General features: G+C 39.1%; 1 protein-coding gene across 1 annotated transcript; it reads left to right on the top strand.

The window, feature by feature from the left end:
- The first annotated feature begins 23908 nt into the window (after window positions 1-23908).
- Window positions 23909-41874, top strand: LOC130073227 (gastrula zinc finger protein XlCGF8.2DB-like). The gene is made up of 2 exons (XM_056238696.1): window positions 23909-24145; window positions 41024-41874. Exons 1-2 carry the CDS (start codon window positions 23977-23979, stop codon window positions 41872-41874), a joined length of 1020 nt encoding a protein of 339 aa, XP_056094671.1. The 5' UTR covers window positions 23909-23976.
- Window positions 41875-72089: the final 30215 nt, after the last annotated feature.

Genomic DNA, 72089 nt, shown 5'->3' with positions numbered 1-72089 from the left:
ACAGAACTCGTGTCTGATAGAAAGACAAAACAATGTGGTTTTTCAGAGGACAAGCTATTCAAAAAACCAAACCTCCCTGAATAATGTGGGAAGAAATTGTTTGCAATTGTTGCATAGCAGTTTCACTGTTCTTCTGTACCATAATTCATATGTGTGAAAATCTGTACAGCATTTTATTAGTATTGCATTTTGGTAGAATTGTAATTGTACTTTAGTTGTATTTTGTATTTTAGTAATACTTCAGCTGTACTGTAGCTGTATTGCAGTATTATTTCACTACTATTTTAGATGTATTGGAGCAGTAATACTGCAGTTGTACTCCAGTAAAACTTCAGACATCTATTATTACAGTATACTGTGTTGGAGCTACATTAGTTTGCTTTCAGTAGTGGTCATTTTGTTAATTAATTTGTTTATTATTATGATTTTGTTCACATTAGTAATATATATTTTGGTAATGTTCTTTTGTTTGTTTGTTTGTTTAGTTAATTGTTTTTATTTATGTTTAGTCTTTATTTTTTAGTTTGTTGAATAACTACAATGTTTGATTTGGACACCTGAGGGCAGTAGTGGGCACAGGTAAAGGTACATATAGGTAGGAAGTAGGAGGTGGCCTGTAGCACCTGGGTGATGGGCATATATTGTTTGCTCAGTTGAAGAAATAAACCAGCTACAAACCCTGAATCCAGCCTGGAATGTGATTTTATTTTCTTGCCTGCGTACATCACCTGCCCAGGGTGTTAGAAGTTGTCGTTTTTTAAGGTTTGATTTAAGTTTCTTTTGTTTTGTTGTCAAACGGGCACTACATACTGCAATATTGCAGTTTTTCGTGTCCAAAAAACTGCATTTTTCTACATGTAACATCTTTTGTAAGGGTGTTCTCGAGTGAAATTGTGATGTGGAGGATAGGTGGACAAAGGTACTGAATTAGGAGGAGTTGTAGTAGCAGGAGATGTGGTGAGGCCAGAGGGTTCTAACCTGGCCCTTGCCAGATGAATTTCGCTCCGCCTAGCTTCACTCACATCCATCTGGAACCGATCCATTGAAATGGCGTTTCAGAAGGCTGGGCCTTATCAAAAATCCTTGCATATGATTGGATAAGCCACTTGTCTGTCATCTTTATCAACGTGCTATTTCAACCACTCACACCGAAGCCAACCCGTGACGCTGAAGAATCCGGTCGGGAGAAGGCACTGATCTATATAACATCGTTTCCACCAACAAAAGCCTTAAGAGCCGTTCTCTGATGTTCTTTTAATGAAACAATATTAGGTAGATTGGACAACACGGATGAAATCAATGTTAACAGCATCAATGTTAACGCTTGTTTCCTCGATGCGAGCCGCCATTGTTGTCTGAATCAAAACAGTCTCACGGTCGCTTCTCCACTACGTCACATCTATGAAACTCCAGCCCTGCGTCCTGATTGGCTAAACCATAAAGTTGGTTGGAGAAATCCCTCTCAATGGAAGAGGTTCCAGATGGATGTGAGTGAAGCTAGGCGGAGCGAAATTCATCTGGCTAGGGCCAGGTTAAGAGGGTTCAGGGTCGGAGCAGGTAGTGTAGGATGGCAATGTGTTAGAGTGAAAAGCTGGGAAACTGCAGGAATCTGTGGAAACAACAGAAACGTACAACATACATTTTTATTTTTTCCATTTATTAAAGCATTTGTTAAATAGTAATATTTTTTTTACAATATAAATGTTGTCTGTCACATTTGATCAATGTAATAAAAGTAATGGTATCATTGTAAGGATGCTGAAAATTCAGCTTTGCATCACAGGAATAAATTACACATTATACATATACATAGTAGAATACAGCTGTTTTAAACTAATATTTTATCACAATATTACAGATTGTACTTTATTTTCAGAAATGTGTTGTTGAGCATATGAGAGTTTCAAAAAAATGTATGTTTTCAGAGTGTATGTTTCTATGACCAATTTTAATAATTTTGACAAAATTGAATTTGTGAATGGATGTGTGTCACAGACTGAGAGAAACTGTGAACTGATGCAATTAAGAAATAGTCAATTACCTGTGGAGATTATATTTAGTCGCATTATTATTGCCTCAGAGGTAAATGAAAGGGGAACCCTGGGTCAATGGTATTGTCATACCACGATCCCAGTACAACTGGTTTTCATTAACAAATGCTATACAGAGAGAGAAAAAAATCTGTGCACATGGCTTTTGTTAAATGTCGCGAATCAAACCATTTCTCGCCTAAAAGTGCACAAATGTTAGCATTTTTTGTTTCAATTCATTAACTTGCTGTTTATAACAAGATTAATGATGATCATGATAAATGACAGTTTCTAGGACAAGTAAACATTGAAATTCAATTAAAATTTACCGTCAATTACAGACGTTGCATCCATTGATTCCGCCATGTTTCTCACTGACACGCTCCCAACTCGCACAGATCGGGGCTTAGAGAAAATCCCGAGCTCCCCACTGGTATTTACGACATTATGGTGGCGTTCAAGTGCGTTCAACTCGTAATTTCAATCTATACAAGATAAATGGTAAATGGACTGCATTTATATAGCGCTTTCACAGACCCAATGGCCACCAAAGCGCTTTACATTTGCCTCACATTCACCCATTCATACATACACCGACGGCGGTGTCAGCCATACAAGGCGCCATCCAGCTCGTCGGGAGCAGCTGGGGTTAGGTGTCTTGCTCATGGACGGTTTGTAGACAACCTACATGAACCACTGAGCCACTGCCGCCCCAGTGATGACTTTAACGCACCATATTTGCTGCGTTCACGCCAGTGCTGCTCACCTCGGCCAGTCAGGCACTCAGACAGATTGCGAATTTTGTCATGGGAAAGTCCAGATACGATGTAAGAGATTAATTTATAATCCTTTTGTTTTTCATGCTACTAAAATAACAATGTCTTGATTTTCTTATACATAAAAAGTAATTAACTAATTCATAAACGGTTCTTGACTGTGCGACACACCCAAATGACCCCACACAAAAATGTTTACTGTATTCGACGACAATAATGATGTTTTTCAGTTGTTTTCATAAGAACTTCAACCTTTTTGGGAATGCTTTCTGGTAGATGTGTTCATCATATTTAGTGTCAATTTCTTGCATTTAATCAATAAATTAAAACAAATATATTCTGACAAGATTTGGTCCCGGAAAAATGTATTTTCAACTTATTTCAAATTAAATTCATGATTTTTATGAGGTTACGAAAAAATGACATTAAATTTAATTAAGAGTAAAAAGACACAATAGTGCTGATGAAAAGGGAAACGGGAACAAAAGTTAACTAGCCTAAGAAAAATAGGTTTTTAATGGGATGACAGACAGCAGTGTGAGTAAATTAATAGATGCCCAGCCACATTTAAATCCAAACTCTGGGAAACCTGCACTTAAAGGTGCTCTATGGAACTTTTAGCGGCCTCTAGTGGTGATGTTTCAGATTGCAACAAGAGCGCTCGTGCTCGTGTGCGATCTCAGGAGCGAGCATTCACTAGTGGCCACACGGAGACTTTCAACGCAACGGCGAAAGCATCACACAACATGCTGGAAACTCATGTAAACTCCCACTGCAACGTTACAATAATAGGCTACTTTTATCAGCTTGACGTTGAACTAATGCTCCATGCTTGTACCATGATAACATTATTGACTGCATTTAGCCGACATGTGATGTTATCTAGCATAGCCTACGGCATTTCACTAACTATTCGTGTATCTTTCACAATCAACAATGTCAACATGGGTGAATGTATAATAATGATAACGAAAACGGTTAGTGAACTAGACTGAACAATGTCAGTGTAACAGTAAGACAGTAGGAAGTAACATTACTGTACTGAACGTGTCTGGAAATGTTTATTATAAACAATATGATAGTGGGATGAATTACGTTATAGCGTAACGATCCATAACGTAGATCTAGTACATAAAACAAGTATCCTAAAGCACCTTTTCTTATCCTGGAACAGTCTTTTGTATTCATGCCATGTCTCATGTAGTTTACCTTGCTATTTCATTTGAGATTATATGTTGATCCGTGTTTTCGTCCTGAGTCGATCAGAATCACGTTTGGCCTGACGAGCTTCAGCAGATAAAACTTTGTTTTGTTTTTTATATTTATGTGGAGTTAGTGTTGGAGTGTGTGTTGTGCTGGAGGCAGGTCGTGTTTAGTGTTATCAGACTCCATGTCGTCAGCTGCAGTGCCGTCGGTCGCATAGACTGTATATAAGGAGAGCGGCTCGGGAGTGCGCATGCACGTCACATCCGATGGATTTCGCGGTAAATCCGACCCGGAGACTTCACATATAAATATGAATATTGGCCTTCAGAGGTAATAGCAAAACCCGACAAGTGGATCATTGTAATGTGTGATTACAACCCCTTCACACACAGGCAATAAAAAAAGGATTCATTTTAGAAGAAAAGTTCCATATAGCACCTTTAACCCTTACTCAGGCATTTTGTTTTCATAGTTAGACAGATATCATGATGTATAATTATAGGATTGTCTAGCAATATTTTGATTAGCGCAAAATTGCTGTATTGTGATATTATCGGTATCGTGAGCCATGTATTGTGTATTGTATCATGAGGTAGCCTGTGATTCCCACCCCAAATCACAATAGGGAAGAAAAGGTTTTTAAGCTTTTTAAATCGCATGAGATAAAATGAAAAAAATTATCATATTTTCAAACCCAATGAAACAGAACAGAAAATGTATTTAATTTTTGGACTTTCAATCTCTGACTAATATTCTTTCCTACACTGTGCCATTTGTTTGCCAGTTGCTGTAGTGACTTCATGTTTGCGGATGTTAAGATGTGATAACAGAAGCTAAAGCGCCAGAGGCATTTTTCAGATTGTTTTATTACATGTGCAAACCACAGATTTTAGAAATTATGTTTTTGTGTGGGGTCATTCTGGTGTGTCGCACAGTCAAGAACCGTTTATGAATTTGTTAATTAGTTTTTAAAATCAAGTGAAGAGAAGGCCTCAACTTCATAAAACGCTATAGTGTTATCTTCACCTGATAAGATGCAGATAACCATACATTATTTAAGGTTATTTCTATTCGTTACGATATTGTTACGATATCATTACTGACTCGGATCTTTGAGTCTCGTTCAGCAAAATGAACGAATCTTTTTTCCGAGTCATTTCGTTCATTTCAGCATAATATAATTAAAATGACATGTTAAATATCCCAACACATCTAGTACTTACGAAAATGTTGATTACATTTGTAAAAAGAATAAAAATAAACTATAGGGTAATGCAGCCAAAGCCAAATTATAAGAAACTTATAAAAAAATTATAAGATTTTTTATTAATTGATTAGTCGTTGGGTCTTAAGTTTAGGCTATTGCAGTGTGATTCTGTTAGTTCACCTCACCTCCTGATCCGAGACGTTCTTTCCTTTGCAACTTCATATTTATCAGGTTTGTTCTCCTCCTCTCGTGTCTCGAGACGTTAGTTGTCGACTCGTCAGTGTCTGACTCTGATCTGTGGTGTCTGCTGGGCCGTGCCGTGTGTGATACAGCAGGGCCGGACATTTTTCGAGTCTCGAGTTCGGGTTCGGCCGGGTCCGAGTCTTTCGCTCTTCCTGTCAGTCCCATAGAGGCTATGCTGTCAGTACCGGAAAGAGTAATGATTAGTTCATTTTCTTCGAGTCTTCGGGTTTGAGTCCTTCGTTCTTTTGTCATTGTCCAATCACACATCATAGCAACCGTTGGGGTTTTTTTTGGTTGGTTTTTGATGGCAAGTCCAACTCCATGGTTTCTAGCCTCATCGGCTGGCTTTCCTTTCCAGAAGAAAGTGTAGCCACCTTTCTCCTCCTTTAGCTGCCCTTCACCTGCCAGTCGGGTTTCGGAGAGAGCAGCTATATCAATCCGGCATCTCTGCAGTTCTCTGGCTATGATAGCGGTCCGTCTCTCAGGTCTGTCACTGGAGGTGCTGTCTATCAGAGTGCGCACATTCCATGCTCCAAAATTACATTTCTTTTGTTTCTTTTAACAGAAAAAACAGCATGTTCGTCGTGCCAAGCACACATAATAAACCAGGCGTATACTTTTCTACCTCTTCTGCCGTTCATCACAGAATGCCTGAACTCTGTTAGACTCTGACTGCCAGAAATTCTAAGACATGAAAGCATATGACAGAACAGACTTCTGCTATTAAATATGCTTTGTTCAGGAGACTATAAACTGAGCAAAAAAGAAACATCCCTTTTTCAGGATACTGTATTTTAAAGAATTTTGTAAAAACCCGAATAAGCTTTACAGATCTTTATTGGAAAGGGTTTGAACAATGTTTTTCATGCTTGTTCAATGAAACAAACATTACCTGCATGCACCCGTGGAACAGTCCTCAAGACTAACTGTGTACAGGCAGTAGACAATTAGAAGTTGAAGAAGAAAGATGCCTAGGATCCCCGTTCACCTGCGTGAAAATGCCATAGTCCTGCTGCAGGGAGGCATGAGGATGGCAGATGTGGCCAGAGTAATAAACTGCAATGTCCGCAATGTAAGATGCCCACGTCAGTGCTAAAGGGAGACTGGAAGGACAGCTGATCATCCTTGCTGTGCCTAACCATGTAACCATATGACACCCCAGACATGTTCGAGAACTTGCAAGTCGAGGAGTGGTGGAACTGTTTAGTTTGTGTCTCGGTTGTTGAATCTTTATGTTCATACAAATATTTACAGGTCAAGAAATTTGCTGGAAAAAAAGGATGTTTCTTTTTACATTTCTATAAACATTTCAGTTTGCCTTTGAAGACAATCTACTTAATATGAAAATGTGCCCATTATATTGAGAAACTGAGACAGACCACAGTCTCCTTCTCGATGGTTTTAAGAGACAGCAGTCCTTCTCCAAACATGCTGCACCACAGAGTTCTGGAACTGTTCCAGATGCACCAACCTACAAGCAGAGCAGCATGGTTCATTTTCTGTACCTCAGAAAAAAAGTGAGCAGTGCTATTTTAGTCAGCTTAGTAGTAATTATGGGGCAGCTTATGTCAAATTTGATTGATGGATTTGACAGCTGTTTTATGACAGGATATGAGCATGGGGAGGGTTTTATGACAACAGGTGGTTTGTGTGACCTTTTGGCCGTGCTTGGTTCCGGTGTGTTTATGATGCGTGTTTACGACGCCCCAATCTGCTTTGTGTGACTGTTAGGAATGTTTTCAGGGAATGTTTTTATTATATCAGGATAATGTTCACAGAATGCTGAAATTCTGTGATTTTCTGTAATATGGATTAAATTAAATAAGATGTTAAATTATAAGCATTTTAAAGCAAAGTTTTAACACATCTTGAACTTAATGATGAGGTATTCATGCGTCTATCTGGTTAGTCACAGACTCTGGTTAGTCACAGACCCTTTCTGATCAGATGAAAATTGTTATAAATGAGGTTTTCAGAAATAAAAAGCATTGCATATAAATATGGATGAAATGAAATAAGATGCTAACTTATCCACAATATACTGTCTCACACAGTTAAATAAAACATAAATTAGTGAATAATAGTTCATATTACTTTAAATAAGATGTTAAATTACCAAGTATGCAAACTTTAATCTAATGCCCCACGAAATACTGTCTTACAGATAAATAAAACATAAAATAGTGAATAATAGTTGATATTATATTAAATAAGATATTACATTTCCAAGTATAAACATTTGAATCTAATACAGGTTCCTAGGTTCCAATAATCTATTGCATCTTTACTCCAACTGTCCACTATGTTGTCTGTAATTAATGTTGTTCCCCTGTTTTATGTTTGCATTGTAAATGTAATGTGTTTTGCAACTGCAATCGCTCATTACTTGGACTGGGCAAATGCCATTGTCCGTCTATGTGTAAACGGCTTGTTATCTACTGTCATTGTGAAGCGTCCTTGAGCTTGGGAAAGGCGCTATATATAAATTCAACTTATTATACATCACGGTTATAGGTTCACACTGCAATATACTGTCTCACACAGTTAAATAAAACATATAAATTAGTGAATAATAGTTCATATAATTTTAAATAAGATGTTAAATTATCAAGATACATCTAATACACCACGGAATACTGCCTTACACAGATAAATAAACATATAAAACAGCGTTTATACAAAATAAGATGACATTTTATTAAGTATTTAAAACTAGTTTTTAACGTATGTTGAAGTGTACCTACCATTGGTGAAATTAGGAGGTCTTTTTGGCTCTGGTTAAAATCACAGATCCTTGAATTTCTGAGGTGTTTGCTCTCCGTTTGCTAAATTGAAAATGAAGATCGCTTCCATCATGTCCGGGGCCCCTGGGTCCGCCCCTTCCTCTCTGTGTAGCTGCTATGTATTAGCGTTAGCAGTTTGTTTCAGAAAACATCAAGCAATTAAAAGATAGTGAGGCCACATGGTGTTTTACAATCAAAGACCACAACTGTCTCCAACCATAAAATCTCCTGATCTGAAGCATTCCTGTCTGGCGGGGAGGCCTGGGGTCTCCCCGCCAGACAGGAATGCTTCAGATCAGGAGAAACATTTTGACACTTCACACGGACCAGGCTGTAATTAGATGTTTATACCGGTGTCTTCAGGAAAAAGTCAAAACAAAATGGTCGCAAAGTTACATATTATATAGCCTACTCTTATCCATTGATTGTTATGATAAGATAAATTGTCCTTATTTCCTGGGGAGTTGTCCCCCATCCTGTTTCTCTTGACACCTCAGTGACTCCTTTTGAAGAGCAGATTTATTTTTCTAACATTTAAACTTACACATTAGAACACCCTCTGACTTTATGAATACACATAAATGATAGCTTAATGATTTTTTATATTTTGTGCATTTATTTAAAGTCTGCATGTGGGCCTACCATCCTGACACTAGTGATATCCTTGATAATATTAAAGGTTTTTATGAAATATTATTTCAAATTTTTTCAGCACATGTAGTCAGAGTAACAGAAAATACTAATAGTGCAACAAATAAGGAGATTGTTTTATTTATTTTAATCAGGTTTGTTAAAAGTATGCCTGAATGATGTTAGTTAATCTGCACTGACATTTATTTGGTATAACAATGAACATATATATACACTACCGTTCAAAAGTTTGGGGTCGGTACGATTTTAAATACTTTTAAAAGAATTCTCTTCTGCTAACCATGGCTGCGCTTATTTGATTAAAAATACAACAAAAATCAGTTATAGTATTAAATATTATTCCAGTGTAAATCAGCTGTTTTCTGTGTGAATATATAGTAAAGTGTAATTTATTCCTGTGATCAAAGCTGAATTTTCAGCATCACCAGTGTCAGTGTCTTTAGTGTCAAATGATCCTTCACAAATCAGTATAATATGAGGATTTGATGCTCAAGAAACATTTATTATTATTATCAATGTTGAAACAGTTGTTGGTCTGTCAGTTGTACAGTTTTTTTTTTTTTTAGGATTCTCTGATGAATAGGAAGTTCAAAAGACTTTTGTAACATTATAAATGTCTTTACTGTCACTTTCGATCAAATTAATTATTCCTTGATAAATAAAAGTATTGATTTCTTTCCTCCAAAAAATAAAAATAAAATTCTCACTGACCCCAAACTTTTGAACGGTAGTGTATATATATATATATATATATATATATATATATATATATATATTTAAACTTGTTAAAATCAAGTAATGATGCAATCCTTTAAATCTTAACTTTGAGTGCAACAGAATTAAATGGATTTAAAATTATTATCATGTCACATGCGACATTAACACGACAGAAAAGACAGTAACACCAATGACACAACGAATCACCAATGTCACGCATAAGACCATAATTAGATGAGACTAAATTGTTACATTTGGCATAAAATCTAAATGAATAGCTTTGAATAAAGTTTATCTTTAAATGGGGGTCACCGGGGTTATCCCATAAGAAAAGTGACATCAGTGACAATTTTCACGAAATTTCATTTTACAAAATGGATGATACAAGATGTCAAACCACATCTTGTCAATCGTAGTAGGCTATAATAACCAAATTAAGTAGTTTAATCCATAACTATTCTAGTTTATTATTTTTTTAATATCATTTACATAATATATTTGATAGTTATGTATACATTATTGTATTTTAAATTTGGGATAAACTTGTCATAGGCATTAAATTAAAGCCTTTTCCCTCTGACTGTGGGACCGAGCACATCAAAGTTTTAATTTTAAAATGTAAAGAAATTGTAACCCTAAAGTGTTTTTCAACTGTGATATGCCTGTAAAGATAGGGACAGAAAATGGACATTTCCATAGAATGACACAGAAATGATTTTGCATAAATTTTAACCTAAGGTAATATTTTACTTAACAGCATCTGCTCAAAAACTTTACAATTTTAATGCAAAACTGTGTTTAGTCGTCTTAGATCTAATTTATACAAAGATAGGCTATGTAAGCAGTATTTTGTCCATCGACACACAACAGCAAGCAGTATTCCTGTTACCGTAACTGTTTAGCCTTTTCCACTATCAAAACATTTCAAATGGCTGCATTCGACAATATACGGCTTATTACGGTAATTTCAGGCTTTCCGCCAGCAAATGACGCCAGCTTTCTGGCAGCGGGGTCGCGGAAGGATTTGAATGTTGAACAGAGAGATACAGAGCGCAACAGGATAGGGTGTTTTGGACAGCGTAAATAATAAAAGATAGAACGAACAAAAACATCGCGATTCAAGCGGTACACAACAGGTGAGGCGTTTGGGATGATTTTTGATGAAACTTGGGAGGTGGATGGCCGAATACTTTTTCAAGTATCTTAGCATGTGGTGTATGTAAAGTTATGTATGTAGGCCAGTGTTTCCTCTAGGATTTTTTCCAGCCGTGGTGGCAGGCCCATTTCGCCAGGGGGAGGGGGCGTGGCCCATTTCGTGATATTCCCATTGATAAGGGGGCCACGCCCCCTTATCCTAGGTGTTTAAACCTCCCCTAAGCATTATAACATGAAAGGCGTCAATAAGAGCGGCAAAGCGATTATGCGCATCCCGTGCGCAGAGTGATGCACTTGAAGCAACGCAAAGTCACAGCGCGCAGCGCTTCGCATTGAAAAGTTCAAAGCACAAAGCGAAGAGATTATATCTATCTATGTTTATTGTTTTATATCTATGCAACAGTTTATTGAGCCTTCTCTTTTAACAGTTTTAAATTTCAGTTAACTTACAGTGCGCATGAAGAACAATTCATAGTGCTCTCTACTCTAGTGCTGTAGCCTAGTAACAGACACCCGGGAGAAAGGAATATGATTTAGAAAGCGCTATAAACTCCAGCAAGATAAAGTAATTTTATGCAAACCATAGACCTTTATCTACAAATAAAGTAAAATAATGGGAACATTGATCTTGAAGAGAGTGTCGTCGTGTTACTGTCATAACCGAACGCGACGTGCTGTTTGAATGCTGAATGGAGAATGACTGAGGAGAGATGAGTTTCCATTAACTTTAACTTAACGACTTAAATATACATTTTTACCTCACATTATGCTATTGAATGACTTTAGAAGTCTTGGAATATAGTGCGAAAACGTTATGGTGCTTTACAATGTTTTGTATGCCTTTAGTGGGGCTTAAAGGCCATGGTGCAGGTTAAACACCACTGTCGATTACTGGGTACATAAAGCAGTTAAGATATGTATATAAAGTTAGAAATGTCTCCAAAATGGTGTTAAAGTCCAGTTTTTGACGTTTTTGGTTAGTAACGGTTATTTTTTTACGCGACTCGGCGATGACGTCACATGAGGTAGACGCAGGCAGCGGCGCGCTCGGTTTAGTTACAGTTCTGATGGTTCACAGCCGAGGAGATAGATGTTCTCGTCAGGGCCGTAAAATAAAGAGAAGTGACATTGGGCCGGGGATGGGACAAACCCACCCAAATTAGCTTCGGTTAAACATGCACATAATAATTTGGGTAAATGTGTACGCTTTATGCCTATTTTTCCTATCGTCATGAACACAACAATGATTTCACTCGTGTTTAAATAGTTTTCCTTATAATAATGTATCATTTGCAAAAAGTAAAATGCATCTGTGTAGATGAGAGAATCATCTACAGTGTATGCGCGTTGTTCATTCTGTATTATGGCCAAGCATGCGCGCTTAAAATAGCATCTGAATGTACGCGCTAGACCCAGACTTTAGACTAGGTTAGACCAACAGTCCTGTTTTCACGTCCTGTCCTGGCTGGGTTTTTTTTTTTTATTATGAAAATGTCCTGGTTTTCAAAACTTCTGGGAAAGATCAGCTCTAAAGCAAAACATAGATGGGCAAACAAGGAGAATGAGGAAGAAAAACAGGATAAAGAGGAAGACTAAAGATACATTTTGTTAGTTTGTTTTTGTAAGCTTGTGAGAGCTATTTTTGTTAAATTTGGAGGTATTTCTTTTAGTTATTTCTTATTTATATATTTATTTTTCTAATACAGAAGAGACATTATTTCATTCATTCAAACCTGTAATAATTATATATTTATTTTTCTAATACAGAAGAGACATTTCATTCATTCAAACCTTTAATAAAACAGGCTCTGAGAAGGCTATCTGAATTTGTGTCTTGTAATATAACCATTTTCTACAGAGGAGGCATAGGCTACTTTAAATATACTGAAATTAATAAGGCATCATTGAGTAAATTTCGAGTATAATTTGAGTATCTGTTTGCCAGGCCGAGTGTCCTGCTTTCACCTCTATCTCCAGTGAAAATGTTGTTTGCAAACGTAGCTGACGACGAGTAGGTTGGTCATGTCTTCAGTCAGTGTGATTATTGTTGATAGTGCTAACTAGTTTTCCTCGTGACTGTCATTGACACCGTCAGGCTTACCGGGAGAGGGAGTGAGTTGCGGGCGGTGTCGTCCCATGGAAACTGTGGTGGAGAGCTTGTGTTGTAGGGAGGTGAGCGCGTTTTGGTTGCTGGTCGAGGACCTCACCCCGCGGCCAGCAGATGTAACGTGCCTAACGCAGCATCCTGGAAATGAGGCATAATGCCTGAATCCGTTTGTGCTACACATAGCATACTCACACTTCATGCAGGATAATGCTCCCCTTCAAGCCAGCACGCACGAGTATGTTCATGGTTTATGTTTACTTTACCTTTTTATTTTTTACACCGAGTCCTTTGAACAACAGCTATAGGTGACAGGAGATGTGTTGCATACACAATAAACATGCATCAGAGACGTTTCCAACCTACTTACAGAGTTTAAAACTTAAGAATCTTTCCTACTTATCCCTAGGCAATACCGGTACACTGCGTACAGGCAGGCTATACGCTGGGCTTATGGAGTTTTAGGCAGGAGTATAAGAAGCCTCTCGTGTGGTTTCAACCGTCAGACAACAATTCCAAAGTCGTGACCAGACCTATCAGGGCTTTCAATCGCCTCGTTTGGATGAAAATGTATAAAAATAATAATTGCTTATTCTGTTGTGATCGCCCAATTTGCCCTCAAAATGTTATAAAGTACACAGAACACATGAATTTCTATAAGAAAAAAAAACTGTTTATTGGCATTGCTTGTAATGGTTACTAAACATTTACTGAACAAGGACAAAGATTACTGAACAAAGACACAGGTTGCAAGTAAACAAATCTATATAAAAAAAAAGCCCACTGATGAAGGGCTAGACCTGAAACGTTTGCACATTGTTTCTTTTGCCTGCAATAGTGTGGTCCAGAGCCATAGAGAGAGAGAGTTACGACACTCCCATAGACCGCCATAGGAACTTAAAAATGCGCAAGTAACGCGTGTCGTGGAGCGGCCAATAGTTCCAAACACTGATAGTTCCAGCATTGAACCCCATTCATTTTCAGTGCTTCCGAAGTACGCTCGCTGGTAAATTAATGAAATTACTGTATTTTTTTTTTTACTTTTACACACATTAGCCGACCTCTCGTGAATCTAGTCAGTATATTTTATGTAGCCAGTTTTAGTTAATGCTTATTTGGAAGATAATGGGTTACTTGCAGCTAGCTATAGCTCACATGACCAACTCTTCATTAAAGTTAGCTAACTTCTGGTAACCTGAAGTATATATTATATTATTTATAATATATATGCATGTATGTATGTTTGTACGCCTATGCATATATACACACATAACCCTAACCCATTTAAATAAATGAATTGTGTGTGTGTGTGTGTGTGTATATATATATATAGTTTATATTTACCGAACATTACTGCAAATTTGTACATGCACACTTATATTTTATGTTGGTTGTAATTCTGAACGGACCGCCTCTCCAGACCTCTTTGCGTGATCACGAAGGTAGGCTAATGGCTGAATCGGAATTTATAAGCAAGATCACGGGAATCAATAGCCTAAGAAAAAAAGTAATGATTTTGTGCAAAGTAAAACCAAAGCAACAGCACACAAAGAAAAAAAAAAACATGCAGAATGCAGGAAACCACCACTAAATGAATACTTACAACTAAATCATTGGACTTGTCTGTGGAAAGAAAATAATGTGAAATTAGGTTCTTGTAGCGTGACTGCCGGGCTAGGTAGAGGCTGACGGCCTCCTCAGGAACCTGTTTGAAGGATGTGGCGATGGGGGCGGGTGCATCAGGACAAACTGGCGCTAACCTCTCGAAGAGCTGCAGGTGAATTGGTGTAGCTTTCCCGAAGGGCCTTCATTAATGATGTTGCATCACCTGCAGACATAATAATAATACTGTATAAAGATCATTGCCACTAATGGAAACACATGAAATTGTCCTGCATATGAATTATAGCAAACATAAACAGTAAACAGAATGTTACGAGATTGCCAGGGAGATTACAGTACAGTGGACCCTGATATGCGCTACTAAATGTTTTAAAAAATACATAAAAGAAATTCAGAACATATTTGATGATTTGAATGTTACTATTAAATGTTTACACCAATACTAGTGGTAATACATGTGGTAAAGTTACATAAACTCTACGAGGTAATGAATTTACTGAGAGGTAGCTAAACTCTGAATTGAGAAGTGGATAAACTGTTTCTGACATAATTTCAGCGGTGGGTAAACTGCGTTTAGCCTCCACTACAGCCCTGACGACACGGTCACGGTCAAATGTGAAAGAGAACCGTAGCAGTCTAACACAAAACGCAAACACACGATTGCGAAAGCCGCTTGATGATCATCACCACTGATCCAAACACTAGCCACGAAGCTTTCATGACGATATGGACATTTACTTCAGGGCAATTTTGTTTAGGCTCAAATTCGTGAATCACGAAAAATGCTCTTCTAATGTCAGAGTGATCGTGCTTGTAGTGGAGGCTGTGTCAAAGGGAACACGGTAGCTATACAAAATACACACAGAGCTAGCTAACACGCAGCTTGTAAACATTAACGTTAGAATGAACTTACCGTGGCAATATCTCGCTTGCGGCAGACGGTGTCTCTCGACCTCGGGACAGGGCAAGCAGAGATGTTTGCATTCACAGACGGCACGGCGGTAGGAAGTAACTTAGCCATCCTCTCACTCTTTAAACTAAGTGAGACCATCTTGGCATCCCCTGCGTGGTAAATTAATCCTCCTCTTTGAAATGCGCGCTGCATATTCTCGAGTAGGCGGCGACAGAGCTAATTTAGCTGAAAAATCTGCTCGCCTAATCTTGACAAATTGCACCCAGTTTCGGAAGATCCCTTTGACCTTGGGGAAACAATGGACCCTATGTCCAGTTTTGATAAAGTTTTGCACCCGCCACAAACACAGTAATAAACCATTTTGTCTACTTATTATCTAGCTTACTCTTCTTTATCTCTAAGCTGTTATGCTATGCTATCTCTCACTATCTATCTATGTTATGCTTATGATATCTATCTATCTATCTCGACATATTTACTTATCTGACACTGTCACTCTTTCACTAGCTACCGTTAGCTACTAACGTTACTCGCGGGCTTTCGTCTGTTGTCCAACAGCGAGTACCTCATGTGACGTCATGCAATGCATTGTGGGAGAAATTAGAATCCTCGCTAGGCTATTGGTAAATGCTAACACATCACCGACTTTTCCGTATTATATTTCTTTTTTTGTAATCCCCTACAACATAAAATACAATGGATAACTGTTTAAATGTTTATTACCAACTAGAAAACTGGCAAAAAAAAACAAAAAAAAAAAACTGCACCATGGCCTTTAACAATAACACACACAATATCTGACCGAGAAGCTGCAGCCGTGGCGGGATGATTTTAGGTGTGGCGGCCCGCCACGGCAGAATGAATGTAGCGGAAACACTGATGTAGGCTATTTGTATATGAGTGCGCCGCGTATGAAAAAAGTATCCTAAATGAAAACTATGCAACTCCATGTCACACACAAAAATACTTGTATATGTGCATTATAGTTAATTTTTCAACTTAAAGGGATAGGTCACTTTGAAATTAATTTTTGCTTACCTCAAGGGCATCTAAGATGTAGGTGTCTTTGTTTCCGCAGTAGTTTCAATTTTGATATTTTTAGGTCAAACCATTCTTGTCTGTCAGTCATATAATGCAGGTCTATGGTCACTTCCTCAAAGAGCATGCACAGAGAAGTCCAAATTAAACATGATTTAATGACTCGTAAATGTAAGTACTCATTGATGGCCTAAGACACGAAACGAGCGGTTTGTGTGAGAAAACGAACAGTATTTATATCGTTTTTACCTCTTGTAAACATAGCCACGTCCAAGTGATCTGATGGCGCCGGCGCTTCGGTCTTTTCCGGCAAGCGCCGGAAGTGATCTCTCGCGCGTGTTTTACCACATAAATGTTTGCTACATTTACCACAGGCAGAGTGACCAGTGTGACTCTTGATGGCTTTGATAAAAGCCCTAGCAGGTGCATCACATACAACAGAACTAACTTTTAAAAAGAACCATTTGCCTTTAATGCCAAACCCACAGCTCAGTGTTTTCAATTCACTTACAAGATCTTTCAAATATTCGTTCAAAGATTTTGGTTTAAAGCTACCACAGAACAGTCTGATTACGAAGGGCCTCTTTACTTTACAGTCTTGAAGAATACCAAGTATTGGCCAAAACTGTACAGAGTTGCTATTAAACAGTGGAATGCCATCAAAGTTTAACTGCAGTCTAAAAATGTAATTATACATGGTTTCAAATGGTGTCTTTAGTGAATTTAGTATACCGAAGTAATGAAAATCTCCACCAGCAATCATTTGAGTCTTGTAAGAGGTTTTTGTTCTAAGCAGAGTTCTACCATCTTTAGGAAGAGAAGGGAGATGCACCCTAAGTATGGTCAAAAGGGCAGAGAAAGCAATCAGAGAGATCCCTAAATGAACAGCCCAGCCTGCCAGTGAAGCAACCAAATCATCAGTCACTAAATTCCCATCATCAGATTGGTCACCATCAGAAACCCCCTCTGATGATGACTCAGCACATGGCTCCTCAGAATCTGACACATGCGTGGTAGATAAATGAGCTGAGTGTAATTCCTCCTCACTAAGTCATTTACTCTTTTAACAGCCCTCCTTCTAAGGTTATTTGGTTTACATTTACTTCCAATGTCCATGATGATCATTTGAAGGGAAAAAGTCTCACCGAATAAATCTGTAAGAAAAACAAAAACAAAATCTGTTGTAAAAAAGGAAGCAGGGTTAAAAGTAGGCTACATAGTGATATCAGGCATAATTTCAGATATTAATATAAGTGCAGAATTTTAGTTAAAATAATAAAATCATAAGCACATCATGTACAGTGAAGGGACAGGTTTAGTTCACTTTTGTCATGGCTACAACACTAACTTGTGGGAACATGAAAGTATGAAAAATTTGAAGCACTGTTTATTTGATTTGTACCTTTCTTATTATAGTATTTGTCATATTGCTTATTATTTGCATCTTTGTATAATTATATAATAATAAAGATAAAATAAACTATAGTGTGCTCATACAATTGTATTTAAAAAAACTATTAAATTACTCAAATCATGAAATAAGATTTCGGTCATAACACCCTCAGGTTATGACAGGTTGGGGTTCGTATTTGTGAAAGGTTAGAGAATGTTAACATAACTGATAATGTGATTGTTGCAAACATTTCTGCACGATCACACTGTGGCATGTAATTATAGGAGAGAATGGTCAAAAAGCAAGGCATGAACAAGCAGTCAAGTGAAGTTTTAGTTTTTTTAAATTAATTTACAATTGATAACACTTTACAATAAGGTTTTATTTGTTAAAGGTGCAATGTGTAAAAATGTTGAGTATCTATTAACAGAAATGCAATATGACATCCATAACTATGTTTTTCAGTGGTGCATAAAGAACTTACTTAATAAACCGTAATGTTTTTATTACCTTAGAATGAGGCATTTATATCTACATAGGCGCGGGAATCCCCTTCTATGAAGGTCGCCATATTGTGATGTCATGTTTCTACCGTAGCCGACAGCGAACACACAGCGCTACAGGCCGCGTTTCGTCACTACCTTGAAAGAGAAGCCGCAGAAACCTAGAAGCTAGCCATAAACACCGCGAGTAGTGACTTTTCCCTTGTCAGTGGTGTATATGTAGTTGGATTGTTTCATGTAACTTAGTTCTTCTCCCTCGCTGTTATGGCTTTGCTATGTGGAGATATATGTGCTGGTTACGTTCGTGAGACAATCAGCTGTTTACTATTATTATATTATACATTAAGACCCTTGATCCTCACCTGACTATGGCTTTGTAAACTTTATCCATGATGTAGTTTATAATGGTACAGAAACAGTGACAATGCGAAATGCTCTTTTGCAATGCTCCAATAATTTTAATATATCATGCAGCCTTAGACTTAATATTGTCTCAATAAAAATCAACTTACCTTTAAAGGTGTCTATTAAGATTTCCAAGCTGCCATTCAGACAATTTTCCTCTCGCAAACGTGTCCATGAGTGGCAGCAGTCACTAAAATAAAATTTGAAAGTAAATTAGAATTTCACATAACTGTGCTGAATTTTTACAAGGACATGTTTTTATACAATATTTTGACACCAGCTATCAAATTCTGTAAGTAACTTGCACAACACCGTTTTCAACTGAAAATGGAAAACTTTTTATGAGTTTTGCCCATTCATTTACACGACAACGGTGATTTTGGGTCCTGACATTTTGAGTTTAAGCTCAAGCTTTTGAAAACGTATTTCAAAGTGCAAGAAATGCATGCCTAAATACTCAGTACTGTCTCTCTCCATGTCAACAACAAAAACCTGAATTTATGAAAACGGTGACATCATGTGTATGCTTATTACGTGTGTTTCTTGACAAAGTGACATCGCCAAATACTGACCTAGCATGCATAATACAGCCTTTTAAGTCATTATCGTTTTTAAAACGTTGATGTCTGCTTTTACTACATCGTTATCGTTATCCCCCCGGTCATATCCGTTTTTAAATCGGTGTCATCTGTTAGCTTATAGACTTTATTCAGAGCCATGACAGGTATAAAAGCGAGGCTGTGGGCGCTGATAGCCTCGTGGGCAAGTGCATGTAGCGCCGTTGTGCTTCGGGCGACCCGAGTTCGAGTCCCGGCTCGTGGACCTTTCCAGATCCCGTCCCGTCCCGCCTCTCTCTCTCCCACCTCCCTTCCGGTCTAGCTACTGTCCTATCTTAATAAAAGGCAAAAATGCCACAAAACAAAAAAACAACAACGATGCTGTGAAGGATAAACCCTGTTTTAATGGCCTCCGCATTAAAAAGCTGTATATAACTCCTAGATCTATTTTTCCACAGCTCATATCGACTGGGGAGTTTTACTGAAATTTCTCGGAAAGATATTTCTGCAGTGTTTCAGCAGAACAATTCAAAAACACAGTAAATAGCAGTACAACCTGCTTTTAGAGATGCATCTGTCTAACGTTACCCCTCACTTGTGATGGCAAAGATGGCGCTGTTGTGAATATAGCAAAAAAGATTATTTGGCCTCAAATTCTTCACGCACACTTGGCCCGTGACCACTGTCTTAATACTAACTTATAGTCTTTGCACCTCAAGTCCTAACAACTTGTAATTTGTTTTCAGAGCGAGAAAATGCTTAACATGACATCGATTTATTTCTCCTTTCCTCTGTCGCTGATTGTACAGATTGCACGACATACATTTAACGGAACTAAAAAAAAAACTATCAAGCTCTTGAAAGCCTTTTTTTTTGTTGGCAAAAACGATCCTGGTTCCGACAAAGACATTACAGAAGACACACGCAGGCTGTGCTGGAACTTACCTACCTCAGTCGCTTTTTCTGACGAGTATTTCTAAAATACAGCAGCCTTTCCACACACAACTCACTAGCTAACGTTACATTAGCCAAGACTTTCCCGCTGATTTTTACGTGCGAGCCCTGTGAGGGACTAACTTACTGCTCATTCATAACGCTGACTGAAATAAGTGAATAAATTACTTCAGAAAATAAATTTTTCTAATTAAATTCATGATTTTCATGAAGTAACGATGAAATGACAGTATAATAAAATATATTCTGACAGGATTTGGTCTCAGAGAAGGGATTCTGACTGGAAAATGTATTTTCTGAAGTAATTTTGACAAACAACATGACATGACAAACCGGGAATGTCAGAGCTCTGTCACCAACTAAGATAAAACCAGACAGAAGTGACAGAACCCTGACACAATCAAAGCCTTGAAGCATCAGTTGTAAAGTGATCATAAGACATCATGCAGAAACTCACTTTCCTCACTTTTAAATAAGCAACGTCCAATGAGCATATGATAATTACATGATTAATTTACAATTTTAACTGCATAATTCAAAAAGGCTAAACTAAAGATTTAACGATACGGCATTTTGTAAAACAATCTAACCAGCTAACGTTAGCTGTGTCTATTTAATGTTTAACAGAATAAATACGTTACCCCTCACACTTCCATATCAAAGACTGTATGTTGAACAGTGTAATTAGCACGCTGCTGTTACCACAACTTGTTAAAAATATGGGTAAACATTCATATTAATTTACCACAAAACACTGCCCGCTCCGAGTGACGTGCTCCTCGAGTCAGAAGTGAAGAATCCAGAAAGTTCCGCGAAGAATGAAAAGGTAATAAACCAGTTGCTGGGTCAAATAACCCAACCAGCTGTTTATTTGTGAATGACCCCCTTACAACTCATTTGACCCAGCATGAGCAACCCAATAATGTGTTTACAGTACCCCAAACAACCCAATATTTGGACCCAGCACAATCAACCCAACAATTTGTTTACAGAAATAACCTAGCATTTTTTTTGAGTGCAGTGTAGCATCTTCCATACGGAAGTAAACACGGAGAACATTAAAGTAAGTGACTACGCGTTTATTTATATGTGATCTGTTGCGGAAGCCAGTAAATTTATACGCAGGCAATATAAAAAAGACAAAGGTGAGGATGCAGAAAAAGAGAGCAGAGTTGTTAAACATTTATGATACGCGTTTTGCTTGTATATAGAGCTGTTACTGTAATACTTATGATTTCTGACACATTACTGTCCTTCACTGAGTTCCATTCACAGCTGTCCTTATAACGTCGGGTATGTAAAACTTTTGAAGTGACTCCCATGAGCACAGAATTGTTGCTCTAGAACGACGGGAAAGTCGAATGAATTCCGATATGACCGTTCGGACTGCGGTCGCACTGTAAAACATCTGACCTGTATCGAATTTAGGACCATGGATGGAAGTGGCATAAATCGGAATTGAAAAGATCAGATTCCATGTGGTTTGTGCTGTTCACACTGTCATGAAAAACCCCAGATCTGAGTCATGTGAGCAAAAAACGGATTTAGGCCACATTTACCTGCAGTCTGGGTGTAGCCTTGTCTTGTGTTGGTCTTGTATGGATCACACTGGTTTTTTTGTTGTTGTTTTTATCTATGTTGAATGTCACTCTTTTGTTTTGTTAAAGTTAAGCTGTTTATACGACCTTATACGCCCTACATATCATCATAATGTAGCCAGTGATTTGAATCACTCTACATAGGCATCAACTCCCATAAATGACATTAAAGACTTATTGATTTCATTCAAATTCTTTGAAATTCTTCTCCTTTTAAAAATTAGACTTAACTTTTCTATCAGTACTTTCTGGTATTTTATGAATCACATTTATTCTTGACATTTTTCTTGCTGCTTCTTTTATTTGTCTTCTACTGATTCTTGGAAGATAGATTGAGGAAATTATGTTTGCCGACTCTTAAATTTAGGAGATATAGAGGAGATACGATTCAAGTGTATAAACTGGTACAGGGAATATTCGATGTAACAGTTGAACCTATCTTTCAGTTCTGGAAAAACAGGTACGAGACACGAGGGAATTCGTTAAAACTTTACCCTAGAACATGCATGTCCGAAAAGAGAAAGAACTTTTTTACACTCCGTGTGGTAAAATCATGGAATGAGCTTCCAGAAGAGGTTGTGTGTTCCCCTTCTATTAATTCCTTTAAGAACAGGCTGGATGCATTTTGCCTGTCAAAAGGTGTTAGGTATAATTATTAAGTTTGCCTGTAACTAATGTAATTAATTTTATGTAATTTATTTAGGATGTGTAGGAAAACTTAAATTATGAAATTAATGTGTTTTTTATAAAATCAAAATGTGAATTTGTATATATATATATATGTGTGTGTGTCTTTTAGAGTCTGGAATAGAGGATTGTATTATCCTGTACCAGAAATCTTTTCAATAAATTTCAATGAATTATTTTTAGTCATTTTATACAAATGTTCAGGTATTTTTAGAATCAACTGAGCTTTAATATAACTTTCCACATTTTAATATTAGAAAAAACACACACTGACTTTTACGTTTCAATACTGACGTGTTATGTATGAACTCATACACTCTTTTATCAAGTGTGTTTTATCACATTTGTCACTATTTGCATTATAATACAAGGATATCTGGTAAAAATGCTTTTTTTTTACCCTAAACAGTTTTACCTTTAAGACAAAATATCACACTCTTTCAGACAAAATCTCACACTCTTTCAATAGCAGTTAATATTTCACAAAGAATTCAACTGAATTACTCTGACATCTATTTTACTATATATTCTATGCACTTTTATCATTCGTGCACTTTTATCATTCGGGCTTTTATTTTGTTGTTGTCTGGTGACGTCATATGGCCGCGCCCCGCTCGTGCATCTGTTGTGGTTCAGCTGAAGAAAAGTTTGTATTTTTAATCATTTAACTCGATATAAACCGTTCCATCAGTTGTATAATTTAGTTTTTTTTTTTTTTACCAGCGATGCTATAGGAATTATTCATCATTAAATGTAACATTATAATGCCGATGCTATAGGAATTATTCATCAAAATGTAACGTTAACATTATACTGCTTTATGTAACATTAATGAGCTTTTTTCTGCCAGCAAAGCTTACACAAGTTATAGAAAATGTGCGTCTCATTTCGCTCCCAATATCGTGAACGAGTTTATTGTAAACAAAATTTCGGTCAATGGGAAGTATTATTAGAGAAGCTTTTCTTCTACTCAACTGAACCAATGATTAACAAATTAATTCAGTGATTCGAATCACCGCACACTGACGACACATGCTGTTCAAAACAGTGTAAATGCAACGCAAACACAAACATGTGTAAAGACAACTGACGAACCAACTGCTAATGTTTTCTTTAAAGTGGAATCTTTTAAGTGATCTACAAATGAAATAAACAAATATGAAATGTATATATAATTTGTGTTATTTTATTAATTTGTAGTGTTAGTTTAGAAAGTTTTTGGCTGATTGGGAAATTTAAGTCCATTAACTCTCACTCTGACTGACTCTCTTAACACTGAACTACTGAACTAGAGCGGATTGAGATTGTTTTATTTTTAATTTTTATTTATGTATGTTTCTTCCTGTTAATTATTCTCATCTTAAACTTAACAAATTGTCTAAACACAGAAAAAGCAACACAGCGACCGAGATCCGTGTGACACTATAATAAAGATGGCATTTCTTAAAGAGGAGAGAGAAGAAATGAAGATTGAAGAAACATTAAGAATGAAACAAGAAGATGCTGAGGAACAAACAATGTTGTTTATTAAAGAGGAGAGTGAAGATATGAATATTGAAGAAACATTCAGTGTGAAACATGAAGATACGGAGGAACAAACAGGTTGGTTTCATTCTCAAAGCTGCATGATTTCCACTTCATTTAAAAGGACCATGCATCTGTTTTTCCCCTTAACATGCTCGTATTATGTGAGAATAATTTTTACATACAACACCCTTACGAAACAAAAATGTATAGAAATATACCGCAAAATATAATGCGATATATTACATAATACGTTTCCATATATGGTAAACCATGTATGGCTATATATTAATACATATAAAATGTTTATAAATGATGACAAAAATAGCATTACATGTAATATTCACAAAGTTTGACCCTTTATTGTGTACATATATTGCACATGTTCCCATGTGAATGCAAGCTCGCTCTCTCTCTCTCTCTCTCTCTCTCTCACACACACACACACACACACATTCACGGAATGAGTTATAACAGATTTCTACTTCCCAGTATGCTTTGCTTCTGACTGTTAAAGGAGGGCAAATGTAAAAAAAATTTATATAGGGGGAGATCTGTTAATGTTCTAATATTTTTTTAATTTAAAAGGTTTTCTGGCATGTCTTGAGTTTTTGGGGTCACCATTGTGCTGACGAGTAGAGCCTGTGGTTCGGTTGACGATTGTCCGAAATCATTAAGAGTGCATATGTCTGATCTGTGCTGTTTTGAGTTCAGTAAAAGTTACGATGTCTCCTCCTGTTATTCAAGTATCTTACAGTTAGTATAGGTCAAGAAAATGACTAGTCATCCCAAGTTTGATATCTTTAATACACTCTGCTGACTTCAGCTGAGAGCAGTGTAGTTTTTTTTTCAGGTTGTGAGGAAATATAAATCTGAGTATCATTGATAATGTAGTGAAATCTAATTATAATGACTCTTAGGGGAGGCATGTACAAGGGGAAAAGCAGAGGACCCAATACTGAGCCCTGTGTCACACCATACTTGTGTTTCATGAGATGTCTCTTCATCTACACACAAACAGTGGTAGCAGTCGGATAGATGGGCCACAAACCATGCTAATGCTTGTCCACAAATTTCAACATAAATCTCAGGCTATCCAAGTGAATGTCTGTCACAGAAAGACCTAATAGTAATCAAAGAAAGATGTAGCCATGATTAGATGCCAAATCTAGGTTATTTGTTTGTAACTTTAATAAACACAAACAACAAGGCTGAAATCCTGACTGATATCTTTCACAAATACAGTTTCTATGAAAAAATTAACATAGGTGAGAGGATAATATTTTTCTACTATTTTAGATATAAATGCAGATATGAGGTCTTTCTATAATTTACCATTTCTCCTCGGTCAAACTGGGTTTTTGATTAAGGGTTTGAGGAATTCCAGCGTTATAGACGAGACATTTTCAGTTAAAACTTGAAATATAAATTCTCATAGAATGTCATTACCTATATATTGAATCATCTGTTTATATTTTTCTAAGCCCCTGAAAAGTCCAGACATCAGAAAAATATCGGTCTATAAATGTGTTTTATGTTTTAGATGAGGGAAATACATGTGTTACGGAAGTGACAAAAAAAAGACATGTTTTTGGGAGACAACATATTTTGTAGACTTTCTGTAAATTACAATGTACAAACCAGAAGCAACTATATCTACCGAATGGAAAAGGGTTGGCTCATCACAAAACATAACTTTCTTTTTTCGGAAGAAAAATCAGTGTTTCACGGACGTGACAGTTCTGAAAGCGGAATTTATCAGACTATGGAAATGCGTATAAAATGTTTTAAAAACTTTAACAGAGACCTTAGTGAGTATTTAATAGAGCTGCCCCCCACTAAAGATTTTTCTTGTTGACTAGTAGTCATTCATTTAAGCTATTAGTTGACTAATCACGTTTGGCCTATTACATTAATATAGTAAACCATAATGAGCCTTTAGGCACAAATTTATTCAGCGCTGCAAAGATGAAGTTGATGCTGACTTAAAGTGGATGCGCCTTTAGAGAGAAATGCAACTTTCATATATGGATTACATAATCAGGAATTACATGATTTCGATATGAATTGGTTTGTTTAAAAGTAGACATTTCAAGCTGTCTATAGACATTTCTCATGTCTGTGAGGCAAGCATACGCTGAGTTTCGGTTCACATTTGTGACACGCTCCAGTTCACAGAGACTGTGACGGCAGGAAGCATATCCTGATTGTTTTCTTAATTTTACAAAAGCACAACATATTGTTGTTATTTTGAATTAACAGAAATAAAAGTAAACTATTTACTGTTTTTAATGATCTATTACTCTGACCATTTTTGTATGACCAAAAATGACGGAGAATTTAAAGTTGTTTCGTTATCAGGAAAAAATGCAAGTGATCGGGCTGGCGCCTCCATGTCTTACAGCAAGTGCATTAACACTCTTCAATATGCTCCAATAATATGAATATCATACAAATATTTATAAAAAAATGTAGATAAATGTAAATGTAGTGTTCTCTTTGATATTAGAATGCCGTTCCTAAAATGTTATTAGAATAAATAATTTTTTAAATGTTATGATATGTTAAGCCTGAAACAGATCACAGCAATAGGTCTACAGTATCAGTCATCAGCAACATGGTAAAAGCATGGTTTTATGGGTTGATTATACAGTTTATGGGATGATATTTAAAGACTTTTTGACAGTCTGAGTCAAAAAACCCCAACCTCAATTTTACACAAATTTTCTGGGGCTGAAATATGGCTTGTAAATGTTGTTTAATGGTTGCAAGGGTGTGGCTATGAAGTTGTTATGCCACTGCTTGATAAGCCGAATCAAAAGAGCCCAACCACAAGTCTCTCTGACCTTCTGATCCAAAGATATGATCTCACAAATGTTGGGCCAATGTCGGCTGATTATCACATTGTTCCATGCGGATATTTTATATTGATATATTTCAACTAAGTTATATTTTTATTTATGTATTATAAAGTCATAACAAGATTTCATATCATTGTTTGTGATATTTGGCAAAGCAAATTATTTGTAAGAAACAATGTGTCTGTCACTTTAAGACAGGCCCTTGATTGACTAATCGGGAGCACCTAGGCTTCCTGCACTCACAGCAGCCCCACTCTTTTTATTTATTATTTTACCGCAGTCCCACTCTTTTTTTATTTAATATTTTCTCGCAGCCCCACTCTCAGAGTGCAGCCTTCAGGTTAATGATGACATGATTATCTTTTGACTCCCTGGCACCGCCCCCGACAGCGGCACCTTGCAAGTTGCTCAAAATAAAATAAAAAACGTCAGATAAAAATGGTTAGCAGAAAGTGCAAAGGCGGCGCTGAAAAGGCCAGAATAAAAAAAGAGAAAGCTTTAGAAACTGACGTGGCCAAATGTTCTAAAGCTGAGCACATTTTTCCTCAAAACAACAAATGAAGACGACGAGACGGCCAGGTAAACTAACGTTAAGGTAGTCAGGAGCAGTGCAAGATGCTAGCGACCGTGTATCAAGCTTTTTCTTGAATCATTAGAAAGTTATACTGTGAAAAAAAGTGCAATACTTGTTTTATTTTTTAACTAATGTTCTTATATTTGTGAGAAATATTTAAATTTGTAAAGCAGCGGAAGTTCAGCACGGACGCGCAAGAGGTTGATATGGTGTTCGTTACCATGACAACCATCTGTGCGTGCTTGTGTATCCAGCTGGTGGCAAATTAAAAGATAATGCAGCTCAAGCTATAACTTAATACTGAGCAACACATCAACACCGAATATGTTTATCAGTTAATGATGACATATATCAAGCATAACATAATTTTCGCAAATTATTTGTAAGAAACGTGTCTGTCACTTTAAGAGTTGCACGGGTCAAAATAGTTAACACATGCCTGCAGCACTGAAAACTGCGTGCAAGTTGTCTCGTGCTTGAATGGTTTAAAATCACATTAAAATCACTTTTTTTCCTGTATGCACGTATTGGATGTGAGGGCAGCACAGAAAAACGGCGCACGAGTCGTTTCGCGCTTGAAATGGTTTAAAATCACATTTTTTTGTGAGTGCACTTTGGGTGTGTGTGCGAGTCGTCTCACGCTTGAATGATTTAAAATCATATTGAAATACTCATAAAGGAATCTAAATTTAATTGTATAACAAGTATCCGATACCTGATCTCAAATAATGTGAATAACAAAGGATTTGACACACTTGTTAAAATGCTCTTTATTTAAATGAGTGGGTGGCTCTAAAAAGAGCCGTTGTTGCCTTTAAAAGGACATTTGGTTGCTTCAACTTCGGAGTTCCTCCTGCAGATCTTCTCTGAGGTTCAGCAGAAGCTGGTTTCCCTCTGGTCTCAGGTGGACTCCGTCTCTGCATAGATGGGAGAAGCCGATGTTTCTGTGGCGAATGCAGCGCATCTGTCTCCCTGCCAAAAAGCCAGACACCGCCCCGTTGATCCACCGTCGGCTCCGCTCCACGCCGTAGCCAGTCTGACCTCTCCAACTCAGACGGGGCAGAATGTGAGAAAACACAAGCCTGGAACATTCTGAAGCATTTAGCCAGGTCACGCTTTATTTCCCGAAGGAAATCCAGGCGGTCGCAGCCCTCCCGACACAAACTGTTCCCACCCAGGTGGATAATCAGGATGTCAGGAGCTGTAGCTTTGGCCCTGAGAGAACGCAGAGCTGGAAGCAGCTGCTCCCAGAGTCTACCTCCTCTGCCATCCCAGGTGATCTCACACTGAAGTACAAGGTTTTCGTCCAGGCCCTGCTCACAGATGTGAGCAATGCAGCCTGCGGATGACTGAACTGCCGACTCAAAAGAAGAGTGAGGGAACTGTGATGTACCACCAGTATTTATATGAGTGCGGCACTTTGATCTTTCTACAGGCCCCTGTACAAGATACTCTTTATCGCTATGGAGGTATTTTGTCACGTCTAATGTATTAATAATGCCATCAGAATGTAACCAAAGCACAGGATAACAAGTAGATGGCTATAAGTAATTGTAAATCATACAAAGTAAATGCCATGATCACTATACAGGTGTTACTTATGATTTTGTAAATGGTGATTAGCAACCAAAAAGGTCTTTCCAGAAGTCCAAAACACCCTCTTCTTACACACAGAGTGGTTTGGCTTTACCCAGAGGTGGCAGTTGATAAAGTCGCCCACTTTGATTTGCTTAAATCTCCTGTTTATGTAGGCAAAAAGATCCTTCGAAATCATGGACACTTCATCGATGATAAGAATCTCCACGTCGCATAGTCTTGCTTGTAGTTGATCTAGGGCATTTTCAAGTCCTTGATATGGTGCCTTCAGTTTCCTTGGAAGTTTTAAGATAGAATGCAGTGTTTTACCGGAAACGCTGCCGTTCCAGTAAACACACTCAAGAGCACCGTAGGCACGGAGAGATCCCCTTCCTCCCGTAGTCGAGGCAGTTGTCGCAGAATCTTATTTGCTTCATTGTATACGCACTTGATGACGTGTGATCAGCCACAACCAGCACCACCTGACACGAAGTAGAAAAACTGTTCTGGATTATGACCCCACACACGCTTCTGACACCACTGGCAGACAGTGTAGAATATGGCTGCCTGCGTCTCATTTAGACTTCTAAAAAAAACTTCCTAACAAATTCAATGGTCATCTGCGGCGCCTCTATGAGTGGCACGTTCCATGTTCAAGAATCTGATATTATGGAACATCATCTTTCTCATCATCCAGATTGATGTCTTGCCTTTCTGCAACGCACGCCAAACGATCCACTTTTATTTCAGGTGCAAAAGTTCTCAGATGGCCCTTGCTGTTGCAGCTGATCGAATGCCTTATCCACTTCATCGCTGTTTTTTAAAAATATTTCCTTGTGTGCTTGCACTATGGCATGGACAGGTAAGGGTTAATGCCCGACGAGGTGTCCGTTGTAAGGTTTTAATGGACGACGGCGAGGTGTAAACCGGCCGACGCGAAGCGGAGGACGGTTGCCTCCGCCGAAGTCCATTAAAACCTTACAACGGACACCTCGAAGGGCATTAACCCGCTTATACCATGGTCACTTGCCAAATAAAACATTTTTAAAACATTAGTTTATATTTTAATTAGGCTAAATCTAGTTTTTTTAAATAATAACTTGCCTGACGATTTATTTAGCAACTTGAGATATATAGTCCGCTCAACTTGTAGAACCCTTCAGGTTCAAAAATGCTTTTTTTTTTCATGAAACACAAAGGTAGGCATAGTTATTTTTTATTACACATAAAACACTGTGTTACACGAGTCTACACTAACCACAGCCTCCGAAGCACCGCTGTAGGTCGACTCTCCGATGCTGGACTGGAGAGCCGTCAAATAATGTCGGTGACAGCCAGGCCATCGATGCGAGAGCAGTCTGCGGGCTTGCTCCGTCAGTCCGTGAGAGACTGAAGATGAAATAACGAAGCCGCTCATTGTTGTATTAGTAGGCTATGTAATATCTAACTGACGTTAGATGTTTGTTTTGATAGAGCAAATTGTTAACGGATACTTTGACTGCCTGTTGCTATGGTTACTCAGTCACAGCTGTTGTAGGCAGCGCATTTATTTATTAATTTCGAACGGTAAACAGGCAGTTTCACCAGAACTCCTTTACTAGGTGTCCTCTATCACTTTTTAACGGACACCCTGCAGCCAATCAGAATCGAGTATTCACCCAGACCATGGTATAAGCATCAGCAAACCAGGGTGAGTAGGTAGTTCCACAGATGCATTTTTGTAAAACGTCTCATATGTTGGTTTTAGCTGCTCGTTGATCCGATGTGGCATATAAAGCTTAAGTAATCTACTATAAAACCTTACGGGTTGTTTTCCTCGTGCATACCTAATAACGTGTATACCTAATAACTGCAGCATTCCCAGATGTTCTTTTCTGGAAAAAAAAACCATACCGTTGCTGACCATACACGATGCTGCACTCCAAAGCAAAATCTGCCAGACACATCTTTTCAAAGTCACGTGTCTGAGGCCTTGCTCTATATTTATTTATTATACCTAACATTCAGACATCCTCGGAATCGGGATCTTTATTTTGTAGGACACTAAGGGGAAGACTCATATTTAGCGCGTCACCATCCGTCGGTATAAACAGCGCTTAGCGCTTTGTGAACACTTTTTCAACGGTAAACTGCATGTTCGTGCCACAGAGTGCTAACCTGCCTGTGTTTGGAGTAGGCTTGCATTATCTGCTTCATTTCATCTTCCTCGCTAATGTTCGTCTCACGCACACTCCTGATTACGTTCTAAAGTAAACCGCCCATTTCATGCTCCGGTTTGAAAATGTATGAAAGCATATATATAACGCAGCTAAATGCGTCAAGAATGAACTGAATGTCCATATTAGCATTCCATGTCCATAATAAATCGGGATTGTATCCATTCACCCAAGACTCCTTTGGAACACGCTTCAGCAGAATCACGTTAGCATTGGACAATGCTTTGACGTTCTCATTGTAGTCATCGATGGACAACTTACACTTTGTCAGTAGCTCTGACAGACTGTCAAAGGAGGCTTGGGGGTCGTTCAACAGGTCCCACACCGGCTTGAGTTTTGTCCTAGCTTCCCGTCTCAATTTCCTTCTGTCCGCTTGCTTTTGGCCTTTCTCATGCTCTTCTTCAGGATGCTGTAGTTGTGTGGTTTTAGACGCAAACATGCAGCTTCCAGATGGAGAAGTGTCCGTGTCATCCTCTTCTTCGGAACACTGTGGTCACGGCCGAGTGATCGTGGTGCTAAACACGGGTAGTTTGGGGAATCCAAATCGACATAATAAATTTCCCTTCTTACATGACTTTGAGTGGTTCCTGCTGTGAGGCTGAACCTCTGTGACGATTTGGTGAAGCTCAGGATCAGCCGAGGAATCGGGCAACTGAGTCACAAACATCCTTATTACAGTCCCTTTCAAACTAGGGTGCGTCCTTTATTCAAACAAGAAGATGGATATGTGGGCTTCCTCTAGCTTTAAAATCCACTCGGTAAAAGTAGTCCTCAACTTTACCAATGGGTTGAGCAGGCGATAAAAGCAGATGAGTCATTAGCGCATCCACCTGTTTATCAAACATGCTCATGACAGTGACAGGGTTGCTTCGAAGGATTTCACACTTTGTCTAGGGCTGTCAAAATTGCTCAAAAATGACGTTCGAATATTCCCTCTAAAAAAAACACATATATTCGAATATCTGGTTGCGCATTTTGTCAATGACGCGCATTACGTCAATAACAGGACAAATTAATACAAAGAGACACAACTACTTGTATAGGTAGTATATTTAAGTTTAAACATATTTGACAATGTATTAACTTAAACAAAACCAAGTAAATCAAGTAATGGCCAAGACCGCAGACCTTACTCTCTCGCAGGCACTCTTTCTCTCTCTCTCTCTCTCTCTCTCTCTCTCTCTCTCTCTCTCTCTCACCCTCACGCTCTCTGCGCATAACGGTTTAGATGAACAACAATAAACAAATTGTTGGGGTGGTGATGGCGCAGTGGATAAGACACATGCCTTTGGTGTGAGAGACCCGGGTTCGAATCCACTGTGAGACACCAATGTGTCCCTGAGCAAGACACTTAACCCCTAGTTGCTCCAGAGGCGTGCGACCTCTGACATATATAGCAATTGTAAGTCGCTTTGGATAAAAGCGTCAGCTAAATGAATAAAAAAAAAAAAAAAAAAAAAAAGTTGATTGCTGATCAAGAGTTTTGTGCAAGCAATTTAAGGTCGCGACTCTTGTCCTAAATATAGCAGGCTTCATTCGGTGATAAAAACAAATATTATTAACATTAATTTAAGTTTTACAGTATATAGAACCGACATTGAACGCACAGAGCGAGCTGTGCTGTTGTAAACTCATGGGTAAACTGCTGCTAGCTAGCCTGCTACTATGGCTATTTCGAGGGCGTCTGGCCACGCCCCCTTGGCGGGCTCTGACGTGTCTGATGTAATGCTAGCTCATTGGCGCACACGTTGGAGGCGCCCGTGCCATTGGCTGCCGCAGCACAGCCAATGAGTGAGCCAGACACTCACTAGCTGTGCAGCTGGAAAATGCGTTTTACATTTTAAGCTTCAGAATTTTGGCACTCGCAAAGCAGACAGCCGCGCCTCTGCTACCGCGCGCGTGTTTTTCCACATGATTCGAATATTAATTTTCACCTTCGAATTTCTGTTTTTTAAAACTATTCGAATATATATTCGAATTTAGAATATTCGTTGACAGCCCTAACTTTGTCGTCCAGTCAAGCTCGGAAAAGTCGACTCGTTCACCTTGCTGGGTCTTGATTGCTGTTATTACTTCAGACCATCTCATTTCGGCTGCACTGAATGTGCAAAAAAACTTAGGGGTTCCTAACCGTCTTAACATAGCCTGTAGATCTCTCAAAGTTTTCTCCCAATGCGATGAAGAGACTCTCAGGGGTTGCATGAACCGTGTGGCATCTCTGTTGTGTACCAATCTTTCAATCTCCCGGTTGTCTTGGAAGCAGTCTGTTCGATATTTTCCACCCATCTCTTGTGAAAGGTTTGCCTTTTCGCAACTGGATAGACATGGTGTTTCTAGCCAGTTTCGTTTTTGTTACAAACGTCTTTTGCAAAACGCGTGTCCACGCTGAACAATCTCGCGTTGAAATGCATACTGGGAGATAATGAAATTTGTCTTTCCTCATCAATGGAATTCTGTCCAGTGGGGAATTGAACAGGGAACACCATGGCTTCCAGCTTTGGTATTTTGAAAAATCCAACAGGCGTTTGTCCTTGTGCAGGTGCTATACTAAATATAATATAGACTCGCTGCTCGGTCTTGGCAGACAGTTGACAGTCTCCTCCACCTTGGAGGGCACGCACACAACACACAACTGCACCATTCTCTGCTGTCCTTTGGGTTGTGCAACTATTTTTGCAAATGGTAAAATTTTTGCAATGAGTTGACGTTCAAGCACATTCAATTTAACCAATTCCGCAGGGATTGGTGGCAACTCCAGTTTGTTGGCTGCTGCAATTAAAGACATCTGTCCTCTTTTAAGATGGCTGTCACAAGTGTGGCAAATCCACTTCTGTCTTCTCTCTTCCGGAACTGCGCAGGAACCTGAGCAGGCACTGTCACAAACATGAACATACTTCACGGTCAAGCAAAACGCTGCAACATGAATGTTTTTGTCATAACTTGTTCTATTACAGACCTTGACTTGATTGGGAAACAGGGCTCTGTGACAGACTGTGCAGACATGTGTAGGGCCATGCTGAATTTTACACCGGAATGCATGCATAGCACTTTCCATGACTTTGTTAACCAAAGGCTGGGATGTTTGCTGGCTGAAACGGATGTACGGTTTATATTTCCTTTTATCCTGAGTGCGCAATTGCAACCGATGAAGAACGTGATATGCAGCATCACTAACACATTTTTGGGTCTTGCTTTTTGGGTCTGAACTCTGGGTTGCCCGCATAACTCTTCGCCATATAAGCATCTGTGCTGTACCTCTTCTTTGTGTACTCTTTCATCTTCTTCTGGAAGAGTATCTGTGCTGTACCTCCTCACTATTTCCGCTTTCATTTTGTTTTGGAAGAGAACATCCTGATTATACTTTACCATAATTGCTTCTTTTTTCTTTATTTGGTATTGCAAAGAAGTGACATACCTCAGCCTCTCATTATCCCTTTTTCTAATGGCATAAGATGCAGTTGTGCCCTTAGGTACTCCACCTTGTTTTAAATTTTTTAATATTTGACGCATTTCTTTTCTGTGCTTATTTCTTTTATCTACCACATCTTGGTTTTTAGCTCCTACATTAACATCCAACATTTGTTTCTGGTTCTGGTAAAAGTGAAATCACTTGTGATACCGGTTCACAGATGGTGAAGGCAGTTGGACAGACTGTTGCTCTGTTTCAAAAGAAACAGGCATAAATTCATAGCTGGTCTCATCACCACGATCCCAGAAGATCTTGAAAATTATGTCTGCCATGTCACTCAGGTGGGTGAAAGTCAACATGACAGCAGTTCCATGACCAGTAGGATGGGGCAAGCCTTTGGCAGTCTTTGAATGTGAATCAAAAAATCCGTACCTTCCAGATCTGTCTCTGAACACAGCAATGCACTCTGGAGCAACAAGGAGCAGAGCATGACTGACATCTGTTGAGAGACACTGCAGTTTTTCAGTGAGAGGAATGCACCACTGTTCCGTGCCAGGGGTCCCTGTGGCTCTGAGGTATCCAATCATCACTCCTGACTTCTGCACATCGTGTATCCGGTTAAATGAGGAAACACTTAGAGGTACTTCCTCCATAGTCAGAAGGTTGCGATTAAACCTTCTTTCAGCAATAAGCTGCATTTTAATACCGACATAACGCATCTCCCTCCTTTAAAACTCTATCAAGGTCAGGCAACTTGAACGTAATCCCTTCACTGTGGTTGACCAAAAATGTCAATGCTACACACGTGCACTGATTATTTCTTGAGAAACTGTCATCCCTATCATCACCCTGACAATGAGATGCCTGCACAGACAAAAACTTGGGTGCAATATCACCACCTTCTGCATACATTCTACCCGAAAAATGAGCTACAGCTGCACTGGTGCATGCCTGTTCAACCTGTAAATAATGAACCTGGAATTAGGCTATTGGTCAAAATTAGTGTTATATAATCAGTTCAATTTTAAATTGCACTTCATAGTGTTTGGGGCAAAGACATTTTTGCTAAACAGGCATTTGTATACATCAAGTGTGCACTAAAGACAAGTGCAAAAAAATGTTTATTAGGGGTGTGACAATACACTTAATTAACGAGGCGATACAAATGGATTCACATGAACAGACGATATTATAACACCATTTTTAAGAAATCTTCAATGACATATTCAACTAAGTCACAAAATGCTAAATAATGCAGGTGCATTTAGAAATAGTCAGTGTTGCCGGTGTTCAGCCGCAACACCGGTCACCTCACTTGTCCACAGTGGCATTGTCCCCACCGTCGTTTTGATTTTTTTATAGAAATAAAAACAATTAGTATGTTTTCAAAAAAACATGTTAACAAACTGTCAAGACTATCAAGCTTATAAAAAGTTCCTATTATCAATCACTAGGGACACAGTATTACTAGTCTTACGATACTGCTTAACGATCTGGTACTTTAATGCTATTTAACGATCTGGTACTTTAATGCTATTTTTATCCGTTCTTTTTGTTAAGAATTAAGAACATAATCAACATTGCTTTGTATTTTGAAAGGTAAAAAAAGAAGAAGATCTGATGCACCATATTTTCTCCCAAATCTAGAATAAAATTAGATTAATATGTAACGGTGGCAGCCGCCCTAATACAAATAAATGTCTTTAACGAAAAGTTCGGGCGCCAGACAGGATTAAACCTGTCAAACAATTAACTTAACCCAGGATAGCAGAAAAGGTAACCACCTGTTACACAACAAATAATAATAATAATCCCAGAAAAAAGGTCAGTTCGCAAGGGATATTTATTTTTCCACACATGTTCATAATCATAAATCACACAAAAAACCGAAATGGACCCAAAAAAAAAGAAGAAAGAGAAAAAAAAACAATAAGAAGTGAAATTCACACTAGCGGTCTCTGGCCGTTGAGATCCGTGCCGGGAACCGACCGCGTCACGCTATCCACGTTTGCAGATTCGTGTCCACATTCATTCAAAAAACGAAATGTCCATAAGGAAAAAAAGAGAGAGGAAAAAAAAAAGAAAACATTGGATAAACATCTCATTAAATTCGTGGTAAATTACCAACATTAAATCAACAGCACAATAATTTTAAATAAGCACACAGAATGTGCGAATATGAAAGCTATGCGAGTGGGTGCGTGCATGGATAGAAGTGCGTGTAATGGCGGCGCAGAGGTACTGACCAAGTTTGCAGATATTGAAGGCCCCAATGAGTATCGCGGGTCATCAGACACCAAGATAGGTGGACAAGCAGCTTTCCGCATTGCCCTCAGAACAGCTCACGACGGTCGGTCTGGAAGCGCACTGCTTCAGTCACGCACCAGACATTTTACGTTTCACATGAAACAGCTGATTGACACGCACGCCGTCTTTCCACCAAACCATCACTCATACTGGCAAACCTCATGTGCAAACAAACGGATGACGCTCCAGATTCAGGTACTACACACTCCTTTTAAATACAACTTCCTTTCGTTGTTAATTGACACGCTCCACCCAAAATCACGCTAAAATGAAAGTGAAAGTAAACAATGTTGTGAGACAGATTCTCTTATTTGCCACAATATCACAGGTCTTAAGTGTAACCATACATTTGAATGTTTAGTTCTGTCCTGTTTATTTCAGCAGGGGCTGATGTTTTGAGCACGCTGTGACTCCGCATGAGAGATCTCTTTCTCTCTGGACTGCGAATAGCAAAAATGCATCCCTAATTTGTTTTTTAATACTATTATATTTATGACTGACAAGATCAAATTTGCAAGATAACTTCTTTATAGCAATAATAAATAGTATGTTTTTATTGTTAATTTCTTAATAATAAAAAGTTTGGCCAAAAACTCCAGGCAATGTGTTTGAGTATTTGATTTATTTATTTTCACAGCACATTTATTTTGATTTGTTAAACACAAAACACCTCACTTACATGAATTTATGGTGAAATGTTATTTTTCATGTTAATCAGATCAATTATGATCAAGAACAATGCACTGTGGCTTTAATTCAGCGGCAGTGGCACAGCAAAAATAGACTCGGTGCTGAAATGATCGCTGCACTGCTGCATCTGCTCTGCGACGCCTCTGGGTACAGTGTGAATGCTCTTACCTGTTAACATGGGCGCCGAAAAAATACACGCTGCTTACGCTCTGCTAGCGCATATGGTGAGAAACCAGCCTTAGTCTGGAGTCCTGTATTGGATTATAAATATTCTTTTGAAAATACCTAGATGAACACAGATATTGTCGCAATTGTATATTTATGGTCTTCATGTTTCATCAATGCAATCATCTCTTATCTGTATCTGCCTTTTATTCAGCTACAGCGATATCTGGATGTCTTTGTTCATATAAACAGGGCTCGACATAAGCGATGGCCCGGGGCCAGTAAAAGAGTATGTCGGGCTAGTTGATTGGGCAGTCACTGGCCCGCGCGGGCCTTCACCAAAACAAACAGCAATCGTCATACACAATGGCGCGAAGAGTGTCCATGTTATTTCAGGTTATTTATAACGTGTTAAAATGTCAAAGAACTACTTTCAGTCGCTTCCGTGTTTATCTAAGCGCGGGGCTCCAGACTAACTTTTTATTTTACTAGGAGCACTGTAGCCGATATATACCACGATATAGTGTCTGTGTATATTACTGCAAAAAGACTATTTATTAACCCTGCATGTTCTGCTTATCTCTGTGAATGAATGGCGCAGACGCGCGGTTTCATTTAACGTTACCTCTCTCTCACACACACACACACACTGAAGCACGAGTGACGCTTGCGCTGTTTTCAGTCTCTGCTGCCTCAAGATATCATGACATGATGAAATTCATCTCTTGAGCCGCTCTGAAAGTCACTTCAAGAGCATTAACATTTCATTTGAGAAAAACTATCGTCATATACACAGAAACTCAAAGGCCTTCATGGCAACCCGTCAAAATATAAGTCCGCTTTAACTTGGGGAAATTTAACTGCACGTCAAAGCAGACTTTGTTTACGAGTCCTTCAGGTGTGTTAGGATTAAGCGCATCAGACAGTTTAATGGTGCTGAAATCTTTCGCAGAAATTGGTGTGTGATGCTCCGTTTTATCACGACCCTCTCTTCTCATTGTCTTTATGACTCCAGCGAAAACATTATTTGATGAGGTGAATTCGCTGTCTCTCATTAGACACCAGGACAAACTCAAAGGTGGATCGGTCAGAAATCTGTTCAGACCCGCACGTAACGCTACATATCTACTAATGCCATATTTTTCGCCTTTGGAGCTTCTGACAGTTCTGTAGAAGTCACGGAGAAGTGCGTTGAGTTCCGTCTTGGTGATTTGTTTAAAATCAATGCTGCAACCCTTGTCATTACACTAGTCACCCGAAGCATTTCACTGCCCATCGGGTTTGCTGCACGGTATTTTTTTTCATTGCGAGTCTTCTCGAATGTTTTAATGTTATATTTCAGCACTTGAGCATGACGGTTCATATTTGTATTAGTCTCGCCAAATTGTTCCTCAAACCACTCATCTGCTGTCATGCCACCTAGTAAATTTTTTTTCTTAATGTTTATGTTGATACGGGTGGTTGCTAAGGGTGTTGCGCAGTGATAAATAGAACCGTTGGGTGAACCAGTCATAACCGGTCATTTATCATGAATAAAGCACAGCTATTGACCAATCAGAATCAAGGATTGGAACTAACTGTTTTATAATTGGTAATATATTACCCCTGTCTTGAGATCATTGCATTGGTTATCAGTTCCTCGTATAATTAATTTTAAGATTCTAATCTTTGTTTTTAAATCTTTGCATGGTACAGCCCTCCATACATTGCTGATCGTATTCATGAGTCAGAGAAAATTTAATGATCTAATGCGCAAAATCCCCTGCACGTTCCTTGATCGAAACTGAAGTCCAGAGGTGCATAATATAATAGGAACATAATATAAGGAACAGTTTACCAGAGTATATGAGACAATCATCATCGTTGAATAAATTTAAGAAACATTTAAAAACATATTTTTTAAAGGCTACCCCCTAATAGTCAACTAAATTTTAGTCGACTAGAAGAGGCTTAGTCAACCAAAATGTTATTAGTCAGTTAGTCGCAGAAAAGAAGTTGCTTGTGGCAAAGTCACGGAGTCCCTGAGAGACAGATCCTTAATGGCGGGTCTTTGTGGTAATTACAGTGTGTCAACCTCAAATATCACTTGTCATTTGAAATATGCAAGTTGCAATTTTACATGGTCACTCGCTTTAACGCTGACCTATAAATGTGTGCTAATATTAGGCACATATCCGTGTTTGTGCGGAGTGCAGAAGATAAAGTATAGTCCACTGCGGAGATGGCGAATCAGCATCATCAACTTCATCTTTTGCACTGAAACAGAAAATGCTAGTTTATTAATAAATAATTAAAATGTCTCCTTGCTATTGTTGCTGATGCTTAGCCGTCAAACTTTATGCGTGTGCTTAAGCTCGGAATATAGACTATAATATGACGCCTGTATTAAACGCTCATTATGGTTTAGGATTCTCCTCAGTAGGCTATTTGAGTTAAGTAAATATAAACATGCGATTAGTTGACTAATGACTTGAATGAACGACTACTAGTCGACTAGAAAATCTTCAGTCAGGGTCCTAATTTTTTTACATTAGCTTTTGATCAGGTATGAGCGTTGTGGTATTGTCACTATAGCTACTCGTCTGAGATGTCCTTGAATGGTCTGTTTTGATGTTTTAAATTTGTGGTTGTTAATTTCTGTAATTACTTTTATTTTATTACATTGTACAGCAATGTGGTCAACGATGTTGTTTTATTATGTGCTTTATAAATAAGACCGGATTGGATAACTGCCAGCTTGAAATTATTTGAGACATGTCATAAACAAAGCAAAGAATAAACAATATTACAAGTATTACAAGATTACAGGTAACGCCTCTTTTATTAGCTTTGTGGTAGAGATGCGCGGATGGGCTTTTATTTCATCCGCAACTGCATCACAAAACTCGCTATCCGTCCGCCATCCATCCGCACCAACGTTTTTTGACCAATTTTCAAAGCCGCACCCGCCGGCCATCAGCTGATTGTTTTAAGGTCTATGGGCGATGCAAGGCGCTGCTGACGAAAGATTATTTTTCGTCACGTCATCCTGTAATCTACTTTGTGGGTATAGGATCTAATGTTTGTAGGATACATGCTGTTGGTTTTGATGCTTTATATGACTAAATGTGTTGATGTCTGTTAGTGGCATTAAACTTGTATTTGTCTCTTTTCGCCTAGACCTGATGCTACTGAAAGAGGAGAGTGAAGTACTAGATGAAATGGAAAAAGACCAGTATGAGAAACATCATGATTTCACCACTGAAGAAAGATTTAGTTGCTCACAGACTGAAAATTCATCCTCACTAAAAAGAGCTTTTAAAACAGAAACTATAAGTTACTTCAACTGCCAGGAGTGTGGACAGAGTTTTACTAAAAAAGCAAACCTTAAAATCCACATGAACATTCACACCGGTGAGAAGCCATTTACCTGCCTTCAGTGTGGAAAGAGTTTCACTCAAAAAGGAAGCTTTAACAGGCACATGAGAATTCACACCGGAGAGAAGCCTTACCCCTGCCACCAGTGCGGAAAGGGCTTCACAGCAGAACTAAACTTAAGATGTCACATGAACCTTCACACTGGAGAGAAGCCATTCACGTGTGATCAGTGTGGAAAGAGTTTCAGACATAAAGTGACCCTTAATAATCACAGGAGGATTCATTCAAGAGAGAACTGTTTTATTTGTCATCAGTGTGGAATGAGTTTCACAGACAGCGATCACCTTAAGAATCATGTATTAACTCACACTGGAGAGAAACCTTTCATGTGCCATTATTGTGGAAAGACTTGCTCAAACCAAACAAGCCTTAAGACTCATGTGAGAATTCACACTGGAGAAAAGCCTTTCACCTGCCGTCAGTGTGGAAAGAGTTTCACAGTTAAATTAAGCCTTGAGAGGCACATAAGAGTTCACACTGGAGAAAAGCCTTTCAAGTGTCTTCAATGTAAAAAGAGTTTCACATATCAAAAGGACCTGAAGCGTCATTTGCAAACTCATCCTGTAAATACATTGCAGTGTTCTTCAGTGTGAACAAGAAAAAGGAGCTATTTCGGTCCGTGTATGTTCCATTCATTAGTTTTTTAATTTAATATTGAAAGTATAAAAAATCAGAAAATGGCACATTTATTCATTTTTTTGTATTTTTCTTTTTTTTTTTAAACGGAGGGTGAAAACAGCTTGATTTTATGTTTTTAGGTTCAGGGGTAGAAAATGGATAAACGGCTTGAATATTTGATTTTCACATGTGGGCGGGGATGAAACGCCCCTTTCCACTGATTGGTCAACCGAAGATCAGCCCCGCTCATGAAATAAATAAATCCATCCAGAATAAAAGTTATGACTACTATTTACTCTTACATCGAGTGGTCTGCGCTTCGCTGCAATGTAAATGCATATCCGTGCTGTTAAGTTGCCATCTCTGAGTCATGGTGATTCAACATTGTGTGAAAACAGCGTAAGCTCGTTATTTTGGTTAAGGAGGAACTGCAAACGGTGGCTGGTTGATTGTGGCGCTTGGTGACTGTCTATGACTCAAGGAACAAACTGATGATGTGACGTCTGCGTGAGCAGGTGCACAGAGTTTTTAAATACATATTTTGACAGGCAGGTAGGACATCATTCCAGCTAACAGGGAAAATTCCCATAACTTTCACTAACATTCTTTGAAAGCTGTGTAAATAGGACAAATCGTTCTTAAAATAATGTTTAAGAAATGTTCTTGTAATGTTGTCAGTAATTTATAGTAATATCTTCAGTATTACTGTGCGTTCACACCGCCGCCGGCGAGAGCGTCAAAGTGGCCGGAAGTCATTCATTTTCACTGAGAGCCGGCGGCGAGCTCCGGCGAGGGCGGCGCGTCTTGGACGGTGAGAGCGGCGAGAAGAAGTTGAAATCAGCTCAACTTTATGGTAATGAGCTATGACGCGGTTCGGCGGCAACCAATCGGAATGTAGAAGTGCTCCCCTTGAGAGGATTCAAGAGAACGCAGTCAAGTAAACTTTGGTTCCGACCACATTAGTTCCTAAGCATAATGGAGGAGAAGTTGATCATTTCTGTTTCAGGATTCCCAATGCTGTATGACCTGTCCCTGTTAACGTACAGGGACATAAACAAAAAAAACGATGCGTGGATGAAGGTGTCTGATATTGTTGGTGTTTCTCGTGAGTTGCTGATGTGCATTTAGCGTTATATATTTTCCTTAAAAAATGCGGGAATTGCATGCTAACTTTGGCACTAGCCTATAGCACGCAAAACAGTTGTTGATGCAAATCAGACAGGTTAACTTGACAATTTTTACAAGATCAGTTTTTGTCTATACATAATTAAATGAGCACCTATGATATGGCTATTTACTGATGCTGTACTAAAGCCTACTTTAGCCTGCCAAATTTCATTAGATGTCATTATCAGTGGTTATAATTATAGTTATCTAATTTCGCAGTACGTTACATTTGAAGTACAAAATATTTCTGATATATTTTAAAATGAAAGCAGTCACTTCTGGATTTTTTTAAATAAATAAAAATGCTGCAAGGAAAAACAAAGTGTACTATACCTGTTCCCCCTGTGGTATTATCAACACATTGCTTAGCTGGAGAAAATAATGATAAATGTCATTATAGTCACATATTGAATAAAATGTTTTATTGTCTTTTCACTAGCGGATGAGTGCAGGAAAAGATGGAAGTCGCTTAGAGACACATTTAGAAAGGAGAGGAGGAAGGAGGCAGAGAGGAAGCGGAGTGGAGCAGGGGCGAGCAGTGTCCGGCCATGGCGCTACAGTGGGGTCATGGGCTTCCTCAACCCATTCCTAGAAGATTGATTAACTGACAGTAATATGGTTGGGGAAGCCCTGACCCCAGAGGAAAGAGAATATGCCATGGCCGGGCAAAGTCAGGCAGAGGAGACAGCACACACACACACAGTACACAGTGTGAGTCCAGCCTTCAGGGACAGGCAGGTGTAAGCCAGAGCCGGCCCTGCATTCAGGGCCTTCAGCCCTCCGCAGTGAGGAGAAAGAGAGCACACCACAGCCCAAATTTTGACGAACGCATGCTAACAGCTTTGGAGGCTGTTAGTAAAAGAGCTAGCAGTAATGATGACAGTGACAGCCTATTCTTCCAAAGCCTCCTGGAAGACTTCAGGACGCTGTCAGTGAGGACCAGTCAAGACTTAAAGTTCCAGATACATAGGCTTGTATATGAGGCTAAATCTCTGGAGGCTGATCCCAATGAACACTGGGGAGAGAGTAACGGGGGGCAGCTGACAAGTCTGTGAGGGCTGTTAGTAGGGATGCAACGGTACACGGTAAAATCCCGGACCGTTCGGTCAGCCCTGCACGGGACAATCTACCCTCGTGTCCCGCGGGACTTCGGTTTTGCCATTGAGTTCGCGCTGATCCTTTTAGTTTTTGCTTTAAGCCTTGTTTATACTCGACGCGTCCGCACGAGCGCGAGTCTCCACTGACTGCGCGCGCACCTCTTCAAACGGACGAGGCGTTTATACTTGACGCGCTCGCCGTTGTGCTATTCTGTGAAACGACAGGGGGCGACCTGTCGAGGAGTAATTCTCCTCTAAACCACCAGGAATCAGCAGTGAAGAAGTAGTTTGCCGTTTATTAGTAGTTTATTAATTGCTGATTCATAAAAGAGTAATAAATGCAGTAGGTTTATTGTAGCCTACTTTCACTGCATGTAAACTAGTTAAACAATTGAAGCCTGAGTGTTTAAACCTCATCAGCAGGGCTTACTTCTGCTATTGTAGGCTTATTTTGTAAATGTAACCAATTACTTTAGACAAGTGCAAACTGGGTGCTTAATGCAAATGTGTTCCTATTCACAAAATGAGAGGCTTTTATGGTCGCCCATCAATGCAAATGTCTCTGTGTATAGAAGGATCATAAACATGCTGGTACAGACGTACCAGTTCGGCCTGATTCGGCTCGAAGTCGTTCATCTTCACAGAAACACAGAAAGATAACCGGTGCATTGGGATTCCATACACATTGATGTTTTTCCTACTGTGACATTCTGTTTATGCTCATAAGAAAAATAAATCATATTTTTGGGATGAAATAGCAGTCTCTTTCTGCACAAAACATGTACCGAAACCGAACCGAGACCGTGGCCCAAAAACCGAGGTACGGACCGTACCGTGGGCTATCTGTACCGTTGCACCCCTAGCTGTTAGTAAGCTTATTTCCCTCGCAGTCTTGTCAGCTGCACCTTGTGCTTTCTCCCTTGTTCTAACAGTGTTCAAAACTGTTTCTGTAATTAAATATATTTGTTCTATCTTGTTTAAAACTTAAAGTTATTAATTTTTTTTCTCTTTTTTAAAGTTATTATATATAGTAAAAAAGGCAATACAATATTGTCAACATTTCTGGTTATGTGTTTTTGTATTATTACAAATCTATCATGTAGGGGACCCAGGTGAAATAAAAAGTACACTTCCATAATGTACTTTAAGTCCTCTATTTTTGCACAATAATTTTGTACTTGATATACTAAAAAAAATTGAGACACCATGAATAGGAATTAGAATGTGTTTTTAATTGGTGGCTTTAAAAAGAGCCGTTTAAAGCCATAGCTTATGCCACAGGTTGCCAGGGGACAGCTCCCTCTGTGGAGAAATAGTTCATAAATGTATCTCGGACACGGATGGCCTCCCGTGTGGCATTATTGCTGCCCACTCGGCTGACCTCCTGTAGGCCAGCAGCTCCTCTGTCTCCAGCAGATGGTATGGGCGTCCTGGTGATGGTAGTGGACCTCCTAAGGAAGTTGTGCAGGACACAGGTAGCCTTCACCCAGGCGTCCACGTTGGCAGGGCTGATTGCAATGACTCCCCTGTACATGCGCCACCAAAGGTATTCTCAACAATCAGCCTTGCCCGTGACAGCCTGTAGTTGAAGACCCTGTGCCTGCCGGAAAGATTGTGTCCTGGGAAAGGCCGCATGAGGTCTCGGCAGAGTGGGAAGGCCTCATCAGCCACAAACACATGCGGCTGTGGTCCCAAATGCTCTGCACCTGGCAGCAGAGCATCCTGTGGCAGGGCAAGGGTCCCATCTCTAAGTGCCTGGCCGAAGGTGGAGTTAGCCAGCACACCGCCATCGCTTGTCCTCCCGTAGCTGCCGACATCCACTACTCGGAAGCAGTACTGGGCATCCACCACTGCCAGGAGCACAACCGAGTAAGTCCCCTTGAGGTTGAAGTAAAGGGACCCTAAGTTGTCAGGGGCCCTGACAACAACATGTTTTCCATCGATGGAACCTAGGCAGTTAGGAAAGTTCCACCGATGGAAGAAGTCAGTGGCGATGCTTTGCCAGTCCTCAGAGGTGGGGACTGGCATGACCTCCTGTACCAAGGCGTCCCATATTGCCTTGGCGACGTCTCCAACAATCCCTGCCACGGTGCTCACTCCCACACGATAGCTGAAAGCTATGGTGCGGTAGGAGTCTCCAGTGGCCAGGAATCTGCAAAAAAACAAAAACTATAATTACTTAAAAATAATAGCTTATTTTGAACAAACAAAATTTTTTTTTTTAATTTTTTTCCACCTCAACAAACTTCCTCTAAGGAACTCCAAATTCTGCGTTTACATTAATGCATGAGTAATAATAATCTTATGGTATAATAGTCACAGTTCACTTTTACTCCTTTAAGTCAATTTTCCCGATTTTACTTAAATTAAGTAATGTTTATACCTGATTATACTTAAGTAACGCAGGGCTTTTACTTGTATCAGAGTATTTTTACAGTGTGGTATAACTTAACTTTTTACTTTATTAAATAAAGCTTAATACTTTGTCCACAACTGGTAAATAGCATTTAACAACCAATATCCAACCCATTGAAAATACAAAACGAAATACTTAGTGCTTTAAAAATTAAAACATAAAGAACAAAAATTACGAACTTACCGGAGACAAATAGCGAGGCGCTCAGCCGCATTAATAGCGCGCCTATAGTTGGTGTCCTGCCTCGCAATTCGTGGCCCTACTTTTGACAGCAGGTTGTCAAACTGGTCCCTGTCCAGCCTGAAGTATCGCTGGAACCTGCTGTCATCCAGCCGCAGCTCCTGCACCAGCCGGTGATATTCTCCAAGCTGCTGACGGGCTTGTAGGATATCATGCACCCACACCGATCTCCGACCTCTTCTCCGCAGGTAGAGCAATGCCACACCAAACGCAACAACTTGCTCATCCATAGTGTTGTCAGGTTGATAAGAAAAAGCCGCGCAACACTATTTATAGGCAACATTTTTGCAACATTTTCGCGCTAGAACACTGGTTTTTCAGCGGGAATGCAATTCATTTGCTTAACACCGATTTGACGAATTGCATTAAGGCTACAACCAGGGTAGTTATTTTAATGTAGACTGCACACAAATCAATGTTAACGTTAATTAAAGACCAAGTCTAGTAAACGTCCTATAAACTGCATGTTGAAATTAGACTCGCAGTTGACAATGAACACAAAAGTCACTGGTTTATTTCGTTAGCAAAGTAACTATAATTGTTAAGTTCTTTCCATCAGTCATTTTCTTACTTTCACATTTAAAAGATTTCATTAGGTTAACTTATACCCTACGTGCTTTTGCGGCCCCTTTAAATAAAGTAAAAAAAAACAAAAAAAAACATTCGATCTACGTCAGAGCGTCCACACATTTTTCCACGGCGTCATTGGCAGGGCGGCGAGAGCGAATTTTGCCGCTCTCGCCGGCGGCGGTGTGAACGCACAGTTACTGAGAAGTCTAGTTTCAAAAATAATTCTTTTGAAGTGTTGGTGCTTAATGTAACACTATCTAGTGTAAATGATAAATCATGTTTGAGATTTGTGCTGGCTACTGTATACAGGCCAACAGGGCACCATACAGACTTTATCAAAGAATTTGCTGATTTTCTATCAGAGTTAGTACTGGCTGCAGATAAAGTCTTAATTGTTGGTGATTTTAATATACATGTAGATGATTAAAACGACACATTGGGATTGACATTTAGAGGCATTCTTAACTCGATTGGAGTTAAACAACACGTGTCAAGACCTATTCATTGTCGTAATCATACTCTAGATCTAATATTATCACATGGAATCAACAAATTCTGCATGACATCTCAGATCATTATCTAGTCTCGTGTAAACTTCATTTAGCCAAGATTGCAAAGCCGACTCCGTGTTACAAATATGTTAGACCTATCACTTCTGCTACTAAAGTTTTATTAATAATATTCCTGATCAGTTTTATCTCCTCAGCATCCCAGATAGCTCAATTGTATTGAAGAACTCGATATTGCAACAGAAACTTTTGACTCTTTTCCAGCACTTAAGACACAGTTGCTACTTTGCGATTAAAGAAGATTAAAGAAAACGCCGTGGTACAACGAGCACACTCGGGCCCTCAAGAGAGCAGCCAGAAAAATGTAGCACAACTGGAAGAAAACAAAACTACAGGTTTTTTGCATTTTGTTGGAAAGAAAGCACAATTGCGTACAGAAAGACCTTAAAAACGGCTAGATCTGCTTATTTTTCCTACTCTTTAAGAAGAAACCATAAAACACAACCCTAGGTATTTATTTAATACAATGGCTAAATTAATAAGAAATAAAGGTTCAACTTCTAACGTTTCCATACAGCATAACACTAATGACTTTATGAACTTTTTTACTTGCAAGATTGATAATATTTGGTAGAAAATTATAATTATGCAACTGTCTACTACAGTAAACTAAAAAGGTGAAAATATACTCCTACCTCAGGGAAATAAACCACTGAGACATTTGGACATCTTGGACATTTAATCAATAAAACAAGCATCTGTGAGTCAACACACTATAATGTACTATGATGGGTGAATGTACTTTACAGCCTATGACTGAAAACAAGGAAAGAAAAAATAAATAAAGCAATAAACAGTCATAAATATGACTGAATTCATCAGTAACACTTTCCTCATGGAAATCTGGGAAAAAAAGCATTAAAAAAATATTCTCTTAGACTGCAAATATTCGTTTTTTTTTTTTAAATACAGCTTCAAGTTTTCAAGATGAAGAAATTCGGAACATTAAAATCAATATTCTAAAATTCAAAACGCAGAAATTCAGATCATACAGAAAGTAGATGAGAGGTCATCACAGGGAAGAGTAGAGGGTCTCAGAAAGTAGAACAGAGCGTTTTGTCCAATATGCAGTAGTTTTCTGGCACAAGTTTGGTGGTTTAAGAGGTCGCCATTCTGTTCTACCTGATCATGTATTACCCGGAGGTAAGTGCAGGGTTCGTACGTTTTGATAAACCTGGAAAAGTTATTGAATTTGAAAAATGCAAATTCCAGGCATTTTTTTTCCAGGCAGAAAGGTTTAAAAAAAAAAAAAAAAAGACCCAGAAAGTTTTGGAAAAATCATTGAATTTTTTTATTTATTTGAATTCATTTTTAACACAGCATAATATGTGATTAACCCTTTAGAACCGGCTGTGTCGTCGCCGACACATACCATCAAGCTGTATTCATTTTACCGTAACTCTTCAACCGTTTGCACTATCAAAACCATTCAAATTGCCCCTGACAGTAGACAATATGTTCTTTTCAGCAATACAACCTTATTACGGTAATTTCATGGTTTCCGTCAGCAAATGACAGCAGCTTTCTGGCAGAGCGGGAAGGAAGGATTTAAACAAAGAGATACGAAGCGCGGCAGATTAGAGTGTTTTAGAGGCGGATGGCCGTTACTCTTTCACGTATGTTAGCATGTGGTGTGTGCATGTGTATGTGTGCGTGCCGCCTATGAATGCATGCATTTGTATGTGTGCGTGAATGAAAAAAAGTGTCCTAAATGAAAACTGTGCAACCCAATGTCACAAAAAAGACTTGTATATATGTATTAGTTCATTTTTCAACTTTAAAGTGTTAGTTTCTTTCTTTCGTGATTTTTCTCTTTTTTTCTAAATAAAAATTAGTAAATTTATTCTCGTTTTTTTTTTTTTTTTTTTTTTTTAATTATATTTACAAACTCACCACACACAATAATGGTCAATAACTGTAATTTGTTGAAGGCTAATCTTTTTCTGAAAAAAAGATTACACATTGCACACGAAGATAGCACATTGTTTTAGAATTTTACAGTAAAAAAATCTAAATGTGAGAAGAACACCTATTTTAGCTTCAGGTTCTAAAGGGTTAATACAAAAACTGACAAAAAATTTGAAATTTTATTTTAAATGATATATTATACTGTAGGCCCATTAATCTTTCTAGTTATATTAAGGCTAGCCTACATGTATTAAAGCAGAGTGCTTTAGTGCTCTGGGTAATATTTTATATCCTGTCAAAACATACATTAATCATTGCCATTGCATTTGTATTTTTCAAAGATGTCAGGGAAAAATGCAAAAAGATTTGTTTTTTCAAACTGTTTGGAGCAATTTGTTATATTTGTGTAATTTTGAAATATAACATTAAAGAGTATATTTGATGTGATGAATTGCTCTGTCATTTATCAGATTTACCAATTGTTATAATTTCAATTTGTGCTGGTTTATTATGAACAATGGGTAAAATTGGGGGGCGGGGATGGGCGGGGCTCCACTGGGGCTCCTCCCATAACCGCATGTGATCTCACTCCAAGCTTTTGATAAAACTTGAGAACCCTGTCTTAGAACAAAGTCCACATCTCGCTTTCCTCGGGTCCTGGACCTTCTCGAGCCATGTCTTGCATGTTTCCACGTGAAGCAAGACATTGTTAAATCGACACTTTCCTGGCATTTCAGGAACAGTTTCTTCCCACAAGCCATCACTCTGATGAACAGCTGACTGACTGCCTGGCTCACAGTGTCAGGAACAATTCCTGTGCTATAACCCAGTAACTCTGTCTCTAATCAGCCACCTGTTTACTACTTATTATGTATTCATCATTTTCTATTTCAGAGCTGTTCATACTGTTCAGATTGTTATATTGTATATACTGTATACCAAACCCACCTACCTCAAGTACATAACACTTGCACATAATACTTATTTATTCCAACATCCTTTGCACTATGCTCTCCATCACACTGTGTACATGAGTACATGTACGCATGTATGTGTACTTGTATATATTTTATGTATGTTAAAGATTTTGACTTCATCAACACTGTGTAAAAAAACAAAACAAAGAACTCAAGATTAGACAATGTATAACCAATGGGATAACCACACAGGTCAACTAAATCAGTGGCATCTGATCATCTATAAAAACAGCCTTGTTATCAAACTGAAACCATCTTTTAATCCTTATGTGTCTCAGTGTTATTAAGCAGCCATATGTACCATTGCAACATACAGAGAGGTATACCATTAAAAGCCTGCTGCCATCTGTAATAAACAAAACTATTTTCTCAATCTGAAACCATCTTTTAATCCTTATGTGTCTCAGTGTTATTAAGCAGCCATATGTACCATTGCAATATACAGAGAGGTATACCATTAAAAGCCTGCTGCCATCTGTAATAAACAAAACTATTTTCTCAAGGACCAAAAGTAGACACAAACACTTTTTTGGGGTTATTTTATGTGGACATCAAAGTCACATTTTAACAATGAAATGAACACATATACAGCAAACCAAATAAACATGAACATAAACTCAATCCAGTACATTTCATCCCAACATGTATTAACACAAACCATTTTTAATCAAATCATTCCCCACTCCAAAACTGGTAGAAATAAATTCAAATAGCTGAACATTACTTAAAACAGGTTACCAATTTCTAAATTAGTATGAACCGAAACCTAAAAAAAGTCATTTCAAAACTTAATCCCGAATTGTGTCCCTTAAAATGACATCTCCCATCCCCGTCACTTCAAAATGAACCTCGGCAAAACTGCCGTCCCTACATTTCGGGCAGCTGGACTCATTAACTAGCCATTGTTGAATGCAGCGTTGGCATCCAATAACACTGCGGCAGTATGGCATCTGCAAGATTCATTGCAAGTTTTAGAAGAGTTTTGTTTTGACACAGAAGGGGTAACAGTAGATGGTGGAAGCTGGGAGTTTTTTAGCAGCTATAGTGCCATAGAAAGAGGAGCTGGAAGGCAGGTGAAGTTCTGCACACCCTTCAAACTCAGTGATTAGCTTCTGTTGGTAGCAGTGCTTGCCTTCTCTTTGATATAAACACAAGTCAAAAGGTCAAACGCTGTTGTCGCCACAGAAAGAGTCGGTGCACAGAAGGGGGTAGAGTGACCTCTGCTGGTTGAGCGTCCACAGAGCAAGAAGGGCTATAAATATGTTACAAAACTAAAATGTGAATTAAATAATAGAAACTTACAAATAAATAGGCTACCTGCCATCCTAAGCTACATATAAAATGAGTTCACTTGTCTTAATCTGAAGTTACAGGTCACCAATGGTCTTACAAATGCTTAATTCTTCCTAACAGCCAGAGTTATTATTTTATTAGTTTTAATTTTTATTTCTGTTAACTAAAGTGTTTCTTTCACACCCAGAGCTACTTCCCACTGCGCAACGTGATGTCGGCGTGACGTCTTTTTCATTTAATTTTTGGACGTCCAATTTCGGTCCACTGAAGGGGTTGTTTTGTAACGCCAGGCGACGTCTTTTTTCGACGTCTACCGCACGTCTAATTTTGACGTCTGTGGGACCTCCGTGTAAGGGCTATTTATAGTCCAAATGTGGTCGTTTGTGGACGTCTTTTCAACGTCAAATTTAGACTTATTTTAGACGTCGTTTTATAACTTCTATAACTGTAGTCCCATGTTTCTCCGGAACTGAAAAAATATACAGTTAAAGTGTTGGTAACACTTTATAATAACGTGCAGTTGTAAGTCAATTATAAGTGGTTAGTTAATGATAAACTAATCGTTTACAAAACATTCATAAATGATTAGCAGCAAGTGATGTACTAATATTTTATGTATGTTTTGTAAATTCCATTACAAGTAATTTACAAGTGATTAGTAAATGATGAACTAATTTACAAAACATGACTATACGTGTCAATTTTTTTTTAATGTATGCATGTAGCAATTGACCGTTCACAAAAGCCACGCCCCCTAGTTATTGTTACTACGCCCGTCAAACAAATGGTCATACACGACAGATTGCCATGACGGGAAGAGGTATACCCGTTCTTTGACTAATCTCAGTGTCCGCGAGTTAACTATGTTCGACACATTTAACTGGGAGTGGGGCCGTCCACACTGTTTTATCCATTGTAGGCACCGCTCACGTTGTGTTTTCGGCTTTGGAAACGGAAAGAACACAACTCCTCCAGACAATCTCTCGGGGTACCTAGTGTCCGATTTACAAACGCCGTGGGCGCACCGCTTCACCATCTTGCTTGGAGTCAATGTTTGACTGACCTGCTCACATAGTAACGGTTGCTATGATGTGTGATTGGACAATGGCCGTTTTGGGGGAGGGGCCGGCGAAAGGTCAATTAGAGGGTGCAGAAAGTGTTGTAAATGCCTTGTATACATGTACAGATCATTTGTTACAGGCAAGTAACAGTTTTCAACACAATGATGTGTAAACGCATGAATAAATAATTTACAACACTTTCTGTATCCCCTAATCTAAAGTGTAAACTATTCATCACTTGTAAATGTTTTACACATCTTTCGTAGATAAGATTCGTAGATCTTATGCCTTATTGATTCTTGAAGTAGTAATCTACGAATGAAGTGTAAGACATTTACAAGTGATGAATAGTTTACACTTTAGATTAGGGGATGCAGAAAGTGTTGTAAATGATTAATTCATGCGTTTACACATCTATAACAGGTGTTGAACAGTGTAAGTGCTGACTGGTGAGGGTGTAGACAGCTGTCTTCTCTGAAACACATGGAGTCTTTAACCACTGTGCACCTGATGTGAGCAAAACATACAAAAAAATGTAACATTAAACATTTATGAAACGCATAGTTAATGATTAATCATTTACAAACATGACTATTTAATTGTAAATTACTTGTAACAATTTACAAAACATACATAACATGTTAGCATATCACTTGCTAAACATTTATGAATATTTTGTAAATGATAAGTTCATCATTAACTAACCACTTATAAATGACTTACTGTAATAACACTTTATAATAACCTTTGCTGTCTTTTGTTTCTTTCTTAATGCTGTAACACCTCTTGTGGATTAATAAAGTCAAGATAGATAATTGGCATTACTTTTTTAACAGTCAGAAGGAAAGGAAATGTTTTTTTTTTTTTTTATAGACTGGTCAACATGAAACTTGGGCTTACCTTTTATTGCTCTATAAAGCTTTGTTCCCTCTAAAGGGCATTTCCCTCTTTTCCCCTTGCCCTTCAAATTAAATTTGGCCATGAGGCTGTTGGTAAAGAGCCTAAAGAAAAATAAATTTCAATAAATTAATGTCAAGGATATATGTAGGACTAGCTGATCAGTGTCCCCTAGGGTGGTCATTTTTATCCTACCTATCTCCTTCAAGCACAGCTGGTCTATCTCACAATGCATTTGGTTGTGAACTTGTATTTTTCATTTAATTGATCTATTCCAACATTTTTTGAAAGAAGGCAAAAGAGAACATGCAAAAATTTTGTAGATACTGTAGGATTACAAATTTCTTTAAATGTTTAATTTAGATTTCCAATACAATAGTATTTTAACTGAGAAGGTTCTGTAGATTGAATTTAGCATTCAGCTGTTGAGCACGAGATTCCTTTCCTGTTTCTCTCTATACAGCCGCCAGACCTGTTTCTCTCTATTGTAAGTTAAATTAGTCAGATTACTGAGACTCCCACCCTTTGTCTCTATGATAATTTAAGGTTTGAGCAATCTAGTCAGGCTGATTGGATTAGCATCTCAAGCCCCTGAATAACTGCTATGCTGATGAGTTCAGGGCTGGGGAATTTCCGGTAACGAGCTGACTTCCGTACTACATTTGCATGTTTTGTTTCAGAGTGACTCCACCCCTATGTAATCCCTCCCTCTTATAATGTATATATACTACAATGTTTGACTCAAGACGTCAGACGAGATTAAGATGCTACAGCGACGCAATAAAGAACTTCTGCTTGAAAGATACCTCAACGTCTCCTGGTCTGCGCTTCTGACTTTTCTACACTTTAGAAGAAAATAGTTCACAACAATACCTGTCCAACACTTTGTGGACACAGTCCTTGGTGTTCCGCCCACCAATCCTTGAAATTTGCTGCACCTGTTGGAATAAGTCCATAATAAACTTGACTGACACTCCCCAGAGGAATCTAACAGTGTGCAAGTGCACTGTATTAATTTATTCTAGGCTATCCATTACTTCCAGACTTGTAAAACATACCAGGATATCAAAGGCCTGTGCATCAGAGAGGCGTTGCTCCTGTATCTCAAAGTCCTCCATAGTGTCAATTCTCTCTATATGGACAGCGGAAGAGGCAGGCTGCGTTTCCTTCAGGCGATGGCGGATGTCGACCAGTAGGTTCAGGACCTTTTTCTGGAACACTGAAATAAACACATTTGTTGATTACAATGCTCCAATTAGAATAGCAAGCTCAGCTATCTCACAATTGTTTTTGTAATCAGCTTCAGTGTTTGTTATAGTACAGCAGTGTCGGAGAAAAAAACAAAGTCCAAAGAAACGTCATCATCTGACATGATAGAAACCAAGCCACGGCTATAACTGAAAAGCAGTTTCTGTGGACAGAGGGAACAGTGCAGGAAGAGAGAAGGTGGTATTATTAAAAGAGTCTTCTCCACTGCCAATAGATCAATACTTACCATCCCATGACAATGGGAAGGCCCATCTCCCAGTCTCAGTCACTGCATCTGCACCACAAAAAATTTGAGAAGATATCAAATGATGTAACTTAACAGATTTATTAGAAGATAAGTATTAAATCTGCAATATTATAATGATTAGAGGTACATCTACAAAACTTGCTGAACTGCAAAGTACTAAACTGCGGTCTTATTTAAAAACAACAACAAAAAAAAAACACTTTAAAGGTGCCCTAGAATTTGAAATTGAATTTATCTTGGCATAGTTAAATAACAAGAGTTCAGTACATGGACATGACATATAGCGAGTCTCAAACACCATTGTTTTCTCCTCATTTAAATCTCGTTTTTGAAAAACACCCCTGAAAAATAGGCGAATCTCCACATAACACCGACTGTGATGCAAAAGTCGGGATCATTAATATGTACGCCTCCAAAAATTTGCATATATGCCAGCCCATGTTTAATGCCAGGCAGAACTGCACAGCCGAATCATCTGAAGTTCTGCAGGTGAAGAAACAAGCGAGGATCATAGGGAAAATAGCAGATCATGGAAACAAATGTTGTGTTCCAGGCTGAGAACTTTTCATACCCTTCCCACAGAAAAGAAATGTCAACAGGCGTGGTTGATGTTTATCTATAATCGGATACCGCAACAGTTTAATTCGAAGTTTTTGTGGTTAGTTTGCTCTGCCCATTTCACCACAGACTTATTTTCTAACCTGGGACAATATCAAGCAGGCTTCTCTCAGCGTCTCATACTGAAGAAGGGGGCATTTCCAACTACAGGTCCTTCTCAAAAAATTAGCATATTGTGATAAAGTTCATTATTTTCCATAATGTAATGATAAAAATTAAACTTTCATATATTTTAGATTCATTGCACACCAACTGAAATATTTCAGGTCTTTTATTGTTTTAATACTGATGATTTTGGCATACAGCTCATGAAAACCCAAAATTCCTGTCTCAAAAAATTAGCATATCATGAAAAGGGTCTCTAAACGAGCTATTAACCTAATCATCTGAATCAACTACTTAACACCTGCAAAAGATTCCTGAGGCTTTTAAAAACTCACAGCTTGTTTCATTACTCAAAACCGCAATCATGGGTAAGACTGCCGACCTGACAGCTGTCCAGAAGGCCATCATTGACACCCTCAAGCAAGAGGGTAAGACAGAAAGAAATTTCTGAACAAATAGGCTGTTCCCAGAGTGCTGTATCAAGGCACCTCAGTGGGAAGTCTGTGGGAAGGAAAAAGTGTGGCAAAAAACGCTGCACAACGAGAAGAGGTGACCGGACCCTGAGGAAGATTGTGGAGAAGGACCGATTCCAGACCTTGGGGGACCTGCGGAAGCAGTGGACTGAGTCTGGAGTAGAAACATCCAGAGCCACCGTGCACAGGCGTGTGCAGGAAATGGGCTACAGGTGCCGCATTCCCCAGGTCAAGCCACTTTTGAACCAGAAACAGCGGCAGAAGCGCCTGACCTGGGCTACAGAGAACAGGTCTCCAGACTAACTTTTCCACTGGTTGCACTGGTGCTACCAACTTTCTCAGTTGGTCGCACCAGCATATGATTTGGTCGAAGCTGGGGAACAATAGTCCACCAGGGGGTGGGGGGAAGAAGGGAAAGGAGAAAAAAGAGGAAAAAAATGACTAAAACAGAAAGAATGAGAGAAAAGATGAGAGAGGCTGAAGTAATCAAGTTGTTTAATTGTTACCTAGTTGCTACTTAGTGGAATTTTAATTGAATTGCTGAAATTGTAGTGTTTCTGGTGGAAAGGGGAAGCTCGATGTGGATCCAAAGGTTGCAGGTTCGAGTCCCAGCTAGACCCGAAGTTTTCTGATGAGCTTAGTACGTTGTCGTTACACCTTCACTGCCTACTACTGTGTTGTTATACCTAACAATGCTGTTTATTATAATTAACATTGCATGTAACTCTACATTTAGTAATCCTAATAGATTTGGTCAAACTTCAAGTAGTTTAAGACAATTACTTTTTAAACTCACAGACCAAGAATTCTTCTGGTGTACAATTAGTTTATTTATAAAGTGTATGTTGGGATAAACACTCAAAAAAAACTATAAAAAGTGTATTTTTTGACACCATGTTAGTAAAGAGGGAATTAACAAACACAACAAACCAATACATTCAGTACAAATGTATAAAACTTAAAGTATAGAATACCTGAAAAAGTATAAATAAATAAAATAAAAACAAGCAAACAAATATGTAAAACACTACTGTATACATAACACAGAATCTGTATAGGAAATCCTTACCTATTTACATTTTAGATTTTTTAATCTGTTCCAACCACAGCTTTTTAGGTACTGTCTCTGTATTGGGGCAGTAGATAGTGCCCTGATATTGACTGTGCCCTGTCTCTGCAGTCCGGAATTGTCCACACTTCCTGCAAGTGTTGAAGACTACCTTCCTTTTATTAAATCTTGCCTTGGAGGCAGGGCGACCACTGGCAGGTGAAGGTGCTGATGGAGCAAGAGGGGCAACAGGAGTATGGGGTGCATGGTATGCAGGTGTCGGAACAGCAAACAAAGTGAAGGTGACTGGTGCTTGAGGACAGACAGAGGTTGCTTGGGGGAAGACAAACATTGGAGTTGCAGCAGGAGGCTTTTGTGGGGCAGCAGTGACAGTCTCTTCAACTTGTCACTTTGTCTTCTTCGCCTGTCCTGCAGTGCTTGGGGGCAGGTTGTACACATGTTCAGTGCCGTGTGTTTGGGGAGGAGCAGCAGGGCGGATATTAGCAGGTGGAAGGACCTCAGAAGCCAGAGGAAGTGGACCAGGTAGATTTATCCCCTGCAGGAGCAGTGTGACATCCTGCCGCTTCACCCGCTTATTATGCCACTGGATGAGGGTCGTTTGATTGACCTCAACCAGCTGGAGAGTAGTGCTCTTCATGATGGTTCCATTACCAAGAATTAGCTGCCGGATGTTGCGGTAATCTTGCAGGATAAGAGTCCATCTTGTCAGGGTCCCACGCTGTCCTTGCTTTTTGGGAGTCTTGTGCAAACGACAGAGTCTAACAAAAATGGTTTCCACCAAGCGGCAGCAGTCTGGCCATTGGGCAGGGGAGGCAGTGGACCCCAGCACACACTGCTTCAGGCTCTCCACACCAGCAGTAAACTCTGCCTTTTTCATGGGAGATCTGAACTTTCCTGCTATGAGCCTGTCCTGGTGCCTGGCAGCAAACACCACCCGTTGCTGGTCAAATGGCAGCAGGTTCTGCCAGAGGCCTATGATAGTGCTGACCTGTTGGTTGCTCAAGGTCAAACCAGTATGGTTCCGCAGACTCACCAGATACTCTGCTAGTGTGTCCACACGATCCATTCCTGGCATGTTGTGCTCATCCACAGCCTGAAAAAGGACATCAGACCAACAATTATAAGTTATGTAATCACTCATGTTATGTAAACAATACTACTTTTGGTATTTTCTTTTTCAGCTCTTGATTAAGCCCTCTTACCAGCTGTCCTTCATGCATCGCGCACTTTCCAGTAAAACATCTATGGGGACCAGTTACCAGTACAGTATGGGCGTTATGGCACTCCTCATTAGGCGTTCATACTTTTCAAACAATACAATGATTATTTAGTCTCCAAGTCAGTTTAGTTACAACTCTGCAATAAAGCAAGATGGAAAGCAATCTATTGACATTGACTATATTGCATTTAAAATGTTGATTGGCTGGACATACTGGTCAATATGGATGCACATCCCTCAGTAAATAATAACCATCAAGTATCAATTATTGCTTTTATCATTTAAAACACAGTGACATCCAATGGCAAGCCTTTTTAGCTATTATTAATTCACAGGATTCATTTTTGATATCAATAATTAAATTTGTACTATTTAAAATGTGAATTATTTATATTAATATAAAACATGTCTATTTCTGATATCAGGAATTACATTTTCATTAGTACTAACTAAACGAGGGAGGATTGTAGTGGGAGAACGTCTCAGGTTACCAGAGATGGGACCAAGTCACACATGTGCAAGTCTCAAGTAAGTCTCAAGTCTTAACCTTCAAGTCTCAAGTAAGTCCCAAGTATTTTTTTCCTGGGCAAGTCAAGTCAAGTCACAGGCTATGTCAAGTCAATTCAAGTCAAGTCCTATAGTAGGTCAAGTCAAGTCCAAGTCAAGTCACCTTATTATTGTAATTTTACCTGCAGAATTTGATCTATGGGCGTCAGTTTGGTTTGAAATGAACAGAGGCGCATTCGGAAGTGCATTTGGGTACAATGACGCATTCATTCACTTTTCTCTTTCGCGCAGGTCATGTTTTGTAAGACGATGTCCTGTAGCTTACTAATTTAAAGAAATAAAAATGTATATAAAATGTGATGATGTCCGACTTCTTTTATAAAGAAGAAACCCTTAAGTTTTCAAAAAGCATTAGACATATGACCCACTGTTCTGCTTCGTGTATATATCAATGAATTCAAACGTGCTTTCGCGCGTTGGCTGGCGCTGAGCCAGAGACAGACGCTCTCAGTGCTGTCATATCACAACTGTTCATTGTTTTCAACCACATAATTTTTATTTTAGGTTTCAGACATTTAAATACACATTAAGTGTTTTAAGTAGCCTACTAGCAAAAAAAAATGTGTAGTTTGTAAAATGCACACTATGGAAGCGTCAGTAATAATCCTTTCCATTATAATAAGACGACACGTTTTATACATATCAGATACACATTGTGTAAGTAGCTTTACATTTTACCCTATTATACAGCTCAACTAACGCGATCGTTATACAGGTGTTTAAACAACAAAACACATCCACTTGCACATTTGACAATCGGAAAATATCAGTGTTTCATTTTATAGCTAATACATTTGTGAACATTTTGAATAAAACAGGAAAAATAACATAAAAGCAGATCATCATTCATTCAGCGCTGTGTTGTGGTTGCGCTGTGTCACGTGACAAGTAATGACGCGTCACCATATAGTGTGCAGGACCCACAGAGAAATATGTGGCAGTAGTTTTCACGCTGCCAGAAATTCTACTAGGGGAACCAGTCTCTCAAGACTGGCCTCTGGATTTGTTTGAACAGTCACTACGGCGCCCTGAAGCGGCGAACCGGCAGGGAACAACCGAACTGACCATTCTACGACCCTCCTCGGAGGATCGCATGGGGACGCTGACACCTCGGTGCCCTGAACGGCAAACCGGCAGGGAACAACCGAACTGGCAGCGCTGCGACCCTCCTCAGAGAGTCGCACCCCAGAGGTCGCCGAGGAGAAACGATTTCTCAAAACCGTCCCTGCCCCGGAGGAGCCCTCAGAAGCCTGATAGCCTCGTTTTTTTTTGCGACAGGACTTCTAGTCTAAGCTTTATTAGAGATGATGACAGTCCTCAGATCTTGCCTACCTCTAACTAGCTTAATTCCTACGACCCTCCTCGGAGGATCGTTGAAAAAAACAGGCACTTCGGCGCCCTGAAACGGCGAACCGGCAGGGAAACCGGACTAACTGCTCTTCTTTTTAATTTTTTTTAAAATTTTTATTTGAAGGCTCGTTTGGGGATACTGACACCTTGGTGCCCTGAAACGGCGAACCGGCAGGGAAACCGAACTGGCAGTGCTGCGACCCTCCTCAGAGAGTCGCACCCCAAAGGGCGCTGAGGAGAAACGATTTCTCAAAACCGTCCCTACCCCAGAGGGGACCACCCTTAGAAGCCTGATCGCCTCGGCGTCAGGGCTTCTTCTTTGTCAAAGCTATTTTAGAGATAAAACAGTCCTCAGATCTTGCATGTCTATAACTGGCTAGACTGCGACCGCCACCCAGGTACCCCTCAATTGCGGAGGAGCCCGAATGGCGACGCTCTGTTTTGCACTTTGTGCTGAGAGGAGCATAATAGGCCGTCTCAGGAACATTAGATTGGTGAGGAAGAAACCTCTGGAACGCCGCTGAATGGTTTATTTATTAGTTTTCTTGAAAGCGGAGCGTCCAGAAGAACAGACATAATTATATCTTTATTTTCCTTTATCTTTATATCAGAAAAAACTTATATATATATACATATATATCACTCTGCGGCCACCAGCAGGAAACAACCGAACTGGCAGCGCTGCGACCCTCCTCAGAGAGTCGCCCCTCACATTCATCCATGTCCTTATATACTCTACCCACCAGCGCTGCCTAATAAAAATGTATTCATTATTAAGATGGCTGGTAGGTAACGTCGGGGTTAATAACGATAACGCCGACTCGGGAGAGAGAAAGCTCGCAAGCGTCTCTTTAACCCGAGGCAATGTCATACTATGATACTTAACACCCAAACATTACTATAGTCAGACATCTGGGGATTAAACACATGAAATACAAACCGGTTTATTCCACGATCTCGACACCTCAGTGTGGAGATAGGGAAAAACCACAGTCCCCGACGAGGAGGCTGAGATACAGAGTTTTCCTGTTTTAAGATACAGTTCATCTAACAAACTCTTCTTTATTTTCAATCTCATAATGTTCAGCTGGCCAGTAAATATTTAACTGGCAACAGCACTAGATAAAACCTCCTTTTTTTCTTTAAAATAGCTCCTCTTTATTCAACAGAGTTATGAGCTGGAAAATGTATTCATTGAAAACTCAAACATCTGCCTTTTTATAAAGATTTGTATTTGTTTTGTTCTCTTTCTTTTTAAACAAAACACTAACGATACCAATTCCTCGGAACTGGAAATCGCAGCACACTAGATTTGGCATGTGAAAGCTGAGAAAGGGCGGAGCCCGTCCCAACCCCCGCTGTCAGATCCGTTTTCGAACCCCGAAATACGAGCCGTCTCCGAGCCTCGGCAACAGAGAGACCCGCTCGGGGAACGCGAACCGAACCGTCCTCCTCGAAGAACGCCCGGCGGGAGCGGAGCGTCCTCACGGACAGCTTCTCGCAATGCACAGTCAGATCCCTCGAGAAATGACTGTTGCATGCTCCACTCCCAAACAGCAACAAAAAGCTGATGTGTGTCCCCACCCGTGATGTAACGAGGGCAGGGAACAACACAACATCTATAATATTGCTTTGCTCGCCATAATGATAGATAGTGATATATATATTGGGCTTGACAAACAACAATAAATAGACAAGGACAGAATCACAGATTCTTGAAGCTTGTTGAAGACAACAGAAGCTGTCGCGGTCTGTTTTCAAGGGTGCTTTATAGTTTCCTGGTCTATGACGTCACCCATGACGTATCGGGCTTCCATTGGACTGATTTTACACGTGCTTCATGACGCAATCACGCAGAGCGTTCCCACCGCGTCTCAAACGCAGCTCGAAGTTCCCTTGAAAGGGAACTGGTGTGTCAGGTGTGACTGTGTGGCAATGGCGAATGGTTTGCATGGCTCATGGGTCAGGTAGGAGGGCCCCTTAACAGAGTTTTGCTTAGGGCCCCAGGGAGGTCAGGATCGGCTCTGGCAATATACATGTACTTAAAATGTGTTTTGGAGCTTTTTCATTGTGTAAGCTACAGTTTTCAGGCTTTGATTTTTATTTGTTTGTTTGAAGTACCATTTCAGGGGTCAGTTTACGGCGTACTTGGCCAGCAGAGTGTATAGCACCACTGGTAGAAACTACAGCCGAGCCAGCAGGTGATGAAGGAGCTGGGCCAGCTGCAGCAGCAGATGTGGATGTCTGTTCATGAGGTGTTTGATAAAAGTAACAAAGAAACACGAACCCATGAATACAAGTAAATCTTAACAACATATATAAGAGTTGCATATTTAGTCTATTTCTATTAGCTAAGTATCCCAGTTAACTTCACCTTTTTAGTGTGAAATCCACATGTGCAGACCTGTGCTCCACCAAACAGAGACATCTGTCCCTGATGCTGGAGTGGACATTTGCCTATCTGTAACAGACCAAAATTAAAATGAACAAAAATACATGGAAATAAGTTTTGATACTGACATATACACAAAGCTATACCTCTTGAAAAAGGTCATGCCATTTCTTTTGCTTGGGCGCTGGTCTATTCTCAGCATCAGCTGGCCAAACCCCTGTAGTGGCAAACCTCCTCAGGCGGGACAACCATTCTTCATCCCCCATGGCACGGTGCCTTTTAGGTTTAGAAGCCATCTGTGATTAAAACAGAATAGGATGGCAATTATGGCAATAGCTCAGATGCTCAATGGTTCCTCTCACTGTATCCAAAAAGACAACTCTATTGTACATGAATAAATAAAATAACATAACAGGCATAACCATGACATTACTAATTATCTAATGTAGACTTTGCTGACTGAAAATAACTTTGTAACTTTGTTAAGAAAGGACAGAGGCTTCAAACTTAAATTAGGCTTATTATAATGCTTATTATTATTATTATAGTATAATATACTAATAATACTACAGTGCAGTGGTACAGTTTAAATGCTTGTCTTTAACTTACCACTCTCTCTCTCTCGCTCCGTAATGCGGACACTGGCTCTATCAGAAGCTATTATTCTGTAATTGTACAAAGTTACATCAAATTACACATAGCTACTGACAGCTTGACTTTATACAGTTGTTGTACTTTTCACATAACATTTACATTAAGTTAGCAGTTACATCATTATGTTATTAGCAAGCAAATTAAAATTGCGCGCAAATAATGTAATAACTTAGAGGGTAATTGTGATAATAGTGCATAGAGCATAAGAAAATACGCGATATGATTGATTTTTTTCACAGCGCGTGATGCGCGTTGGTGGGAGCGGAATTACTTAAAGCTACATGAAGACACCTGCTCGAACATATCAGAGAAACTATTTTTACTGTAAATGTTCAACGTTATATTAAATTACATTACTCGAGATTAGCCAGCCGGGAATAAATAACATTAGAAATGTTAATAACTTTATTTACCTGGAAAAATACCGAGACGAGCAGTGCTGATTTCCACTTGCCAGCAATGGCGTAGCAACGGCTTACGGCTTCTGAAATAATTCAGTGAAATGCAGATCTGATTGGTCGAAACACAGGAGGCGGGTGCATGGGAATCAAAGCATTTTTGACTGGTAAGAAATGAAGCGGAGTCTCTTTTAATTGGCTAGAAATGAACACATGATTGTATTTGATTGGTAAGAAATGGAGAGGAGGAATTTTTTGATTGGTAAGAAAAGGACCGATAAAATGGGCGCGTGTCTGCACGGAGGCGCCATCACCACCCCTTTATTTAAATGTTTCATTTAAATATTTGGAAATACAAATGAAATTGTATTTCCAAACTTACGATGGAAATACAAATCAAAAGTGAAAATATACAGTAATATTTCCAAGTAAACACACTGACTGTTCAAAATGATCAGTATGGTAAAATGACATTACCAATTGAGTTTCAGAACATTGACTAAATGTGTGTAATGCGAAAGAATAACACAACAATGTCATTTCTGTCCTAAATTATATTTATTAACATTTTCTAAACATTTAGGTCCAATGAACAAATACTTATTTTATAAGTAAATATAAAAAAAGTTCCTTTTGAACAAAATAAATAAAATAAAAAAGAGGAATAAAAAAAAATCTTCTTTTGGAAATTGATCTTAATGCCTTAATAAAAAATAAAAAAGGAAAAATCCAACCTTTAAGGGCACCAATTTTCTTTTGTGAATGAAAAATGTAAATACTGTAAATTAAAAAATAAACGTTCTTCCTTAAAATACAGGGGGCAGAAGTATAGACACCCCTATGTTAAATTCATTACATATTGGCAGGTAAACACCAGACTACTACCATTCTAAAACTCAATTTGTCTGTTTTTTTAATACATTTTTCATTTTAATTTGTCTAATTAAAGGGGGAACTCCGGTCAATTTTAACATTGAGCTAATTTTTTTGTCGTTTGGAGTGCTGTCAGTACAGACAAAAACGACTTTTTTTTTTATTCGCACCCTGTTGACTTCAATGGGGCAAGTTCTAAACCTGCTTTTAGCCTCTTAACATCCTTGATTTGTCATTACAAGTGCACAGCCAAGTGAGTGGTGTTATTAAGAGTGACCACGGTCAATCTGACTGCAGTAGATGTGAAATATATTAATAAAAATTATGTTAATTCAGCCAGCTCACATACCTGTATTTACTTCCTGTTTTCGGTTGAAGTCCACAGTAGGCGATTGTCGAATCGCGCGCGACCATTGGTAACTAAGCAACAGTGGAGACTCAGACTGTCAGCCGATGACGGTGCTGTGTGGTGTTCTGAGAATATCAGCTCAAATGGATAGTTCATCCGAATCAGATGTTGAGCATCATTTAGTTACCAATGATCACGCGCGTGAACTCGACAATCGACTACTGTGGACTACAGCAACACCGATTTTTGTCGTTTTTGTCTGTACTGACAGCACTCCACAAAAAAATGAGCTCAATGTTAAAATTGACTGGAGTTCTCCTTTAACGTGTAGTGCCCTATCCATACTGGTTATTCACTTGACAAATCAGTAAAGCTTAAATTATATGATACACAAAATATACAAGAGATAGTTAATGAATATATTTATGGCAGACTTACTTTGAAATGCTGAAGTAGGTCCTGGGCAGTTGCATGGCCCATGAACTGTGCTCCATAGAACCTTGACTGGACGTGGTCATTTAACCAATAACGCACATGCAAGTCCATTTGTTTGCTTTTGGTTGTCTGGTTCAGTGTCTCGTCGAACATAATTACAAACGCATCGCATTTTTGAACTTCGGTGATGAGCTCTTTTTTTATTTATGGCGCCAATCCAAATTTAGCCACGTATCTGGTCTCGTCTTTTCCACAGGTAAATGACCGTACAAGCCCGGAATCTGGAAACATTGCTTTGAACACTTCTTCAATCCCGTCATTAGACCTGTATGAATTGTGGCTTGTAACAGTCCTCAGCACCCAAATCACCTCTGCTCGGAGTGTTGGCGTAGAGCCACAAATTGCGCGGAGGTCAGCTGGCATTGTTGGCTGTGGATTTCCCATCATAACATTCGGCATTGTAGCGTTGACATCGTTGCTAGCGGTGGAAATGTTGGAACAGAAGCTAGCAATGGCGGGCTGCTGGCGTGCTTTTACATAGTCTCTGTGTTTTTTGCGCTGTACGTGCGATTCCACCGCTGTGAGCCCCATTGTCCCAAGTTTGAAACTCTTCTGAAACATAATGCAGTTCGCTTCATAAATATTTCCAGGCACCGACCTTAACCAAGAATACTCTTCTTTTTCAAGCCATTTGTAATTGAACTTGCATTTCACCATATTTGTAAAATGGCTATCAACCATTGCAATGTTACCTGTGGCGAAATTACGAATCCCGCCACGCCAAGACCCGCCCACGAAGGAGCTCGATTGGTTAAGGTTGGGTTAGCCCAACCTTCACCTTAGCCGATTGGTCAGGGGATAGTTTATGTACAAATGAGGTTACGTTACCTTGTAAAAAATAATCGACCTGGCTGGCAGAACGATTGCCTGCATCTTTGCGGTGACGTGACACAAACATATTTAAGACCTATCCAATCTGAATTTAAGACAATTTAATACTTTTTAAGGCCTTATTTTTAGGAAAAGTGATTTAAGACTTTTTAATACTTTTTAAGGACCCGCGGCCACCCTGGAAAGTTTAATTTTTATCATTACATTATGGAAAATAATGAACTTTATCACAATATGCTAATTTTTTGAGAAGGACCTGTATATTCCTGCAAGCGGTAAACTAGTGATTTTATTAACGATAATTTACACTGTGTTATCTAGATCCAGCGCAAGATCCTAGTACAGTAACAATAGTAAACTCCAAGTAACGAGCATACATAGCATAAATACTTTGTCATACTATTAGTTGAGGTTAATATTTCTTGCCTGTGTTGTCATATAAATCTACAAAATAATACTGTAGATTTATATGTAAATTCCCTTTTGTCAAATAATTTTACTTTCATCTATTTCATCAACAACATGTCAGGGGCTAACTACGTTAGTTAAGTTGCTCACAAATAATGTTAGCTCACTCGATCCTCTAGCTATAACGTCACATTCTCCACCACATAAGTTAAAGCTATATTTATTTGACAAGGCATCTAACGTTAGTCCATTTGTTAAAATCTTTTAATTTTTGAAAACTGACGTATGATTATTTTGCACGCTTGTATTTCAGAGTGTGTGAAGTGAAACAGTGAAACTCCTTATTACTATTCATGACCCTTCCAAATAAGGTAAATCCAGACCATTTCATTCTAGGGGCAATTTCTAGAGTTGAAAATGGACCTATAAAACCATTTTAACATTTTAAATGCCCTTAAATTATGTAGATATCAGAGACAAAATTAAAATATAATTTCAACACATTCTAGGGCACCTTTAAAGGGATACTCCACTTTTTTTGGAAATAGGCTCATTTTACAACTCCCCCAGAGTTAAACTGTTGAGTTTTACCGTTTTTGAATCCATTCAGCCGATCTCCGGTTCTGGCGGTACCACTTTTAGCATAGCTTAGCATACATCATTGGAGTGGACAAGACCATTAGCATTTCTAAAAAAAAAAAAGACCAAAGAGTTTCGATATTTTTCCTATTTAAAGGAGCTGTATGTAAGATTGTGGCCAAAACTAGTACTGCAATCACTGTCAAATTACTGTAGAGTGGTGTATCTCCTCCCCCTCCTCCCTGACTCAAGGTTGCCTGATCGGCTGCAGGATCCAGCAGGAACGTGACGAGCTGCAGCTGTGGTAACTAGAGCAGAGCTGGCAACCTGGATGCCGCAACACTACTGACTTCATGATTGGTAGATAGGTGGAGGGTGGAGCATCAGACCAAAACACAACATGACAACATCAACATCAGTTGAGGGCTGCAACTGCACTTTTTAAATGACAATATCCTGGCCAGACTACTGTTGTCAGTGATTTGAAATGTACATGATTTCTTAATGTCTAGTGACATTTCAGGGCCATTTTATGATTAATTTACTGTTGTCAAGTATTTGAAATGTACATGATTTCTTAATGTCTAGTGACATTTCAGGGCCATTTTATGATTAATTTAAATAAACTTCTTACATACAGCTCCTTTAAAACTTGACTCTTCTGTAGTTACATCGTGCACTAAGACCGACTGAAAATGTAAAGTTGCGATTTTCTAGGCTGATATGGCTAGGAACTATACTCCCATTCCTGCGTAGTAATCAAGAAACTTTACTGCCGTACCATGAGAGCAGCAGGCGTAATGATATGACGCAGCGCCTGAAAATAGTTCCGTTGTGTTGACGGAAGGTGGCCTATTTTCAGGCGCTGCGTCATATCATTACGCCTGCTGCACTCATGGTACGGCAGTGAAGTTTGTTGATTATTACGCAGGAATGAGAGTATAGTTCCTAGTCATATCAGCCTAGAAAATCGCAACTTTACATTTTCCGTCGGTCTTAGTGCACGATGTAACTACAGAAGAGTCAAGTTTTAAATAGGAAAAATATCGAAACTCTTTGATCATTATTTTTTTTAGAAATGCTAATGGTCTTGTCCACTTCAATGATGTATGCTAAGCTATGCTAAAAGTGGTACCGCCAGAACCGGAGATCGGCTGAATGGATTCAAAAATGGTAAAACTGAACAGTTTAACTCTGGCTGTGTGTAGCGTACCCTTTGGCACACCCTGACATGCACCTCTCCAAAAAATGTACCAACGCGTCAATTCTACGCGGACGCAAGCACTGTGATTGGTCTGCTAGAACCCCTCCCTCGGGTTTCACATGCTCCCTTCTGCATGTGTAATTGCACGTCATTGGGGTATCTCGCAGGCAAGGTCTCTCGCTCTCTCCCTCTCTCTCCGCGCGGTTTGGCGCTGACGCACATACAGTAGGCTATGTTCTGTCTCGCATGAGCAGCTCTAGATTCTAGGAGATTTGAACTAATTTACGTGTCGTGTTGCTGTTGTATCAGTCAGATCAGCGTAGCACTCAATAATCGGGACAAGAGAGGTCCCGATCGGGACAAATAAATTATGCCCAAAAATTCGGCTAATTCGGGACAGTTGGCAACCCTAATCTGCACACTCCACTTGGCCAAACATGGCTCCATCTTCATGGGCTAAAACACATGAATGAGCCTGTAACTACTTACATGATGTATATTTAAAAGAGATTACCTTACTTCATTCACAAGCAGTGAGAAACTCGTCTTGAATGGACTATGACTTTGTGCAGTGCAATGTTTTGTGCAAGGGGAAAAGTAAATACTTACTAAGAGTGGACATTTCACTGTCCGCATGCTCCACTTGTCCAGACATGGCACCATCTTCATGGGCTAAAACACATGAATGAGCCTGTGACTCATGTTGTACACAACACATTATTTATGCTTCTTAAGTTGTCATCAGTACTCACAAGTATTGTGCAATATGCTGGTGTCCTCAATGGGCTGCAGCTTCCTTGGTGCAGTAGGGAAGGGGGGTAGCTTGACACCTATACAGAGGTAATGTAAAACTAAGCATATCCATCTCAAAATATATAATCTTAAAGAATTTCATTCATTTTGAAACTGCAATTATAAATTCATTAAGTGAAAACCATTACCCCTGACACTCTCACCCGAATCCGATAATTCTGCAAAAAAAAAAATAGATTTCTCAAATAAAAATACATTTTAAAAAGTCTCAAATTTCAGGCCCAATTTGTATCAACCGATTTTATATTTCAAATGTATAAAGTATCTGAGAATGAGAAACATACCATTTCTAACAAAACCCTCCGGAATTCCTTTTTTAGTACGCTTCCTCGTCGATCTAACCACCTCATCGTCCTCCTCCTCTGCCTGGCTGGTCAGGTTGTATGTGTCACATTCACGACGCTTATCTATAAATTAGACAATTCACCTTAAAACAAAAAGAATCCAACAATATTTTGACATGGTAATGCATTTAATTTTCTATTAATCTATTTGATGAACAGAATTTTTTTTACAAAACTCGCCTGAACTCATTTTTATCTTGATTAATGAGAATGTCATCCAATCATCCTGGGGGATAATTTTGTCCTTTATAGCTTTTTTTGTTTTTGTAATGCTCATTTTTTCATTTCTCGGTCAATCCAACTGTCAGGAACTACACCCTCCTCCTCTTGGTTACCCTCCCTCCAAACTGCCCTCGTGTACATGACCTGGAAAGGATAAGTTTTTAACATTTTAGGTCAAAGTTTAGAGGTTGAGAGGGTTTGGACATGAATGGAAGGGCTATGAGGGTTACATTGGGAGTAGAATATTGTGGCAAGAGGACAGAGAGAGGCCCGGGGAGTTTTATGGATGCAGTAAGAAAGGACATGCAGGAGTCACCGCGGAAGATACAGAAAACAAACGGATGGAAACAGGTGATCAGCTATGATGATCTCTGATGGAATCTAGCTAAAAAAAGAAAAGAAAAAAGTAACCTTAATGTGTGTGTTCCAGACCATGGCGAAGGGGTATGAGGACAAAACCACCAACTTCTTGTGGGAGGCAGGCCACCTTCCGGAACAGATCCCTTTCTTGCAGTAATGCATTTTTCATCCTGACATGACCATTTCCTATGCACACTATGTTCAGAAGTCCAGAACTACACGGTGGTGAAATAATGGTGAAGTGTGACGCTGGCGCAGAATTTCACAAACAAAAGTCCCATCTGCATTTTTCTGTCGAACAAAAGCGAAGCTGTTGTCCCTCAAAAGAAAACAACTGTCCTTTTCTTTAACAGATACAAACACTTTAGGGTGTCTTTGGCTATTGTCCACTTCTGATTGCTCAATTTCAGACAAACGCCTAGTCACTTGTTCCAAGGGACTTCTCCCACTCCTCACGTGTTTCTTGACTTGTTGTAGGTAGTTTTCAAATGGAAAACAGGAAATGTCATTTAAGGAACAGTTGAAGTGGCTGGCATCCTCTTTGAGATGAATTAGTGCATGTACATTGTATACAGGAAAGGTCTTGCCATACAGGTCAGCACAGCACATTACACAAAATGTTTGATAAGGTCCTGAGAATATTGGAGATAGGCATTTCGAATCCGCTCATCTGACTCCAGCATTATCGACATGGATACTGTCAATGACAAGAAATGTTGGTATTTTTCGGGGGACAACACAGTTTTCAAAACCACAGGACCTGTGTTAAGCAAAAACTGCCTTAGTTCAGTGGCTTTCCACCTATCAATTTCATGCAAACCCTGCGGTTGTCGAGCATCTTCCCTCTTAGTGCAATTCGTTTTTGTGAAATTGCATCCTTTTGCCTCACAGATAAACGACAGACCTTTGGGCCACAAGTCAAGTAAATTAACAGGCGCCTAACTACTCCCAAGCAGACGACATGCATACAATCTAGGACAAAGGAGCTGACGCAAGGAATTCCTGCTGCAATGAAGGGGCTGATACCAGTTTGGTGGTTACTGTATTCCACTCTGGCGAAACCGTCATCTGTTCGAGAAGTGCATTCCTGTTCACAGAAAACTATTCTTCTCTCAACATGAGTACCTCTGATTAAACATCTTTCACAACTCTCGAA

Source organism: Rhinichthys klamathensis, unplaced genomic scaffold (assembly GCF_029890125.1).
Source record: "Rhinichthys klamathensis goyatoka isolate OS25496 unplaced genomic scaffold, OSU_Roscu_1.1 h1tg000530l_1, whole genome shotgun sequence".
Classification (NCBI taxonomy): Eukaryota; Metazoa; Chordata; class Actinopteri; order Cypriniformes; family Leuciscidae; genus Rhinichthys; species Rhinichthys klamathensis.
Note: the sequence above shows the minus strand (reverse complement) of the source record. Positions and strands in the feature narration are given on the sequence as shown.

Excerpts from the sequence above, each read along its gene's own strand:
- LOC130073227 (XM_056238696.1), top strand. The coding sequence starts at position 23,977 with ATGGCATTTCTTAAAGAGGAGAGAGAAGAAATGAAGATTGAAGAAACA. Across the intron at positions 24,146-41,023 it reads AGATACGGAGGAACAAACAG|ACCTGATGCTACTGAAAGAG; the intron begins GTTGGTTTCATT and ends CTTTTCGCCTAG.